General features: G+C 52.8%; 2 protein-coding genes across 2 annotated transcripts in view; both read left to right on the top strand.

Moving 5' to 3' along the window:
• The first annotated feature begins 17,782 nt into the window (after nucleotides 1-17,782).
• LOC142020277 (C-type lectin lectoxin-Thr1-like) lies at nucleotides 17,783-33,842 on the top strand. The gene is made up of 7 exons (XM_075008032.1): nucleotides 17,783-17,849; nucleotides 22,313-22,396; nucleotides 23,276-23,460; nucleotides 23,745-23,882; nucleotides 28,231-28,345; nucleotides 29,535-29,589; nucleotides 33,689-33,842. The coding sequence occupies exons 1-7, from the start codon at nucleotides 17,783-17,785 to the stop codon at nucleotides 33,840-33,842; spliced, it is 798 nt and encodes a 265-aa protein (XP_074864133.1).
• Nucleotides 33,843-54,784: 20,942 nt separating this feature from the next.
• Nucleotides 54,785-70,507, top strand: part of LOC142020209 (C-type lectin-like) — a 17,609-nt gene continuing 1,886 nt past the window's right edge. The window contains exons 1-6 of the mRNA XM_075007914.1: nucleotides 54,785-54,793; nucleotides 55,325-55,404; nucleotides 60,934-61,028; nucleotides 61,330-61,467; nucleotides 65,811-65,925; nucleotides 67,115-67,169. Of these exons, the coding sequence (XP_074864015.1) occupies nucleotides 55,338-55,404; nucleotides 60,934-61,028; nucleotides 61,330-61,467; nucleotides 65,811-65,925; nucleotides 67,115-67,169 (470 nt within the window). The 5' untranslated portion in view covers nucleotides 54,785-54,793; nucleotides 55,325-55,337. The remainder of the gene's footprint in view (nucleotides 54,794-55,324; nucleotides 55,405-60,933; nucleotides 61,029-61,329; nucleotides 61,468-65,810; nucleotides 65,926-67,114; nucleotides 67,170-70,507) is intronic.

Genomic DNA, 70,507 nt, shown 5'->3' with positions numbered 1-70,507 from the left:
TTATGACCTGTTCCTAAACTTGGGTCGGAACATACCTGGTGCTAAGCTGTGATCTATGGGGAGTGCAGGGTACTAAGCAGGATGTGTTTATGTGTATCACTAAGTGCCCGGCTCTGGGTGCTTTTAGGCCCTGCGACTTATCAGCTCTGTCTCTTGCTGCATTCCTGTGGGCAGAATCTACCTAGCTCACAGTTTTGCTTTAACCGACGGTTTTTCAGGCTCGAGACCTTTAGCTTTGCTGAATGTTGACAAAGCATTGAGTGTTATTCTAGGCCTTTAGTCTTCCACCAAGCCTCTCGTTACTATTACCTGCCACCACCACACTCACCAGCAGTAGTGAAGGAAACAGAAACTCTGCTCCCCAGGCCGCATTGCTCCACTTCCTACTGGTCACCTCAGGGGTGGTCCTGCACGTCCCCTCAGCAGCAACAGGGCTGGTGGTGCCCTGCCACTGATCTACTGGGTGATCTTGGTCAAGTCGCTTCTCTGCTTTGGGCCTCTGTTTCCCTTCCCACTTCCTATCTCTGCAGTCTCTGGGCTCCCAGGGCAGGAGCAATCCGATAATGTGTGTGGGCACAGCACCTAGCAGCCCTGTCATGCTCTTATCATTCATATGCCAATGCAATAGAAGAGGTTCTCCCAACAGGAGAAGGTCTGTGCAGTGGGGAAGGGAGATGGGACCGAGCGTCCCATAGAGAACAACAGGGGCTGTCCCTGTCTGAGCACATGGGGCTTCATCTCCAGCCTCCTCTTCCTCTCAGCCTCATGCACAGGAGTTGGCGGGGTGAGCAATAGGGGTGCGTCACTGCAAGGGCAGGAATGTCACCATTTGCCCTGCCCCCGCCCCAGTGATTTCTGTCTTGCCTTCTAGGTTTTAGGAACTGGAACAATAGAAACTGGAACAGTAAAAATGGCTACGTGTGCAAATATGAATGGTAGCGAGGCATATCGCTCACCGGTGCCTGACGGAGGAGCTCTGAGCTGGGATGGAAAAGAACTGGGCTCCCTGGGAATGATCAGACAATACCCCAAACTTTTGACTGCTTTGGTGCATTGGGCCTGGTCCTTTCCCTCCCTGAGAAACCGCCTCTCACTTCCCCAGCCACAAATGCCCTTCCCTCTCCTGCCTTTGGGCTAGCTACCGTCCTGCCCCTTCCCTCCCTTCCTCTCCACAGCAGAGCTTAGTCTGTGCAGGGTGGGGCCTGTTGTGGCACTGACCTCTTACAAAAGGCTGGGGAGAAAGTAATCTCAGGCATGTCTGTGAAACAGACAAGTGGCGTCCGAGGGCAGCATATCTCAAATGCAGCCATCGGGGCTTTTTGCAGCTACAGCTGCATCCAAAGTAGGGGCAGAGATTTGGGAGAACGGGAGTTGCTGCCCCTCAAATTGTATACACGGATAGTAGGGGGCCACAATTTAAAGGTTTGTGTGCCCCCCAAGTAGTTTGAGACATGGTTCGCTTGCCCTGAAAGACCCTCTCTCTGCCTGTCTCCCCTACAAGAAAGCAGCACCCACCTGCCCCTGCAGCACCCCTCTTGCTCTGGAATAGCTAGTAGCAAGGGCTGCATGAGCTGCTGCAGTATTTGTCCTGGTGCTGCCAGCAAGGGTCAATAACCTGTGCAGCCTCCTTGGGGGCTCCAGGGCAGCACGTCCAGAGACCTGTGGGGCCGCCTGATGTCAGTGTTGGCAGCTGTGCCATTGGGCTGGCAGAGCCCTCCTGTGGGCAGTTCCCCTGCTCCCTGCTAGCCAGGGCATGCCAAGCATGGGTCTCCCCAGGTGGCCATGAGTTCCCCGTCCACCTGCCCTGAGTGGGCTCTCGTGGAAGGGCCATGGGAGGCAGGGGCAGAGACCGTGTGGGAGCCTGGACACATCTGACTATTTATTTGTCGTTCCCAAAGTTAATGAACTATGTTAGGAAAAATTGTCAGAGCGGCCACCAGCCAGTGTTGCTCTGAAGCCACCAAACCATCGGTTGCGAGATCCCCGAGTACACACTGTACTCAGCCCCCCAGTTCCAACCCCCTGCCCTCCCTTAAGCACCCTCCCCACTCGCAGCCCCCTGCCCTGCCTTCTGTACCCACTCACTCCAGTACCCCACCCTGAGCCCCTCAAGAACCCTGGTGTCTTATTCTGGGCCCCTCATGTGCCCCAGCCCTTAATTCCGAACTCCTGACATCTCCAGCACCCTGCCCTAACTTCCACACCCCTACACACTCCCATCCCTTACCCTGAGCACCTCAATAACCCCATCTCTAACACCTACACCTCCACATCCCCAGCCCACTGCCCTGAGCCTCCTGCACCCCAGCTCGTAATTTTAAAGCCGAGCTCTGTGCGGATAAATGTGCGTTTTAGTGCGTGCATTAGTCTGAGTCGTTAGAAAGGATGGCAATACAGCGCTCCTTTTCTTCTCATTTGATTTCATATTAAATAAACATCCTCAGCATTGCTCCATGTTAATTAGCTCTTATTTTAATATATTCTCCCCCATGCACACACCTGTGGGCTGTTCACAATATATATGTATATTGAGGCTTTTTGTTCATACTGGCGGTGCACATCCATGTGCTACCTCACACATAAGAAATTTTAACCCAGCCAAAAGAAAATTCAACCTGTTGAAGGATGGCACATCTTAGGGAACGTGGCTCCCCTGTCCTGCACGCCATCAGAAGAGCCCTGATGCATGTGTGAGGCTGGGGACAGCCAGGACCTCAGCACACAGGACAGGTAGGAGGGAGTACAGAGGTGTGGCCACCATCAGCGGGGATGCTGGGGGAGTGGGGCAGGACACACCGGCTGGCACAGTGTTTGCGGGGGGTAGGGCCAGCTGGAGAGCGGGGGGTGGGCAGGAGAAGCATTGGGAATGCCGTGAGGAGGATGATCCACATTTAGTCCCCCACCAGAAATTCCTGCATAAAGGCCTGCCGAGGATGAGGTAAAGCAGGTTAGCAAAGGGGCTCTCGAAAGTTTAGGCACTTTTAAACTTAACCGGGACCTCGCAACTTGGAACGCAGAAAGAACCAAAATAGCCACTCAAGACAGAAATAACGAAAGGGCTGTGGCAACAAAGAAGCATATATGACAACAAGGTAAATTCATGGCTCTATTAACCTCAAAGACACTTCATCATTCGTCAGGGGAGGGAATATACGTAAGGAAAAGGAAAATGTCCCCTAGGGAATGTGCGTCAAACATCAGTGTACCATAGGATAGCAGCGGCATCGCACCCCCCAGGCGGTAGGAGCAATGTGGCCCTTGAGAGGCTCCACAGCGCCGGCCACTGGTGACCGTGGGAAGGTGATGAGGAAGCTGAAGGCTCAGGCTTCTGCGAGGGGGCAGTGAGGAGACGCCTGTGCAGTTTTGGAATCTTTATCTGAGTAAATTGGGGTGTTTGGGGGGGTGCTCTACCCAGCTGTGCTTTGGCGGCCGTGGCAGGGCCCTGTCCCTGGTGGGCTCCCCACAGGGCAGGGAGAGGCTGAGGGTCTTGTGCTTATCTCTGTCTGAAGGTGCTGAGGCAGGCCTGGGCATCAGGGCCAGGGAAATGGCTGCTCAGACCCCCCTGGGCACTGACCACCTCTGCCCACGGACGTACAGAGCTCACAGCCTGGCCCTTCTCTGGGGGCACTTCACACCAGCTCCTTCCAGCTGTGAGCCCGGCTCACCCCTCCTGCCGCAGACGGAAAGTGAGTGCAGAGCTCACCTTACAGCCCTGCACCTGCCCTGCTTGGGTGTCAGCTCCTTGTGGCATCCCTCCTCCCGCTCATTAATGTTTCTTTCCTTATTTGCAGTTACAGAGCAAACAATTACCTTGTACCACACTGTGATGGGAGGGACCACAGAAATCCCCTTGAATTGGTCACCTGTTGTGCTGGCAAAATACTGCACCTTCGTGGGGCACTGTGGGATGGCCCCATCGCGTCCTGCTCTGCCAGAAGTTCTGGTCTCTCCCAGCAAGGGCACAGAGTTGAGAGTAAGAGCCCACCGCAGAGCAATGCAGACAGCAAACCAGCTCAGCCTGCGGGGAGAGAGGGCACGTCTCAGGTACAGGCACTTTTCAGCACCCAGGTGCACTGCCCCAAATAAGAGCAAATCCCCAAATAAATCCATCTTTCTCTGTATAAACGCTGTGCCTTGCATGGTGGCAAGTATCGGAGGCATAGCCGTGTTAGGATCTTCAAAAGCAACAAGAAGTCCTGTGGCACCTTATAGACCAACAGATATTTTGGACCATAAGCTTTCATGGGCAAAGACCTGCTTTGTTAGGAGCATGAGGGGGCGGGGTTTCAGAGAAAGCTTATGCTCCAAAATTTCTGTTAGCCTATAAGGTGCCACAGGACTTCTCATTGTATAAACGCTTTACACTGAGCAAGCTCATAAACTTCACTCAGTTTATTGAAAAAAGAAAGGTGTCACCGCAACCTCGGTAACAATTATTTGCACTCGGTTCTATTATAAACCAAAGGGATTTTATGAAGTATAAAAAAGCAGGACAGAAGTGATTGCAAGTGATGACAGGCAAATCAAAGTAAGCAACTAAGCAGAAATAAAACAAAAACACACCAGCTAACACTGACACGCTGTGACGGGATTCGGGGGTCCCCAAGCTCTGCACCCTGTCCGCAGGCAGGAGTGACTTTCACTCAGCAGGAGAACAGCGGGTTTATTAGCTGACAAGACACAGCGTCATACAGAAGAGTCAGTACAGCAGGCAGGGACAGTCAGTCCAATCCATGTTGGGGAGAGGAGGCTCCTGGAGCCGGGGACGGACACAGAGCCCTGTGACGTGGGTCACCGTCTTACAGACTCTTCGGTAGGAAAACCTGTCCCTGGCCGTCCCTTGGCGGGACAACAGCTCTGAGGTGATGGAATGCTCAGGGGAAAGGGCGGGAAAAAGCAGCTAGTTCTGGTCCCAACTGTCAGTGACTGACAATGCTGGAAGCACGAGCCCGAAAGGAAACCGCAGGCAGGTGGGACAACTCCATTTTGAATATGACCACATAATGATTATAACTGCAGCATATGTGATAAATGTGTGTTAAAAACAACCTCTCACAACCCCTCTTCTTACACTGCTGTTGTTCCAGAATGTCTTGTGTCTCCTCTCAGGTGGCCAGGCAGTTTCAAGAGCCGGCTGAACACCCCCATTATTTGCTACCCATCCCTTAAATAGCATTTTTTCAGGCCAGAAATCCTTTCTTCCGTCCTTCCCGCACAAAGAAAAACAGAGAATGAAAGATGGATTCCAATACCAGGTGGCATTATGACATCTTTGGTAGGATCAGCCACGGTTTAGGCTTACAGCAAAAAATACATTTATAGATCATCGTCTTGAGCAATGGGCCATTAAGTTCCTCAACTCCCACTAATGACTTTAACTCAAAATTCTAGATTAATAAACAAGATTACACTTCCTATTTCTAACTTCAAATACAAGAATGATACACGCACACCCATAGAATATACACATTCAGCAGATTACAAGCTTCTCAGCCAGAGGTTACATGCTGCATTTTGCAGAAAGCAAATCCAAGTTACGCGTATTGTGACAGGGTCAGGCCAGAGGGCTGGCTTACATGGGGAGAGACGCAGCTCTGAAAAGCAGAAACAGTGCTGGCTAACTAGGAGTTATCACAGGGCAAAGTGGGAGCAGCTGGGAAAGAGCTGCTATAAATCATTTAGGGACAGCTGATCCCACTTGAGGCTGCCACAGGCCTTTTAAATTACTTCCCTCCAGCCCCAGGGAGGGAGGGGAGAGAGTAGAAGAGGAGGTTGGAAAGAGGTGAGGAGATAGAACAGCTGGGGAGAAAGTAGATAAGGAGAACGTCAGTGCTACCATGAAAACAAAAAAGCAGTTCCAGTAGCTCTTTAAAGACTAACAAAATAATTTATTAGGTGATGAGCTTTCGTGGGAGAGACCCACTACTTCAGATCATAGCCACACCAGAACAGACCCTATATTAAAGGCACGAATCGAGTCTGTTCTGGTGTGGCTATGATCTGAAGAAGTGGGTCTCTCCCACGAAAGCTCATCACCTAATAAATTATTTTGTTCGTCTTTAAAGTGCGACTGGAACTGCTTTCTTGTTTCCAGAGTATATAGACTAGCACAGCTTTCTCTCCGTTACTAATCAGTGTTACAAGAGGCAGCAGGGGAAGTGAGGCACTCCCATAAGAAGTGTTTGAGCTCCCTTTTCCTGGTGACCTCGGAGATCAGCCGGTGGCTGGGAAGGACTCTTTACTCAGCCCAGACAGAGCAGGGGGCTCCTACCCAATGCCCTTCTAAGAAGCCCAAATCCCTGCAAGGGCAAGCGGAACCCATGCTGCAGGCCCCAGATCTTCTGTGGGGCTGTGGACTGAAGTGAGGTCAGGGGCCCAGGAATGGAAGTGACCTTGCCACAACAGTCACATTCAAAAACCTGTTTCTATAAAATATGGGGGCACCATAGGGTTAAATAGGCAGCAATTTACTACCATTTCTCAGAGTCCAAACACTAAACATGTTCTTAATCCCAATCCCCATCGTCAAAACACCAGCACATGGGGTGCATCAGGCTGCCTCCAGCTCTGTTAAACGAAGACCTAGGGGCCCTGGCATGAGCTGGCATCTGGTCTGCCAGTCACATAAGGTTGCTGACGCAGTCCGATACTCAATTTTCCCAAAGAGACTAGAGAGGAGCAGTTCAGCTGTAAATCCTGGGAGGCAGGTTCGTAAGTGATTGAAAGACTGTACTACAAGGGTAGTTACCAAGGTTTTGCTGTCAAACTGGGAGGGCTTAGTGGAGCCCAGAGGGAACAATTCTGGTTCAAGGACTAGTCAATATTTTTCTTTACAGCTTGGGTGATGGAGGGGAGCAAATACTTGGGAAAATTTGCAGCTGACAGCAAGCTGGGAGGGCTTGTTAGCACACTGGAGGGCAGGATTAATATTAAAACGGGTCTTGACAAACTGTAGGATTATCTGAAGCCTGCAAAATGAAATTCAGCAAAGACGAGTGCCAAATACAGCCGATGGGAGTGGGAAAAAACCAATATGGGGAGTGACAGCCGGGTGGCGATGCTGCGGAACAGGACCTGAGGGGTCTAGCGAGCCACAAAAAGAATCAGGTAGGCAGCTGTGTTAGTCTGTGTCCTGTGACAGACCCTCTCAACTGTCCCTAAAGGGTCCTGCGCTTCCAGGCAGCTCCTTCCTGGCCTCAGACACTCAGGGAGGCCCCTTCATTGTCCTGGGGCTTCCCCAAGGCAAGGGTCTCCTTCTACTGAGCCATGTTCATCACAGGCCAGTCTGAATCTGGGGAGGAGATTCCCACCTAACTCTCACCCCATTAACTGTTGCTCTATGAGTGCAACAATCTCATCGTATGTACGTGGTGGGGTCGTGCTGACCCACCTATTAACGAAGGTCTGGTGGCAGCTTCTGCACGTATTGGTCTATGATGAGGACCACCCACGTCTTCTGAATTATGGATATTGGCGTGTATCTGTGTGGTGGTTGGTGAAACAGGTGTAGGAGCCTCTCACCTTAAGCTGGAGTTGTTGGTCTGGGCTGGTATATCAGCTGAGAAGTCTTTGGTTTGCTTGTCTGGCTACTGGCTGGCCAGTGAGGCTGGCAGAGGTGCTGTGGAAGCTGGTTGGATTCGCCGTAGCAAGAAGGAAATCCCAGCCTGTAGTACAGGCATGAAATAAATATAATTGCGACTGCTGCAAAGTGCCATGAAAGCCAGCATTTTCCCAGTGCTTGGGATATACATGTACCACACTTGGCGGCGCACTGACTGCTCACGCAGCTTAGGTATTCAGGCTCCTGCCTCGCTGTGATGGGGTTCAGGGGTCCCCAAGCTCTGCAGACCGTCTGCAGGCAGGAGTGACTCTCACTCAGGAGAACAGCAGGTTTATGAGCTGACAGAACACAGCATCGTACAGAGGAGTCAGTGCAGCCGGCAGAGACAGCCAGTCCCATCCATGCTGGGGAGAGGAGGCCCCGAGGGGCCCCGAGAGCCAGGGCCTTGCCCCCTCCTTGCTCTCTCTCTCTCCACCCAAACTAACTGCTTCCAATTCCCAGTTCCAGTTCAAACCCCTCAGGCCCCACCTCCTCCTTTGTCTCCAGTACAAAGGTGTTACCTGGTCGTCAAGGTTACCCTCAGCAGGAGCCCCACCCTCTGTGAGCCACTCACACCCACACAGGTATCCCCCACTCCATCACATCTCTCCCCCTTTCCAGAGTGAACTGAGCTGGGTCACTCAGCCAGTGAGCTGGGGAAGTTGGGGGCCCTCCCCTCATGACAGGGCATCAGCTGTACCCTCAGTGCTCCCCTTGATGTGCACCACCCCCATGTCATAATCCTGCTGGGGGAGGCTCCAAGTCAGGAGCTCGGTATTGGCCCTTTTCATGTGATGCAGCCGGACAAGACCCGTTGGTTCCCTCGGGTTGGTCGGTCTCCCTGCTTCGGTCTCTGGTCCATCAGCCACGTTCTCAAGTCGGGCAGGCAAAGCCCATACAGCTGCTGCAGCACCAACAGATCAAACAGCTCTTCTCTGGTCTGGGCCCTGCCCCGTCTGCCCACCAGTCCATACAGCTGCTCCGGCCAATGTTTGGAATTCAGTTACAGTCCAGTAAAGGAAGGAACAAATGCTTCCACCCTTGGCATTTAGCCAGACCACCACAATGGCTGTGTGCCTCAGTTTCCCCTTCCGTGCCACACAATAGGTTTGGAATGTTCCTCCTCATGTGAGAGGTTGCAAGACTAGTTACAGGGAACAATGGTGACATTTCAGAGTTACAAACTCCTTCAATGGACAATTCATGCTTCTGCATCAATGTCATCATGTCACATGGCGCTTTCCAAACATGCAGTACATGGTACAATTCTACAGCTTTGGGTAGCAGCACCCCTTGGTTACAGCAGTCAGTGGGAGTCACAGAACAAACCCATTGCAATTGTACACTTACGTTGCTCTTTGATAGACCCCAACCTTTGTGTAACCTTCTTGAGAATCTGGTATTTTGGGGCAAAATGGCAGAGGCCTTTCTTTGCACCATCAAGTTCTAATCTTCTCTCTTGCCCCCTGGGGTGGAAATTTGATCTCTCTGGGTGTGCCCTCCCTTCTAACAAGAGCTGGGCCATTGATGATCTCAGGGAGACGGCCCCCTCCCAGCCAGTCTGGAAATTTGCAAACCAAACTGGTTTCTAAAAGTTGTTTTGTGAGTCCCAGATGCAGAAGCCACATGAAGGAATCCCTGTTTATCCCTTACTGGCCCACCAGGCCCAAAGCTCCTTTGTCCTTCCACCTCCAACTTCTTCCTCCCCATGGAATCAGAAGTGGAGTCCAGTGTGAGAACATGTGTTTCCACCATCTGGAGACAGGGAATTGCTGGAGCTCTCCTGCATCCTACAGAGACTGACTGTGCAGCTGTTTCACTTGGTTCTCACAGGGCTGCTCACACTCCCTCATAGTTTTCACTTTACTTGCACCAACTTCCAATTCCTGAGAAACTTTTACCCTGCCTGCTTTGGACCCTTGCAGAGCACAGCCAGTGGTTTCACACTCAGGCGGGTCCTGGCCATCAGGAGCTGAAACAAACTTCTCCCCAGGCAAAGGGCTGCTCTGGCTCTTACAAACAAGCACCTTTCCGGTTCACTCTCCTTCACCTCATTCCCATTTTCTGTAGTCCCCACAGACTGCTCAGGAAAAGTTTCATTCCCTTCCTCAAGAGCTCCCCGAAACAACAACTCACCCTTGTCTGCCTCCACAGGGGCACTGCTCCCTTGAGCCACAACCGACTCCTGGGTTTCACCTATGCCCAGGATCACTTCTGGCCCATCAGGCAGATTCCCGCATAATCCCTCTCCAGGCAGACAGCTAGTACCACCAGACAGAAGGTCAGGATCCCTTTCCTCCCTTCTGCTTCCAGCTTCTTTATCTTCATCAGTCAACGTAACTCCATTGCCAGTCTGCTCTTCCTGTGTCCTGGCTAGAGGATGACTCTGGTAGGACAGGGTCCTCTCGCCCCTCCCAGTAACACCTCAGCATCAGGCACAGAACAAGTACTAGAATCATCTGGTCTCTGGGATTCCCTGATGATACTAACTGCATCAGACCGAGTTAAACTAGCATCCTCCCTGAGAGACACAGAGGTAGGCCCACTTGCCATCTGGGCTTCAGCTGCACTCAGATCCAGCTCTGGGATCTTGGCCCCATCTCGAGCCTCCACAGGCTCACACAAAGGATTCACTTCCCCCAAAAGCAGAAGCACCTTTCTTGCCCCAAGGACCAGCATCCTTATCAGGGATACCACTGCCCATCCCAGAGCCATTCCCTCTGTTCCAGACACCATGGCTGGATTCAGGGTCATGCCTGGAATGCTCTTTCCTGGTTCCATCTCCAGCCACCCCAGGCTGGGGAATCTTCCTCAGACAATGGACTAGTTTTCTCCTTGGCTCCTTTTCCAAATGCAGGCTCTGCTCTCTCCCCAGGCTGCTGCTGCTGCTGTTCAACACAGACAGACAATCAGAGACGCTCTCTCCTTTGTCCCAGCCCCCCTGGCTGGTCTCAACACACACCCAGAAGGCAAAGCAGCTTCTCTCGCAGACAACTTGCCGTTCCCAATGGACAAGCTGCTTTCCTGCACAGACACACAGGCACCTTCCTCAGCCCAGGCCTGGAAAACTCTTCACAGATCTGTCTTGGCCACTAGTAGACAATGGGCTGGAATCGCTCCTTCCCTCCTAGAGCTGTGGCAGGCCACTCGGTTCAGAGCTCCATGCAGTCCAGGGTTCCCTGCCCCGATGTGGACTCACCTCTGCAGGAGTTTCCTTAACCCTCAGCTCTGCCACTGCACATCCATGCTGCCTTGTCCAGCTCCTTTAATCTAGATTCAGTTTCCAGGTGCTGCCACTTCACAGCAGAGTTGCTGAGCGTGGTTGCAGGCTCTCAGGCTGATGCCCTCTGCATCCCACCATCCCTGGAAGAATCCCTTCACTGTGCTAGACTCCTTGCAGCTCACAAGCTCCCCGGGATTAGGCTGAAGGCCCCTCTGCCCTCTGGGACCGACTCCAACAGACTCCCAGAAGAACGCCTTCTTCAGTGTGACACCTGCTCTCAAGGGCCACACCCACACTGTCTTGGGAAGAACTCATTCAGCGTGTCAGCCTCCTCGTGGGTCACTTGTTCCTGGGGCTTGGGCCCTCGGCCCCTCCACTTTCTGGGACTGACTCCAACTGCCTCCCAGGAGTAACCCCTCCTCAGGTGTGACACCCCCTCTCAAGGACCACAACCGCAGTTACTCGGGTTTGGCCGCAGGTCCCTCCGCCTTGGGGAGCTGCACCTTACTGCCCGTCAGCACACCTGGGTCTCACTGGCCCCCCTTCTACCTCCTGCGCCCCAGTCACTTACTACTGGATGCTCCATCCACGTGGTGTAGCACATCCCACTCCTGACATCAGTGTGATGGGGTTCAGAGGTCCCCAAGCTCTGCACCCTGTCTTCAGGCTGGAGTGACTCTAACTCAGCAGGAGAACAGCAGGTTTATTAGCCGACAGGACACAGCGTCCTACAGAAGAGTCAGTACAGCAGGCAGAGACAGCCAATCCAATCCATGTTGGGGAGAGGAGGCCCTGAGCGGCCTCCAGAGTCGGGGTTTTGCCCCCTCCTTGGTCTCGCTCTCTCTTGGCCCAGACTCACTGCTTCCAACTCCCAGTTCCAATTCAAACCCCTCAGGCTCCACCTCCTCCTTTGTCTCCAGTACAAAGGTGTTACCTGGTCATCAAGGTTACCCTCAGCAGGAGACCCCCACCTTCTGTGAGCCACTCACACACACAAAGATATCCCCTACTCCATCACACTCGCACATCCGCAAAACAGAACCCTATATCTTGGGCAAATTATATATACACAGCCAATTATATACGGATTATGGTGGTAGTTTCACAATTATCAAAATGCCTTTCTGTTAAGAGGAAAAGTCAGCCTCTGCTCTTGCTGTGAAATCAACTTTTCTTATCAAGCCAAGGGCTGTGAAGTCAAGTCAAGCCATCATCAACTGTGTGCAAATATGTCATCAAAACTGCTCCTGCCTGCAAATTCAGTATGAGTGCACTGTGACTGAAAAAGGCAGAAATTACGAATGTATCAAGGAAAATCAAAAAAAAAAAAAATGAAATCCAAAGAGTCTAATTCATTGGTCAAAGATTTACTTTGCTAAACTAAAATTCTCTTAATCATGGCAAAATTTCTGAGGCACACGTACACCCCTCCGAAGCGCGGATCTAGATAATGTTCTAGAGAGTACCCTTATCAGGTTTGCAGGTGATACCAAGCACAGACAGGTTGCAAGAGCTTTGGTGCATAGGGTCAGAAACTGGACAAACTGGAGAAATGGTCTGAGGCAAATCACCTGAAGTGACATAAGGACGAATGCAAAGCACTCTACTTAGGGAAGAACGATTACTTTCACACACACACAATGGGAAGTGACTCCCTGAAATGGAGCACTACAGAAAGGGATTTAGGGCTTGTAGTGGACCACAAATATGAGTCGAAAGCGTGAAACTGTTGCAAAAAAAGCCACCATGATTCTGGGATGTATGAACGGGAGTGTTGAGCGTAAGACATGAGAAGTAATTCTTCATTCTACTCTGCATTGACTAAGCTTCAGCTGGAGAGCTGTGTCCAGTTCTCAGCCCCACATTTTAATAAAGCTGTGGAGAATTGGAGGGGGTCCAGGGAAGAGCAACTGGAATGATGAAAGATCTAGAAAATATGACCGATGAGAGAAGACATAAAGAACTGGGTTTCTTTAGTCTGGAAAAGTGAAGGCTGACACGATAGCAGTTTTCAAGAACCTAAAAGGATATTAAAAGGAGAAAGGGAAAAAATCATTCTCCTTGGCCTCTGATAGGACAAGAAGCAGTGGGCTTACACTGCAGCAAGGGAGGCTAGACATGAGGAACGATTTCCTGTTGGGGGGGTTAAATGCCGGAATACATGGCTGAGAGTGGCTGTAGAATCTCCATCGTTGGATAAGTATCTAACAGGGCTGATCTAGAGGGTGCTTGGCCCTGCTGGGAGGACAGGGGACTGGACTCGATGAAAACTCGAGGTCCCTTCCAGTCCTAGTGTTCTGTGATTCTAGAGAAGAGGGGCTGGTGGAGAGATGGGCTGCTCGGTGCTGAGTGAGCTGGCAGCAGGGACCGATGCCAGAGAGACAGCTGGGGAGCTGGGCTGGGCTGCAGGCAGAGAGGTGGGTGGGGAGGCACTGAACAGATTCCAGACCCCAATCAGCAGCAAATATTGACCTGCAGCTGGATCACAACATTTGCATACAGTGGCTTATCATTCCCCTGCTTACGCAAGTGGTTTATTACCCACCAGCTTTCCACAAAACCAACTCCTGTTGACTGAAGAGACGTGTTCCAGCCCTAACTGCACATTCAGCCCTGCTGTGGGGCCCCTGGTGCTCTGGGGGCAGCCTGAGGGGGGAACCAGTGAGGCCATGGGGGTGCACAGGGAAGCCCATCCCTGCTCTCAGTCACCTTGGCCTTGCTCCAGAGGGCTGGCATTGGAGCAACGCGGGGCTGGGTGGGTTGATTTCGCAGGGGCTGTGCCCTAAAAGTGCACCTGCCCAGAGCTTGGGTTAATCAGCGCCTGCATTGCTCTGCAGGGGGCGGTAACCCCAACACAAGGCCTTGGCTGGGGGAGACCAGAGGGTAAGAAGGCAGGTGTCAGGGGCGCCCAGGGAATATCCCAAAGGGTCTTCTGTGGCACAGCCATGTCAACCTTTCCAAAAACGGTTCCTTTCAATCCACCACAACCGTCACCCAGCAGTGACCGGAACTCAGGAATTGTCCCCGTCAGCCTGCATCTGAATTTTTCAGCACAAAAATAATTGGGATAAAAATTTCCACCCCACGCTATAGCTGGTGTCCTCGCGAGAGTTGCCTGGGCTAGTGCTACAGCCCCATCACCAGCTCTTCTGAGGAGGGGGCGACCGTGGTGTAACAATACCTGAGAGCGGCTGCCCCACACCCCACCCTCTCCTACAGCCCCATGTTCCCAGGCAGCCCCTGCATGGGAATTCAGGGAGAGCTGAAGGCTCAGCCACTCAGTCCCACTCTCAGTGTTGAAAGAAAACCAGAGCAACTGAAGGCAGGTGGAGCTCTCAGCCAGATCTTCGCTGTGAGAGGAATGAGAATCCCTGCACAGCCCTTTGCGAGGGGCTGCGGAGCATGAGGGGAGGCCGGGCCCCACAGCAAAGTCCAAAGTATTTAGATATTTGGTCTCTGCTCCAACTGTCGCCTTTCACTGAACTTCTGGGTGTTCGACGATCCCTCATGAGGGTTCAAGGGCTGGAAAGTGGGCCAGAGGATCAACTGGTCCACAGCTACTGGCTTAAGAGGGTTGGTGACCTTAACTCCAGAACACGCGATAGTGAGGGTAAGTAGCAAACCTGGCTGCTTTTTGTGCAGGGGCTGAAGAAAGCTTCCAGGAATAACCCTTAATAGCAAATCCACCTTTGCTGAGTTAAACGTTTCTGAGGCAAACCTTTGCGAAGCAGGATGTTAGTTGGATGTAACGTCTGCGACAGGAACTGAGAAAAAACAAAGAGGAGGGGTCATTAATACCGGTTGATCTGGATCTCTGGTGAAGAGGGGCGGAAGCGAACAGTTCGCGTGGCAGTACAGCTCAGCATAAAGGCTGACTTCTAGGAACAAAGGACGCAGGCCAGACGGACCGGGTGGGGGACTCGACCCAGGGAAGCAGAGACTCCGTACAAGGTGTGGGTGCGGGATAATTGACTGAACAGGAGCTCCCTGGGTGAGGGGGGAGTGAAAAGGGCTGATGCGACCCTGGGGTGCATAAGCAGGGGAAAGTCAAGGAACAGGATAGAGGTTATTTGTCTTGCGCGCTTGGCAGCGGTGCCAGTGCTGCTGGAATCCCGTGCCCAGTTCTGGTGCCTGCAGCTCACAAAGGACGTTGACGGATGTTGGTTAAACTGGAGAGGGGTCAGAGCAGAGCCACGAGAACCATTAAGGCGTTAAAAACCTGCCTTGTAGGACAGTCTCATGGAGCTCAGGCTGCAGGGGGACAAAGAGGAGGCAGAGAGTGAATTGATCACAGTCCGTAAGTACCTACACGGGGAACCAACAGCCAGTGACGGGCTGATCAGTCCAGCAGACAACAGTGCAGCAGGACCCAGTGGCTGGAAGATGAAGCCTGACACGTTCACAGGCTGCAGATGGGGGGCGGATTGCAAACAGTGAGGGTAACTGGAACTGCCTCCCCAGGGCCCTGGTAAATTCCCCATCCCTGGCTCTGGCCAAATCAGGACTGGAAGTTTTTCTAACAGCTCCACTCTAGGAACGCTTGTGGGGCAGGTCTCTGGCCCAGGTCTTCCAGGGGATCTGAGTAGATAGTCATAATGGTCCCTCCTGGCCTGGGACTCCACACACAAAATTCCTGCCAGGAGTCAGCTGGTGCATGTCAATGAGACGAGCGACATTACCGCGTGCCAGGAATTCACAGGGGCGCTGCTCTGCCCCGGCTGTCCACGGTCTCCAGAGCACAACCCCTTTGGCCTGCTGGACCCCAAAGATCCCGGCTGTTCCCCCCAGAGCAGGCCCAGGAACTCACTGTCTGCAAGTCTGGACCTCTGGTTCCAGCAGCCTGCGTCTGTCTGTCTGTGGCTCTCTGCAGCAAGTCCACCTGACATCAAAGAGACGTTTCATCCTGAGGAGTGCGAGGTGCTTCAGGGTGTGCAGCCTTCTCAGGACGTGGGAACCTTATTAGTCACCAGAAATGCAGCACCTAGCGGAGTGGGGAGGCCAGGCTGAGTGGTACACGTAGGAGAGAATTTTCCTTGGTGGAAGCCAGGGCTCCCTCTAACTCTTTCCACACACGTCCAGAGTCAGTTCCGTTCTGTGAACCGAGGCGTGTGCAGACACTCACCAGCAATGAGACACAGGCTGCCGGCTCTGCTCATCAGCTCGGCGGCATCTCACTCTCTCCTGGGAAGCTGCCCAAGCGCTGAGCTCACAGGGAGCTCTGGTGGAACCTGAGGCTTTGCTGTTCCTCGTTTCTCTGCCCTCCTTGTCTCGGCCTTTCTCTGAGCCCCAACAGGAAGCTTCTTGTGTCTGTGAGCCCCGTTCTTAGCACAGGCCCCAACACCTGCCGTCCGTTCTCCTCGTGCTGCCAGCCACCCTGGCTATCGCCGGCACCGCAAGTCAGCGTTCACATCGCTGCCCAGTCAGGACGGTGCATTTCCCGGGCTCTTTGCACAGGCGTAAATGCCAACACTCAGTGCAAGCCAGGCACAAGTCAGGCACAGGATGGTGTGATGGGCCAAGTGCTGGCCTGGGCTGGAGGGCCACGAATCACAAACTTTGCCCTTTTACCCTGCATGGAGGGGTCAGGGCCCAACTGGAGTGACCCCATTGACCCCCCCAGGTGAGCCTTGGCCTGGGACTTCTCATGGGACAAAGTGGATATGAGTTGAACCAGCCGGGCCAGGGCCCGGGGGACCCCTCCAGCCATCCTACGGCTGCCAGATTTTTGGGGAGGGTTTCCTGGACAGGCAGCCCCGGCAGCGGGATTCCTGGCCCAGGGGATGGGACCCCAGCAGTCACACAGCTGGGAAACTCCACGACTGGGAGACTGCCCTCAGCTGGGGGGAGAGGGACCCTGTGACCCAGCCAGCTCCCAGGTGCGGGACTGCCAGGATCTCCCCACCCGGGGTTCCTGTGAATGGGGCTGCTGACAGAGCTCCATGCCCCTTCCAACTCCCAGCTGTGGGGCTGCCGGGGTCCCCCCATTCCTCCAGCCTGGGCTCCCGCAGCTGGGAGCTGGCTGGGACGCAGAGCTGGGGCCTGCCAGTTTCCATGACAGGTTCCACGGCCTGTGGGACATTTTTGTGTGACCGCGGGAGGCGGGACTTGTCACAGAAATTCGGGACTGTCCCACATCTGGCAATGCGAAGCCACCCACATCTCAGCGCTGGCTGACAAAGGCAGTGACCAGCTTTTATTCACTTCCTCCTGGTCACAGCCCAGCTGGCAGGAGCGTCCTGGTTCCTGTTATCTGTTTGCCTGAGCAGTAAAGGATTGTGCACAGATTTGCATATTCAGTATTGACTACTGGCTCCCTGCCCTGCACTGCTCTATAAATGCCCCCGGCCCACCGGTGCCCCAGGCAGCTGCACTTGAGCAGACCCTGCACCAGAACAGCTATCCAGAGACACAGTCAGGTGAGACCCCGGCTTCCTCCTTCTTCTTCCTCCTCCCTCGCTGGGGGGCTGGTGGCAGCTCACCCGTTACAGGGCTGGGGGGCCAGGCTGGGCCTGTGTGAGTCCCCTGACCCATCTCCATCTCCCCCAGCACAGCACTGCACATGGCACCTGACGCCCTGCGGGGATGTACTGAGTGCCCTGCCCCTCCCACAGCTGGGCCCAGCATCCAGCCCTGTGTCCCGTCCCTGATGCAACATCCCTCTGCAGGGCGGCTCTCCCCTTGGACCCCTTCTCCCAGCCATGGTGCAAGGGGGTTCCCAGCCCACACTGCGGGGTGTGGAATTTATCGTCCTTCCCCCTCTCCCTACCCACCAAACAGTGTCAGGTTCCCAAACACTCAGTGTCCCTGAAGCTGGAGATATGAGCTAGATTCAAACCCCCACTAATGGGGAGGAGGCCCCAGGGTGGGATCAGTGGCTGGTTCATGGCTAGGGGGAAGGTCACTCCAGGCTCTCAGGGCCTCATCTCCCATGTGTGTTTCCCCCCAGGGGAAGTGAGAAGATGGGGCCAGTCACCTGCTTCAGCCTCGGCCTCCTCGGCTTCCTGATGTTTAGCCCCTCCATGGAAGGTGAGTCCCTGCCCGGCCCCTAAGACCAGGAGACCCCAGGTTCTGCTGCCATCGATGGGAACCAAATTCATTTCGGTCAGGGCTCCACAGCCCTTTCATGGGGGACCAGACACCACAGCGGGGTCCCCAGAGCCTCTGCCACAGCCAGCCCATCAATCCAGAACCCAGGCAGCAGCTCAGCACCTTCCTGAGGGGAGAGGCTGCTTCCTACTGCCTCAGCTCTGAGAACAGAGGGAATCCCTGGGCCCTGCTGGGGCTGGGAGCGAGAACCAGGCTGGGAGCTAAACCCTCCTCTGTCTCCTGCTGCTGCTCAGGAGTCACATCCCTGACGAGGGTGTGAAGGGTTACTCCCAGCCGGGGAACAGAAGGCGGGAATACGTCCCACATGAGTGACGTCCCATTCTCTTCACTGGGCTCAGAACAGGCCCTCTTCATCAGCTTGATCCCTCTTCCTTGGATAATTCAAACCCTTCCCTCCTCCTGTCCTCCAAAGGAAGCTCCTGGGACCCATGGACTATTCCCCTTCCCCTGCTCCCGTCTTTCCGTATCCTCACAGATCTCTGCACTTACTCCCCAGGTGCCTAATTCCTCCCCCCACCCGTCAGTCAGTAGCTCTCTGCCTTCCCTTCCCTCTCTGGGCCCTCAGCTATCAGAGGGGTGCAGAAATCTCAGGTTCAAAGGGACGTCCAGGGGTCCCTAGTCCAGCCCACTGCAGTGACGCAGGACCCCGTAATTCTGCATCAGCCCTGCATGGTGTTTCTCCAGCCGGTTCCTCAAACCTCCGGTGACGGGGAACCCACAAACTCCCTTGGATGCCGATTCCCCAGCTGAACTACTCTGAGGGGGAGCAAGTTTTTCCTAATATCTAACTTAACTCCCTTGCTGTGGATATAACACCCCTTAACCAGGGCAACTGTATCTCCCTGTCCCAAATACAGGACAGGGAGATGGGGGGACGGGCAGCTCCTCCCGGCTGCACCAAGCCCCGGGGAACCGGCGCTCCCTGTCGCCCAAGCCCCAGGAGATTGGAGACCCGCAGGAGGTCCTGGAACAGAGCTCTGGGGGACTGGTGACTTGTGGGCACTCTGGGCCTGGGGCCCCAGGGAAGCGGCAGCCACAGGCGCTCCCACCCCTACCCCCAGCTCCCAAGGGCCATAATATGGAACAATTTGTCCCTTTTAAAAAATAAGTCTGGATGCCTTTTGGGCGTCCCAAATACAGGACAGTCCCACCCAATACAGGTCACCCACCCTCAACTTATGTGAAAACTGTTCTCAGCAGGGATCTCAGTTTCCAAAGTCAAAAATTCTCAGAAGAAGAAAAATCTGTGGTTTTCTATGGTTGTAATTAAAAGCTGAACTCCTGTTTCCCTAGCCACAGAACATATAGGTACCCATTGAATACAGTCTTTTTTCGATATATATTTACAGACGTAAAACAATAGACTGATCCAGTCTCCATGCATTGTCTGGCTACCATCATTGGTAACCCAAATGTTTCGGCCTCTTGTTTTCATATCTTTTCATGCAAGTTTTGTTTAGTGCTTCACATGTTTTACAATTGTCTGCCTTTCAACATCATCTGCAGCCATTCCACATACTGTATGGAACAGGGCATTACCATGAATGTGTCACTCGTCCTCGCAAACCGCAGTGACACAGTTTTTAGAGGTGATTTTTAAAGTGTTCGGCATCTTTTCATAACATTGCTCCCCTCTGGACGCTGAAGGGAAATTTGAGATGCATTAAGACAGGAACCCCGATATTCCATTGAGTAAGAGGTACACACGGGAAGTGGTTTATTGGAGAATGTTTGTGCATGTAAATCTAAAGCACAGCCATGAGACGGGAGGTTGCGTGCACTGCGTGAGACTGGTACTGTTTGTGGAAGTTAGTCAGTAGTTAATGGAAGTTTTTATTTTTTCACAAAACACATGTAAAAAATGCAAATTCCACATATTTCGGTTGCCAGATTCCCCTCAGTCGTCATCTCACTGGAGAAGAGCTGGGCAAAATACAGCCAGTGGAGCCTGTTCTAGGTGGGGGTGGGATAGCTCAGTGGGTTGAACACTGACCTCCTATGCCAGGGTTGTGAGTTCCATCTGTGGGGGCATTTATGGATCTGGGGCAAATAGATTTGCAAGGGAAAAAAAAAAAAGGGTGGTGCTTGGTCCTGCCAAGAGGGTGAGGAGCTGGACTCCATAACCTCTTGAGGTCTCTTCCAACTCCATGAGATTTGGGTGTATTACAGACCAAACCCCTTGGCCCTGCACCTCCACCATAAACATCATGGAAGGGCGCAGCCCTGGACCACTTTATAGATTCTTGGACTGGCTCCCCACCCTATACTATTGTGCAGCCCTGCCTGAGACTAAACTTCCCCATTATTTAACCCTTTCTCATAGGGCAGGTTTTCGAAAACTTTAACCTTTTTTGCCATCCTCCTTGGGAATCACTCTACATTATTCAGTGGGTCTGTCCCACGAAAGCTCATCACCTTATAATTCTAATTCTAAGACTAATTCTGTTAGTCTTTAAAGTGCTACTGGACTGCTTGTTTGTTTTGACAGTATGTAGACTAGCACGGCTTTCTCTCTGTTACACATGATTCAGATCTTTTTTAAAGTGCAGCACCCCGCACTTCCACCTGAAACCTCAAGAGGGCTCAGCAGAGCAGGAAAAACACCTCCTGACTCTTCCATGCAATACTCTTGTTAACACACCCCAGAATGATATCGGTCTTTTTGTCGTCTGCATCATATTGTTGACTCATAATTAATTTGTGATCCACAGTCATCTCCAGAGCCTTTCCAGAAGTACGACTGCCAAGCTAGTTATTTTCTATTTGTAGTTAGGCATTTGATTTTTTCTTCCTAAGTACTTTGCGTCTGTCTTTATTGGGAATCATTTTGCTGATTTCTGCTTTAATCTCCAATTAGTTAAGGGCACTTGAATTCTAATCCTGTCCTCCAAAATGCCTGCAACCCCTCCAAGCTGGGTGTCATCCATCACATCTGCAGTCCTAATTATTAACAAAAAAGTTGAGTATTACCAGACCCAGGACAGACTGCTGAGGGACCTCGCTAGACATGTTACCCCATTTAAGAAAAAACACTCTTTGAGTAGGGCCTTTCAATCAGTTGATAGAATCATAGAACAATAGAGGTGGAAGAGACCTAAATAAGCCATCGAGTCCAGCCCCCTGCTCTAAGCAGGACCAAACCCATCAGGTCAGCCCAGCCAGGGCTTTGTCCAAGCAAGACTTAAACACCTCCAGGCATGGAAACTCCACTACTTCCCTGGGTAGACCATTCCAATGCTTCACCACCCTCCTAGTGAAAAAGTTTTTCCTAATGGGGGAAGTAGGGCAGAAGGCTTGACTGCTTTTTTTTTCCTAATGTTCAACTTGGACCTTTCCAACCACAACTTAAGACCATTGTTCTGTGTTCTGCCATCCGTGACCACTGTGAACAGCCTCTCTCCAGACTCTCTTCAGTAAGCTGAAGGCTGTTATCAAGTCCCCCCTCAGTCTTCTCTTCTGTAGACTAAACAGTCCCAATTCCCTCAACTTTCTTCATAAGTCATATGCTCCAGCCCCCTAATTATTTTAGTCGCCCTCCTCTGGACCCTCTCCAGTATATCCACATCCAGCGTCCAGTTGTGCATCAACCCTACAGGAATTTCATCTGGGTCACATCTCCATAGTTTGCTTATGAGAACGTCCTTTGGGACTGTAAAAAGATGTACTAAAATCAAGCTCTATCAAGTCTGTATCTCCCCCAGCCGCACAAGGCTCGTAGCCCTGCTAAAGAAGGAAATGAGGTTGGCTTGCCATGATATCACCAACACAGGTCCATGCTGCCTATTACTTATCATCCAATTACCCTCGAGATCCGCGCTGTCCAATACGTTTGCTTCTCAGGACACTGTGGGGTGCTGAATCCAGCCCTGGAGCCGCATTTGGCTCTTCGAGCCTTTAAATGCGGGAGACAGACGTGGCGGCTCTGGTGGCCCCAGTGGCTCCAACCCTGGCCCTGGCGGGAAGGGCTGGGGGAGTGCAGCTCTGGCGGAGGGAATTTACTTCAAGGAAGGGTGAGGGCATTTATTTAGAACTGGGGTGGGGGCTGTGGTGAATACAGAAGGACGATGATTCAATTCCTATTGGACATCGCTGCTCTAGAGGCTTAAAACTGACTGTTTCGTAACGTGGTGCTACAGTTACGCTACTGGTCTATAATTTACAAGATCTTCTTTGCTCTGCGGTTAACAGAGCAGGTGCTACGTTTGCTCTTCCACAGCCCTCTGGGAGCCCACCTGTCCTCCAGGAGTACTCCACATCCCCACCCCCGACACAGCTCCCCACCCTGCACGGCATCCCTTTCCCCAGTCCGGCCCCCGCACTCTGCCTCATCCTGCCCCCGTTCTGCACACCCTGAATTCGCTCTTCCAGCGCTCTCTGAGTAGCTCTGAACAAGGGATCCCCCACAGCTCGGAGGGACTGGTGGGAGGAGGAGGAGCTGGTTGGCGGGATCTGTTGGTGGGTGGGAGGTACGGCCGGGGGAGCTGATCAGGGAGGTAGAACACCCAGTCTCTTTTATAATGTGGGTGCGCCAGTCCTGGAGCATCCACAAGAACAGTGTCTATATCCCCACCGCTAAATATATTCAAGAAAGATGTGGAGAAATTGTAAAAGGTCCTGAAAAGAGCGACAAGAATGATCAAAGTTCTAGAGAACATGACCTGTGAAGCAAGGCTGAAAGAACTGGGTTTGTTTAGTTTTAAAAGAGAAGATTGAGCAGGGACATGATAGCGGGTTTCAAGTATCTAAAAGGGTGTCATAAGGAGGAGGGAGAAAACATGTTCTTCTTGGCCTCTGAGGATAGAACAAGAAGCAACGGGCTTAAACTGCAGCAAGGGAGGTTTGGGTTGGACATTCGGAAAAAGTTCCTAACTGTCAGGGTGGTCAAACACTGGAATAAATTGCCAAGGGAGGCTGTATCTCAATCTCTGGAGATATTTAAGAACAGGTTAGTTAAATGTCTATCAGGGATGGTCTGGACAGTACTTGGTCCTGCCATGAGGGCAGGGGGCTGGACTCGATGACCTTTCAGGGTCCCTTCCAGTCCTAGCATTCTATGATAAGTGTACTCTGATTCAACTGCCTTATGACCTCCCTGCCCCCAACCTCATCAGGTTCCCCAGGTCTCCTGCACAGAAGATAGGAAGTGTCCATCCTCCCTGCGGGCAGCCCAGCTCTCTAAGCGAGGCGAGAGTGGTAATAACCCACAGGCCAGTCTCTGTGCCACAGACAAGCGGGTCAGGCAGTGGCAGCTCTTTGATCCGAGTGACTTCGGTCACACTCTCCATAGGCGAAAGGGGCCAGTTGGCAGGGGGAGAGACCCTCATGGGGCTGAGGGGAGTCTGCAGGAGGCAGAGCAACCAGACCCCGCAGTTCTGTTCCATTCGCCTCTCACCGCAGTGTCCTCTCTCCCCGTCCCATCCCCTCTCTCGGCTCAGGAGCAGGGGCCGCGTCCTGTTTCCAAGACTGGCGGTACTACAGACAATACTACTATGCCTTCTTCCCCGAGAAGAAGACCTGGTCAGAGGCTGAGGTACAAGGATCCTCTCAGGCGGGCACAGGGCACGGTGGGTTAGTCAGGAGGGGCAGGGAGTGAAGGGGTTGGGTGACACCACCTCTGGTCCCAGAGCGTATCCCTGCAGGGGTGGGGTGGGGCTGCAGAGGTGACGTGGCTGGTGCCCGGCTTGGGGGCTCAGGAAGAGGCACCAGGAGGTGACTTTCTCTCCTCCCAGCCACCCCTGTGGGGTAGGACCCCACCCAGGGCTAGGCGGTGTCCTCCTGCAGGGGAGACGGGCCTCGCTGATGTCTCTGCTGCAGGTGCTGTGTCAGTATTACCACGTCGGGGCCCATCTCGCCTCCATTCTCAGTGAGGAAGAAGGGCAAATGGTGGCCAGGCGCATCTCGGAGGCAGGCTTCAAGGACAACGTCTGGATCGGACTCCACGACCCCCAGGAGGTGAGTGATCAGCTCCAGCAATCTGCCAAGCCCCCTCATTCCCTGCACCCCACAGTCCCACCCACTCCCCCTCGCCACGTTCCCGAGCAGTATTTCCCTGCCTGTGGCTTGCGGCTCTGCTCTTGCTTGAAGTCTGCACTGCCCCAACACTGCCGGACGCCCAGCTTGGGGTAATCCTGCCCTTGCCTGCTTCTACATAGGAGAGCCCCAGCGCCATAGGGCAGGGAGCAGGAGGGGGACTGGTCCCAGGCTGGGAAGAAATCTTGGGGAGGTGGAGTAGCCATTGTGCAAACAGGAAAGAAGCATCGGGGTTAAGGGGGGCAGTCCTGTCACACCGTCCTATTTGCAAATGTACCGAGCTCAGCCTGAGCTGTGCCTCTCAGGAGGCTCCCGAGCAGCTGCCACAGACTCAGGCCCTGGAACCCCTGCACCAGACTGGAGGCTGGGCTGGACTCGGAGCGGGAGGGGTAAGAGGCTCTGGGTGTTGTTCTCCAGTCTGTTCAGCCATCCAGCTCCCCCTGTTCCTCTGGCAAAGGCTGCCGGCTAGTCCCTCAAGGGAGCTGAGGCCAGGCCGGAGCCAGCAGCCCTAAAGTGAGAGGGACCCATATCCCCTGGGCTGATTCTACAGAGCTAGCCAGTGCTGTTAATCTGGGGTCAGACCGGTGCTGAGCCCACAAGCAGGGAAAAGGCCCCATGCCCCATCCCCTGAGCTGTCCAGCATCTCCATCACAGACACACGTCTACTGTGCTCACCCAGGGTGAAATCACCACATTAACACCACCAGTGCCCCTTGGTGGGCCGTGCCCCTCAGGTTAGGGACTAGAACACACTCCAGAGTGACTCTGCTTCACAGTGCACAGATTTCTCAAGCCCGTATGCTGGAATTTCTGTTGGGCGTATTTTTTAACAGATGTGGGCTACAGAGTTTTCATGATCAAGTTCTCCTGCTAAGTGTTACTATTAGATCAGCCTTTCCAGGGGCTGTTCCCCAAGCTGGCCCCTCCATACCCACAGCCCTGTCTCTCCCATGGCTTGAACAGGGCACTGCTGTATTGGGTTTCAGTATTTCTGTGGTACCTTATCACCAAGGGCACCATGTAAGGGGGATGAAGAGAGGCAGTAGACCTCCCCTAAACTTCAAACACCTGGATTGCACATTTGAGGTCTGCTCAAAGTGCTTACCCTAGCTTCAGACACAGCTTTTAACTGTGACGGGCTTTCCAGCTTTGCCTTTGAGGAGGGAGTTAGTTTGCAAACAGAGAGAGCCTGGGTGCTTGAGAATAGCAAAAGGCAAAGGGACTGACCGATTGTTAGATCATCAAGAAAACACTTAAAAAGATAACAAGAAGTCCTGTGGCACCTTTGTTAGCTGATGGTCTGGTGAGATGCCACTATGCCCTTGTATTAATATGAGATTTCAACTGCCAGGGCAGAGCTCACTAGTGACCAGGCTGAGAGCTGCTGAAAAGCAGGTAGGTTCTTTGTTTTGTGTTTGGGTTTGCACAGTAACAGGAGGAGTCAGGTTACCACTTAATCAATTACTTTGTTTATTTATCTAACTAGTTAATCTCTTAGGCCGTGTCTACACTAGCCCCAAACTTCGAAATGGCCATGCAAATGGCCATTTCAAAGTTTACTAATGAAGCGCTGAAATGCATATTCAGTGCTTCTTTAGCATGCGGGCAGCCGCGGCACTTCGAAATTTGAGCAGATGGGAATAAGGGGACTTCGAAGTAGGCGGGGTCCTTTCGAAAAGGAGCCCTGTTGGGACGAGCCGCGCGGCGGCGAGGCGCATCAAGTTCGAAGTGCCGTGGCCGCCCGCATGCTAATGAAGTGCTGAATATGCATTTCAGCGCTTCATTAGTAAACTTCGAAATGGCCATTTGCATGGCCATTTCAAAGTTTGGGGCTAGTGTAGACGTAGCCTTAGTGTTACAATGTTGCTTTGTTTGTTTACCAAGCAAGTTAAGCTCTTGTGGTTACAATTGTTGCAAGGTTTATACTTTGATTACAAATAGCTATCATACACTCTAATTCATAGATCTATACTTGTTAAATTCATAGGTCTATACTTGTTGAATTCATAGATCTATACTTGTTGAATGTGTGCAAAATAAATGAAAAGTAAAATACCTCGCAGGTCTTATTCTTACCCCGCATTATCAACGTGGCTTGGCCAGTTTTTCTCTCTCAATCCCTTGGGAAGAAGTCCCTTGTCCTTTTTTTTCCAGGAGTCAAGCGTCCCCAGGGACCTGGGGAGACCCCCACCCTCCTGTGCAGCAGGAAAGATGATTGGAGCTCAAATAGGGGGTCTGCCGGACCCCTCTTTTATGCCCATTGGGTCACGCAGGCTTCTTCCTTGGTTTTAAAAAAAATGCCAATTGAATTAGACTGTCTGATACTGCAACGAAGGGTCCTGTGGCACCTTATACACTAACAGAAGAGTTTTGAGCATGAGCTTTCGTGAGCACAGACTCACTTCATCAGAGCATCTCATGCTCAAAACTTTTCTGTTAGTCTATAAGTTGCCACAGGACCCTTCGTTGCTGTTACAGATCCAGACTAACACAGCTACTTCTCCGATACTTGTCTGATACTGGTTCTCACAAGGAGTTCAAGGGTGTAGTGTACACCTGTGAGGTAGAGACAATTGGGGTCATTTGTGTCTTAATGGGCTGGAGATTTTCCTCCTGTCTGGGACAAGTGTCCTGGTGAATCAACTGATGGTAATTAGCCAAGGGCAGTCCGAGGCCCGGCTGTTAATCCGCCCATTGTTCTTAGCTTTGCTCTGGGAGCTTCAAAGGCCTTGGCTAAAATAAGCCCATCTGTGCTCTCGGGCATTCCAGGCCTGGGCTATTCCTTCTACCCCTTTCGTACTCTGAAGCAGCTAGGGAAGGCAAGGTGGAGTAGAGCAAAAACAGGGGGTTCTGTCTGGCTACAACCTAATAGACTAACAGATATTTTGGGGCATAAGCTTTCGTGGGCAAAGACCCGCTTCATCAGATGCATTTGATGCATTTGACAAAGCCAGTCTTCACCCACGAAAGCTGATGCTCCAAAATATCTGTTATTCTACAAGGTGCCACAGGACTTCTTGTTTTTGAAGTTACAAACTAACTCGGCTGCCCCTTTGATCTTTGTCAACAGAATATTGGGAATGGAATAGGTAAGACCGAACGTATCACGTTGCGTTTATATAAAGCCATGGTTCACCCACAACTAGAATACTGCACCTGGATCTGATTGGCCCATCTAGAAAGTAGATACTGGAGTTGGAAAAGGTACTGAAAGGTCAATAGACATGATCTGGGGTAAGGAACAGCTTCCACGTGAGGAGAGATGAACAGGACGGGGACTTTTCACATTGGAAAAGAAATGAGTAACAAGTGATGGGGTCACAGGGTGTTAGAAGTTTAGCGAATCATGACTGGTGCAGAAAAATAGAGTAAGGAGATGTTATTTACTCCTTCACTCCCAGAGCACGAGACGGTCACACAAGGAAGTGTCTAGGCAGCGGACTGAAAAGAAACCAAACCAATTATTTCCTCACAGTCGTCCTGTGGGACTCTTGGCCAGGAGATGGTGGAAAGGCCCAGACTATAACCAGGTTCCACTGAGAACAAAAGAAGATTGCAGAGGACAGGGCCATGAGTGGCTGTTGGCCAGGCTGGGCACTAATGACATCCCTAGCCCCTGTTGCCGGAAGCTGGGAATGGGTGACAGAGGATGGGTGACAATGGTTGCCTCTTCTCTGAAGTGCCTGGCCTCGGCCACTGTCAGCAGACCAGGCACTAGGCTAGATGGACCATTGGTCTGACCCAGTCCGGCCATTCTGATGTTCTCACATAGAGCCCGAATGTATCTGCCCCTGCTGTAACCACTAGGCCTCACTCCCCTCCCCTCCCAGAGCTGAGGGACAGCCCAGGAGTCCTGACCGTCTCTCTGCGCAGAGTCAGTAACAAAATCAGAATCGATATTAAAACGTTAAGGTGAACAGCCAGTGTCCCCTCAGTGCCTGGCCACGAGAGGTCAGAATGCATTTGAGCTGAAAGCGTCTATTTAATTTTCTTTCTTCTATGCAGCAATTGGATAGACCCAGGGCTCCTCTCAGCTAATCGCTGAGTTACCTGCCAAAAACCTCCAGAGGTTTCCAGTGCCTGAGTAGCACCTGGAAAGAGGTGATGTGGGGGCAGATGGGGTCAGTGTGCCACCCGCTCTCACTCCCTCCCTTGCACCATTCACAGCATGCACAGCCCCCACCCGCTGCAAAATCTGAAATGGCTCCCTGCTCATCAGCAAGGTCTCTTCCCCACGGGACCCCATGACCTCTCTCCCCTGTCTCTGCAGAACAGATGCTGGACGTGGACAGATCGCTCCCTCTATAGCTACAAACCTTGGAACACTGGAGAACCAAACAATGAACATAACGCTGAGTACTGTACTGAGCTGGTGAAGGAGAAGGGTAAGGAGACAGCTCAAATGCACACGCCCCAACAAAGGATCCCAGACAGACCTCGGGCCACACACACCAGCCCTCTGCGGGGGTGGCATCCTGCCCTGTCAGCCTGCCGCTCACCCTCAGCCCGCACCGCTGCCCTCAGGAGATAACGCCCTTAACTCACCAGCAAACCTTCCCCTACACATCCCAGTTTCAGGCTCGGCTCCAGGCACCAGCAGACCTCACAGCACATTTGGCCCCAGATGAGCAGTGGAAAGGAAAGACCAAAGCATGGCTAGTACCTGCTAGGTGATATGTAGGTAGGGTGTGGCTTCTTTGGTGGGTGCCTTGGTGGCTTTTGCTACCCTCATTCAAGAGACAGCAGGGGGGTATTTTGTCCCCATGGCAATTTAGAGAAGCCTCAGGGCTGCTCTGACACTGGCACTAGCAACCCGGCTGGCCGGAGACTTCAGCCACACATCCAGTTGTTCTGTAGGCTGGAGAGGTCAGGTCTGAACTGGGCAGATGTCTCTTTTCTGGGTTCCCCCACTCAAGAGGAATCCCCAGCCGGCCAGTAAGGCAGCTTCCTGCTGTCTGTATTGCTGGAGTGATGCCAGGGAGGGCAGCGGGATGGAAAGTCCCATCACAATGGCTGACAAGAGCACGGAGACCTGGCTGAGCAGGGAAAGCTCACTTGTGAATGTGAGAGACTCATTCTTCATGGGCAGTGCCAACCACACAGAGTCACTCAGCCTCCGACTCCCACGTGCCAGAGTGTTCTGTTCTCAGCCCTGCCACTGATCTGCTGCATGACCCTGGGCAAGTCACTTCCTCACTATGGGCTTCAGTTTCCCCTCCCACCTCCTCTCTCCGTAGACTGTGTGCTCCCAGGGGGAGGGACATCTGGCAGCATGTGTGGGGCACAGCGCTGAGCAGCCCGGTCGTGCTTTCATCACATAAATCTCATTGCAATTGGAGAGGGTCTCCCGCAGTCCCTCTGACACCCAGCAGCCCTCAGGGGATGACGGAGCCTGTTCCTGTCTGAGCACATGGGGGGGTTCATCTCCAGCCTCCTCCTCCTCACAGCCTCATGCAAAGGAGCGTGGGGGGGGTCTTCTCTTCAGAGAGCTATTGGGGGATGGGGTCACTGCAAGGGCAGGAACGCCCCCACTTGCCTTTCCCCCGCCCCAGTGATTTCTGTTTTGCCTTCTAGGTTATAAGAACTGGAACGATCAAAACTGTAGCATGAAAAACGGCTTTGTGTGCACGTACCGACCCTAGCAACAGGAGCAGCTCACCGCGGGCTGACAGGGGAGCATCGCTTGTGGGGTGCAAAGAACCGGGCTCCCTGGGTGCAATCAGACAACACCCCAGACTTTCAGCTGCTTTACTGCATCAAGGGCTGGTCCTCTGCCTCACTGAGAGATCAGCTCTCACCTCCCCAGCTGCAAACGCCCTTCCCCCTCGTGCCCCTGGGCTAGTTACACTCGGGCCCCTTCTCTCCCTTCCCCTCCATGGCCGCAGCCCACTACAGGAATAAACTCTGCTGAGCATGCAGGTGTGTGTGCGTCTCCTCTGTCCCACGCCTGGCCCCCGTGTACACCTGCCCATCCAGCCCACTCCGACTGTGTCCTGGAGGAGAGGGAGAGATCCCCAGAGGAGGGCAGGATGGGCCTGGCCTTTGGTAGGGTCGAGCCTCGGTTTTCCCCACCTGTCTGCCACAACCAGAGCGCTCCCTCCCTTCTGGGCACCCATAAGAACATAAGAACATAAGAACATTTGACCTCTGATTTGACCTCTGCTCACCCTCTGTGCTCCTCTGAGCAGGGACTGTCTAGATGGTGTGTCAAGAGCTGGGAGCCTGCGGCTGCAGAGCTGGAGCTAAAGGACTCTGAGTCCGGCCGTAGCAGACTCCTGGGATCAGGCACTGAGAGGGACATGTATAAAGTGACCAGACACCCTGATCTTATTGGGATAGTCCCGATATTTGGGGAGTTTCCTTTATAGGCTCCTATTCCCCCTGCCCCCCACACACATGCCCATGCAGATGATGCAAAATTAGGGGGAGAGGTAGATACATTGGAGGGTAGAGAGTGAACCCAGAGGGACCTGCATAAATTGGAGGACTGGGCCAAAAGAAATCTGATGCGGTTCAACACGGAGACGTGTAGAGTCCTGCACCTGGGACAGAAGAGTCCCAAGCATTGTTACAGGCTGAGGACCCACTGGCTCAGCAGCAGTACGATGGAAAGGGACCTAGGGGTTACGGTGGATGAAAGGCTGGATATGAGTAAACAGTGTGCCCTTGTAGCCAAGAAGGCTAACGGCATACTAGGGTGCATTTGATGCTAGTGCGGCCACATCTGGAATACCGTGTCCGGTTTTGGGCCCCCCCAGGATAAAAAGGATGTGGATTTGCTGGAGCAGGTTCAGGGGAGGGCAACAAAAATGATTACGGGGCTGGAGCACAAGACCTATGGGGAGAGGCTGAGGGATTTGGGCTTATTTAGCTTACAGAAGAGAAACCTGAGAGAGGGGTGATTTAATAGCAGCCTTCAACTTCCTGAATGCGAGCTTGAAAGATGAGGGTGAGAAACTGTTCTCAGTGGTGTCAGACAGCAGAAAAAGGAGTAATGGTCTGAAGTTACAGAAGGAGAGGAGTAGGTTGGGTATTAGGAAAAGCTACTTCCCCAGGAGGGAGGTGAAGCACTGGAATGTGTTGATTAGAGAGGTGGTGGATTCCCCATCCCTGGAGGTTTTTAAGCCCCATCTTAAAAACACAGTAAGAGACCTAAAACAGAGCCACTGTGGCTTAACCACCATGTAAAAGAGACAGTGAGAGATAAAAAGGCATCCTTTAGAAAGCGGAAGTCAAATTCTAGTGAGGAAAATAGAAAGGAACATAAACACTGCCAAATTAAGTGTAAAAATGTAATAAGAAAAGCCAGAAAAGATTTTGAGGAACAGTTAGCCATAAATTCAAAAAACAATAGTAAAATGTTTTTTTAGTACATTAGAAGCAGGAGGCCCAATAAAAAAGCAGTGGGACCCCTGGACGATAGACATATAAAAGGAGCAATCAAGGAAGATAATGCCATTGCAGAGAAACTAAATGATTTCTTTGCTTCAGTCTTCACGGCTGAGGATATTACAGAGGTTCCCAAATCTGAGCCGTCCTTTGTAGGTGACAAATCTGAGGAACTGTCCCAGATTGAAGGGTCAGTAGAAGAGGTTTTGGAACTAATTGATAAGCTAAACAGTAACAAGTCTCCAGGACCAGATGGCATTCACCCAAGTGTTCTGAAAGAACTCAAATGTGAAATTGCAGAGCTATTAATGGTGGTTTGTAACCTATCCTTTAAATCAGCTTCGGTACCCAATGACTGGAAGACAGCTAATATAATGCCAATATTTAAAAAGGGCTCTAGAGGAGACCCTGGCAATTACAGACCAGTAAGTCCAATGTCAGTACCGGCCAAATTAGTAGAAACAATAGTAAAGAATAAAACTGTTAGACACGTAGAAGAACATGATTTGTTGGGCAAAAGTCAGCGTGGTTTCTATACAGGGAAGTCGTGTTTTACTAATCTGTTAGAGTTCTTTGAAGGGGTTAACAAACATGCAGACAGGGGGTATCCAGTGGACATAATATACGTAGATTTCCAGAAAGCCTTTGACAAGGTCCCTCACCAACGGCTCTTATGTAAATTAGGTGGTCATGGGATAGGAGGAAAGATCCTTTCATGGATTGGAAACTGGTTAAAAGACAGGAAACAAAGGGTTGGAATAAATGGTAAATTTTCACAATGGAGGGGGGTAACTAGTGGTGTTCCCCAGGGGTCAGTCCTGGGACCAATCCTGTTCAACTTGTCTATCAATGATCTTGAGAAAGAGGGAAGCAGTGAGGTGGCAAAGTTTGCAGAGGACACCAAACTGTACAGGATAGTCAAAACCAAAGTAGACTGTGAAGAACTTCAAAAAGATCTCAGCAAACTGAGTGATTGGGCAGAAAAATGGCAAATGAAATTTAATGTGGTTAAGTGTAAGGTAATGCACACTGGGAAAAATAACCCCAATTATACATACAATGTGATGGGGGCAAATTTAGATACAACAGATCAGGAAAGGGATATTGGAATTATAGTGGATAGTTCTCTGAAAACATCCACGCAGTGTGCAGCGGCAGTCAGTAAAGCAAATAGGGTGTTAGGAATTATTAAAAAAGGGATAGAAAATAAGACGAAGAATATCATACTTCCCCTATATAAAACTATGGTACGCCCACATCTTGAGTACTGCGTGCAGATGTGGTCTCCTCACCTCAAAAAAGATTTACTGGCATTAGAAAAGGTTCAGAAAAGGGCAACTAAAATGATCAAGGGTTTGGAAAGGGTCCCACATGAGGAGAGGCTAGAGAGACTGGGACTTTTCAGTCTAGAAAAGAGGAGATTGAGGGGCAATATGATAGAGGTATATAAAATCATGAATGGGTGTGGAGAAAGTGAATATTGAAACATTATTTACTTGTTCCCATAATATAAGAACTAGAGGACACCAAATGAAATTAATGGGTAGTAGGTTCAAAACTAATAAAAGAAAATTTTTCTTCACACAGTGCACAGTCAACCTGTGGAACTCTTTGCCGGAGGACGCTGTGAAGGCCAAGGCACTAACCGGGCTCAGAACAGAGCTGGATTCATAAATTCCATCGATGGCTGTTAGCCAGGCTGGGCAGAAGGGTGGCACTCGGTTCTGTTTGTAAGCAGCGGGGCATGGGTGGGGGGGGGATCACTCAATGATTCCCTAGTCTGTTTGTTCCCTCTGCACACCCGGCGCTGGCTGCTGGCAGAAGACAGAACCCTGGGTGAGGGACCTTGGCTCTGACCCAGCATAGCTGTTGCTCTGGAGACCGCCAGCTCCCCTGCCGCAGACGGCCCTTCTGGCACATGTACCACACGGGGACTGACACCCTTCTGCCAGGTGGAGTCAGCCACAACCAGGGCCAGATTCAGTGGGGCTTACCCCTGGCAAAGAGCGACGGCTCCAGCGCCCACCCAGCCGCTGGCATCGCTTCCCCCTCGCACGCCCCAAGTCTGTGGGTTACGACAGAGCGGCCACTGGAACGGACGGGGACCCAGCGCTGCTTTGGGAAACACCACGGCCAACGTCAGATGCATGTGATTGTAAACCGACCCCGTCCCACAGCACACTGGGCCCTGTCCTGGGCCTCAGCTTCCCCCCCGGCAGTGGATGAATGTCCCAGTCACACAGCACTCCCCTCTCCTCCGCCACACCCCGCGGGCCGGCTGCGGTCAGCAAAGCCCCGAGGTCGAAGGGCCCTTTGTGCGGGTTCGTCTCCACCCACAGGAAGTGCCTGGAGCCCACCTCCCCTGCTGCCCCCAGTCGCTCTGCCACCAGCAGTCGCTTCTCCTCGGCCACCTGCCTCTCTCTGCTGGGCCACGTCCTCAGCTTCCACCACTTACCCCAGCGCTGCCTGGGCATCCGGAAACCTCTCTGCTGAGGGGCTCTCTACCAGCGCCCCAGCCTAGGTGCCTGGCGCTGCAGGTCTAAGCAACACGCCTAGGTGAGGGTCACTGTCCCATGCAGGGGCATCAGAACCACTTACACAGAGAACGAATGGGTCTCCTCTCGAGTCTTAGCTGAGGTGGCCTTGGCCTTTCGCTCAAGCTACAGCAGCTCCTTCACTGAGCTCTAGAGAGCACAGGTTCAAGCCTACCCCAAGGCAGTTATACCTGCGAAGCTCCTTGTCAGTCATTCCAGCCTCAGGCTGTGCTCACACTGCAGAGCTGTCTGCAAATCTTACTCCAAGTTATGGCCACAACGTAGCTGTAGCCTCTGTGACCAATTAACAAACCCCCCTCAACTGAATTGGCTCTTCCTGAGCAACCTGCTCCTGTGGGCTGTGGTTTCCTGGTGCCCTTAACTCAAAATCAGAGAAGCGCTTTGCACACCCTGTCTTGAGTTAATCTCAAACTAGGCTGGTTTGGGATCTGGCACTGGCTACACAGCACCACATTTAGGAACACTGCACTATTTCGAGGCGTCCCTTCCTCCTCCTGCACCGATACAGCTGTTTCAAAATACCAGGAGCCTTTCACAGACATGGAGTTATTATTTCAGGTTATCTCAGTACCCTGAATTAGTTCCACAGTGTAACCACAGCTATGGTGTCTAGCACTCCCTACCCCTGCCCCACAAAAACCCTGGTGCCCCCCGAAGCACTGGCAGCCAGACCCACAGAGAGTCCTGCCCCATAAAACCCTGGTTCCCACTGGGCACTGGCAGCCAGGGAGTGACCATCAGTGCAGCGGGACCTCCTTAACCAGGGTGGGTGGGCAAAGCCCAGGTCTGCCATGTTAATGGTGAAATCGGCAAATACTAATGAGGCACTGACACGAATATTCAGTGCCTCATTAGCATGCCACCAGCCGCAGCGCTTCAAAAGTGCCGCTCGCGCACAGCTTGTCTACACAGGATCCTTTTCAAAAGGACCCTGAAATTGTCAAAATCCCCTTATTCCTATTACTCTTGAAGTGCCACGGCCGGCAGCATGCGAATGAGATGGCGATGGTCTGAAGAAGTGGGTCTGTCCCATGAAAGTTCACCACCTAATAAATTATTCTGTTAAAGTGCTACTGGACTGCTTTTTTGTTTGGTCACCAGAGGGCAGTGCAGCCTGGTAGTTCTCGTCAACACAGCAAGGTGTGCGTGGCTACGTCTGCAGTAGCCCAAAACTTCGAAAAGGCCATACAAGTAGCCACTTCAAAGTTTACTAATGAAGCGCTGAAATACATATTCGGCGCCTCATATTCAACTTCAAAATTGGCGCAGCTTCCTGCTGTGCGGTTCGTCCTGAGACCCCTTACAGTTCTAGGACATGTGTACCAGTGGACCCTGCACCAGAGCAGCTACCCAGAAAGACAGTCAGGTAAGATCCTGCTTCTTCCTCCTCCCACACCGGGGAGCTGGTGGCAGCTCAACCATTACAGGGCTCGTGGGCCAGGCTGGGCCTGTGTGAGCCCCCGACCCATCTCCATCTCCCGCTGCACGTAGCACCTAATGCCCTGTAGATATGTGCCAAATGCTCAGCTCCGTTTGGATAGGAGCTAAAGGGCTTTGGCGACATCAGCACTGGCCCGAGAGTATCTCCCTGCAGAGGTGATGTGGCTGGTGCCCAGCCTGGATGATCAGGAAGAGGCACCAGGAGGTGACTTTGTCCCCTCACAGCTGTTCCTGTCCCTTCTGCAGCCTGGTGGGGCAGGATCCCACCCCAGGGCCAGTCAGTGACCCCCTGGAGGAATTGACTGGCCTCACTGCTGGTCCCGCTGCAGGCGGCGTCTCAGACTCGATGCAGGGGGAGCCAGCTCACCTCCATCCTCAGCCAGGCAGAAGCAGACATGGTGGCCAGATACAGTTCGCTCTCCCATTTCAGTGGCCAGGCCTGGGTTGGACTCCATGATCCTTCCCGTGTGAGTGCCTGGAGCCAGCTTTGCCTCTGACAGTTGCTTCTCCCATTGGCCGCTTTCCTGGGTCTCTCCACGTCCCTTTGATTGAAGGGCCGTGTGCTCAGGCTGGCCGTGTGCTCAGGCTGCGAGCCGATTGGCGGAGCGGCAGTCAGAGGGAGGGGCTCTCTCAGGTAGGCCAGAGCTCTAAAGCCCTGCTGGCAAGCGACCAGGGAGCATGTGACTGGGTGCATGCGAACAGGGTGGTTGCTAACAGGAGGGAGTTTTGAGAGGGAGCTTACAGGGAGCTAGTTACTTCGTCAGGTGTAAGAGGCAGCATCGTCCCCAGCTGCTGCCTGGAGCTGAGGGACCCGCTGCAGCATGAGGAGCAGGGCGGGGGGCAAGATCGAGGGATGTCAGTGGTGGGCAAGTGGTTTGGGGGCATCTGGTACGGCTGTGAGGATGGCAGCACCCACGGAGGCTGCTTGCGGCGTCCTGGCCCAGATTGCATGGCTTCCGGGCCCAGTCCTGCGCTCCCTGCATGCACGCGCCGCACCAGATCTGTGGGGCTCCAGGGACGGCCGTAGCCAGATGAAGAGTTGGTAGCTTTGGCTGGGACCCAGGATGCGGCTGGGCTGCAAGATCGGCGCCTTCCTGGAGGACGTGGGGCTGCAGCAGCATGTGGCCAGGTGCAGAGAGGCCAGGGGAAGGGGGACCTGGGGGCAACAAGAACTGATATGGGGCAGTGTGGTGCAGTCAGGAGACATGGGAGTGGATGGGGGAAAAGGGGGCAGGGAGGGAGGATCTGGGGGTGATGGTAGCCGCCGAGAGGCAGAGGGGTGGGGAGGAGGGTCCTGGGGAGCTGAGGAGGTCGTCACAGGGAGCTTTGGGGACATGTGGCGCCAGGGAGGTGCAAGAGGTAGTGGGACCGTACCCACGTTCTCCATGCCCCACTGCCTTGTGGGTTATCCTGGAAAGGAGCAAGGCTAAGGGAGTAAACCCTGACAGAAAATCTGGAGGGGAGTCCTAAGGCGGCTCTGTGCCAACTTCTGGCATTGACCCAGCAACTCCTGCAGCTGAGCTGGTACCAGACGTAGAGGTTGTCCTCTCCTTTGGACTATATCAGTAAAGCCGAGAGGGGAACACTGGCATCTGAGCAGCCCAGGGTCCCAATAATCGCCCAAGCTCGTGCATGGAGAGGTACTCCTGCATCGCTAACAGTGTTGAACCAACACGGGAGGTAACAGATACCGGTTATAAGCTCTTGCTCGATTGGCGTAGAGAACGAGCGCCAGGGGTTGCCTCCGACGGTGGGAGAGATCGTCGCATCTCACTGGACAGTCACCGCTCGCCTCAAGCTGGGCAGCCCTCAGCCAATAGGGTACTGTCCCACCACAGTTCACCTGCCTCACTGGGTGCGTTAGGCTTAAGGTTCCCAAACCTGACAAGTGACCTGAAATCTGAGCACCAGGCAAACCAATAAGAAAATCAACAAGAAAAGGAAACCATCAAAGTTTTAAGCTTGCTTGCTGGAATGTGCGGACCATGTTGACAGGTCTGACTGAAGATCTTCAGGACATCAGCGACACCCCAAAGACCACTGTCATCGATGAGGAACTGAAGAGGCTCCAAGTTGACATTGCTGCTCTGCAAGAGACACGTCTCGCAGATTTGGGATCTCTAAAGGAAAAGGACTACACCTTTTTCTGGCAGGGTAAAGCCCGAGAAGAACCCAGGGAGCATGGTGTTGGCTTCGCCATCAGAAACACCCTTCTACAAATGGTGGAATTAGTCATGGGTGGATCAGAAAGACTCCTTCAGGTCATACTTCAAACTCGCGCCGGTCCTGTCCACCTGATCAGCGCTTACGCCAAAACCCTGTACGCCGCACCGGAAGTAAAAGACAAGTTTTATGACGTGCTTAGTGCTGCCATAGCGCAAATACCTGCTCGCAAACAACTGTACATTCTGGGTGACTTCAATGCGAGAGCTGGAGCCAATCGTGACTCGTGGCCTTCCTGCTCAGGCCACTTCGGTGTGGGAAAAATGAATGAAAATGATCAGCGTCTTCTCGAACTTTGCACGTACCACAATCTGTGCATTACAAACACATTTTTGCAAACCAAGCCACAGCACAGAGTGTCATGGAGACACCCATGCTCAAAACACTGGCATCAACTAGACGTGGTCATTGCAAGATGTGATAACCACAAAAACATCCTTCTGACACGCAGCTATCATAGTGCTGACTGCAGTACAGATCACTCGTTAGTTTGCTCCAAACTCAAGGTGATTCCCAAGAAGCTGCACCGCTCTCAACCAGCTGGAAGGCCCCGCATCAATGCCAGAAAGACGGCTAACTCAGAGACAGCTGAAAAGTTCAGAGCGACCCTCGAGGAGAATCTGCGCAGCAACCCTGGGGGTGCCGATGTGGCATCCAGATGGCAGCATCTGAGGGATACAATGTACAAGAACTCAAATGTGAAATTGCGGAGTTATTAACAGTGGTTTCTAGCCTATCCTTTAAATCCGCTTCGGTACCCAATGAATGGAAGACGGCCAACATAACGCCAATATTTCAAAAAGGCTCCAGAGGAGACCCTGGCAATTATAGACCGATAAGTCTAACATCAGTACCAGGCAAATTAGTAGAAACAATAGTAAAGAATAAAATTGCAAGGCACGTACAAGAGCACAAATTGTTGGGCAAAAGTCAGCATGGTTCCTGCAGAGGGATGTCGTGTCTAACTAATCTATTAGAATTCTTTGAAGGGGTTAATAAACATGCGGACAAGGGGCACCCAGTGGACATAATATACCTAGATTTCCAGAAAGCCTTTGACACGGTCCCACACCAAAGGCTCTTATGTAAATTAGGCGGCCATGGGATAGGAGGAAAGATCCTTTCATGGATCGAGAATTGGTTAAAAGACAGAAAACAAAAGGTTGGAATAAATGGTAAATTTTCACAATGGAGGGGGGTAACTAGTGGTGTTCCCCAGGGGTCAGTCCTGGGACCGATCCTGTTCAACTTGTTCGTCAATGATCTAGAAAATGAGGTAAGCAGTGAGATGGCAAAGTTTGCAGATGACACCAAGTTGTTTAGGACAGTCAAAACCAAAAGGGATTGTGAAGAACTACAAAAAGATCTCAGCAAACTGAGTGATTGGGCAGCAAAATGGCAAATGAAATTTAATGTGGGTAAGTGTAAGGTAATGCACATTGGAAAAAATAACCCAAATTACACGTACAACATGATGGGGTCAAATTTAGCTACGACAGATCAGGAAAGGGATCTTGGAGTTACAGTGGATAGTTCTCTGAAGACATCCACGCAGTGTGCAGCAGCAGTTAGTAAAGCAAATAGGATGTTAGGAATTATTAAAAAAGGGATAGATAATAAGACAAAAGATATCATACTTCCCCTATATAAAACTATGGTACGCCCACATCTTGAGTACTGCGTGCAGATGTGGTCTCCTCACCTCAAAAAAGATATATTGGCATTAGAAAAGGTTCAGAAAAGGGCGACTAAGATGATTAGGGGTTTGGAACAGGTCCCATATGGGGAGAGGCTAGAAAGACTGGGACTTTTCAGTCTGGAAAAGAGGCGATTGAGGGGTGATATGATAGAGGTATATAAAATCATGAATGGTGTGGAGAAAGTGAAGATAGAAAAATTATTTACCTTTTCCCATAATACAAGAACTAGGGGACACCAAATGAAATTGATGGGTAGTAGGTTCAAAACTAATAAAAGGAAATTTTTCTTCACACAGCGCAGTCAACCTGTGGAACTCTTTGCCGGAGGAGGCTGTGAAGGCCAGGACTCTATTAGGGTTTAAAAAAGAGCTCAATAAATTTTTGCAGGTTAGGTCCATAAATGGCTATTAGCCAGGGGTAAAGTATGGTGCCCTAGCCTTCAGTACAAGGGCAGGAGATGGATGGCAGGAGATAAATCACTTGATCATTGTCTTCTGCTCTCCTTCTCTGGGGCACCTGGCATTGGCCACTGTTGGCAGACGGGATACTGGGCTGGATGGACCTTTGGTCTGACCCGGTATGGCCATTCTTATGTTCTTATGTACAACACGGCCTTGTTGGTATTTGGAAGAAGAGCTAGAAACACAAATGACTGGTTCGACGCTACCTCCGATGAAATGATTCCAGCCATCGAAAAAAAGCACACTGCACTCCTGGAGTACAAACGTTCCCCGAGCCAGAGTACCCTGCAAGCGCGTGGAGCAGCCAGAAAAACAGTACAGCAGACGGCCAGGCGCTGTGCCAACAACTACAGGCTCGAGCTATGCAGCAGCATCCAGACCAGTGCTGACTTTGGTAATCTCAGAGGAATGTACGAGGGTATGAAGAAGGCATTAGGACCCACCCAGAACAAGATGGCACCTCTGAAATCCAAATCTGGTGAAGTCATCACTGACAAAGCCAAACAGATGGAGCGTTGGGTTGAGCACTACTCCGAGCTGTACTCACGCGAGAACATTGTGGTTGACGCAGCCCTCGATGCCGTCAAGCTCCTTCCAGTAATGGACGAACTGGATCAAGAACCAACTGTGGATGAACTGAAGAAAGCCATTGACAACATTGCAGCAGGAAAGGCCCCTGGCCAGGATGGCGTACCACCAGAGGTAATCAAGTGTGCCACAGACGCTCTCCTGGAACCCCTACATGAGCTACTGTGCCTGTGCTGGAGAGAGGGTGAGGTTCCACAGGACATGCGCAACGCTAACATCGTAACCTTGTATAAGAACAAAGGAGACAAAAGCGACTGCAACAATTACCGTGGAATCTCCCTCCTAAGCGTCACTGGTAAACTGTTCGCTCACGTCATCCTTGGCAGACTCCAGAAGATTGCTGAGAGGGTGTATCCTGAATCACAGTGCTCATTCCGCGCAGAGAGATCTACCGTCGACATGGTCTTCTCTCTGAGGCAGCTGCAGGAGAAATGCAGGGAGCAGAGGAAGCCACTCTATATTGCCTTCATTGACCTGACCAAGGCCTTCGACTTGGTCAGCAGGGATAGACTGTTCAAACTGCTCCAGAAGATAGGTTGTCCGCCACGGTTACTCAAGATGATCCAGTCTTTCCACGAAGACATGAGAGGAACCATCCAATATGATGGCACATTATTGGATGCTTTCAGCATCAAGAGCGGCGTCAAACAAGGATGCGTCCTTGCTCCGACACTGTTCGGGATCTTCTTCGTGCTCCTCCTTAAACACGCCGTTGGATCTTCAACAGAGGGCATCTTTTTGCACACAAGATCTAACGGGAAACTGTTTAATCTTGCAAGGCTGAAAGCTAAATCTAAGGTGTGGGAAGTCCTCATCAGAGACGTGCTGTTCGCAGATGCTGCTGCTGTCGTGTCACACACAGAAGACCAGCTTCAGAAGCCGCTGGATCAGTTCTCCAAAGCGTGCAAGGACTTTGGGCTCTCCCTCAGCCTAAAGAAGACACATGTACTTGCTCAGGACGTTGCTGATTCTCCATCAATCAGCACTGACAACTATACGTTAGAGGTCGTCCACGAGTTCGTTTACCTCGGGTCCACCACCACTGACAACCTGTCCTTGGAGAATGAGCTAAATAGGAGGATCAGTAAAGCAGCCATAACTCTGTCCAGACTCAGTGAGAGAGTGTGGAATAACAACAAGCTGTACACTCACACCAACATGCAAGTCTACAGAGCCTGCATCCTCAGCACCCTCCTTTACGGCAGCAAGACGTGGACCCTGTACGCCCGCCAGGAAAAGAGGCTGAACGTCTTCCACTTGCGCTGCCTCAGGCGCATCCTTGGAATATCATGGAAGGACAGAGTGACCAACACCGCTGTCCTTGAGCAAGCTGGAATCCCAACTACGCACACCCTCCTCAGGCAGCGGCGGCTCCGCTGGCTTCGCCACGTCCACAGGATGAATGATGGAAGGATCCCAAAAGACATCCTGTATGGCGAGCTAGCCTCTGGCGAAAGACCTCCTGGACGCCCGCAGCTGCGCTATAAAGATGTTTGCAACAGATACCTCAGGGAAGTAGACATCAAGCCAGACAGCTGGGAGGAGCTGGCAGACGATCGCAGCAGATGGAGGCAGGAACTATACAAGGGCCTTCAGAAGGGTGAGTTGAGGATCAGACAGCTAGCAAAGGAGAAGCGAGCCCACAGAAAGCACAGCAAGGACCTGCCAGACACCCATTACATATGCAACAGATGCAGCAAGGACTGTCACTCTCGTGTGGGTCTTCACAGTCACAGCCGACACTGCAAATGAGGAACCCAAATGGAACTACGAAGGGCGCGTTCCATAGTCTACATAGACTGAAGTATGCTACTCCATGTCCCACAAGCCATTCAGGGGTACAGCCAGGATCTCCGGTCCCCACTCCTCAACCCTTCTCCCATCATGGGCCCCAGGATCTCCCATCTGCCCTGCACCTTAACCCCTGCCTTCCTGCACCCTCCGTCTCCATCTCCTTTCAGCTCCCCTATGGCTTTTCCCCTCGAAAGACAGCCAGACCCTCGTGTCTCCCACCACCAAACTGACCTGTGACTCACCATTGCCTCTCCAACTGCTGCTCCTTCTCCCTTCCCCCTCCCAGCTCCTGCGGTGTGCCAGGCCTACCCCTGCATCCAACAGCCCCTCTCCACACCTCCCTCGCCGCCTTCTCTAGCAGTAGTGCCCTGCTGGAGACTCCAGCCTCTGCTCCCCCTTGACCTCCACGCTGCCACCAACGCTGCTAGTCTCTTCCTCAGCTTGGGGATCCCACCCTCACCTGGTTCTCCTTAGGAGAGTCCCAGCTCCATAGGGCAGGGAGGAGGAGAGGGACCAAGCACAGGCTGGGAACAAGGCCCAAGAAAGGGAAATAGCCATTATGATTATAGGACTAGAAAGAACGTCCAGTCTCACTGAGTCCAACCTATGCTATGCCAGCAACTCTGTCAAACCATCCCTGTCAGAAACTTACCCAGACAAAAAGCAGTCAAGTAGCACTTTGAAGACTAGCAAAATAATTTATGAGCCGTGTCTACACGTGCACGCTACTTCGAAGTAGCGGCACTAACTTCAAAATAGCGCCCGTCATGGCTACACGCGTCAGGCGCTATTTCGAAGTTAACTTCGACGTTAGGCGGCGAGACGTGGAAGCCGCTAACCCCATGAGGGGATGGGAATAGCGCCCTACTTCGACGTTCAACGTCGAAGTAGGGACCGTGTAGTTGTTGTGCGTCCTGCAACATCGAAATTGCGGGGTCCTCCATGGCAGCCATCAGCTGAGGGGTTGAGAGACGCTCTCTGCAGTCCCTCAGCTCAATGGTGGCCGTGTGGAGCGGCCCCTTAATGGTTCCCTCCCCCTCCCTTCCTGTGCAGGAAGCTGGGGGAACGTGCAGGCGGCAGCCTAGACACGCGGCCAGCCTGCACGTCCCTCAGCAGCCAAAGGACCATCAATGGCCGCCCGGCAGCCCCCCCAGCACCCCCAGAGGACCCCCCCCAAGGGGAGCCAGAGCAGCCAGGCCAGCCAGGCGGGCAGCCAGGCTGGGAAGCGGCAGCGGGGCCCCTCCTGGATGGAGGCCGAGCTGCGGGACCTGCTGGGGCTCTGGAGCGAGGAGGAGGTGCTCCAGGTAATGGGGAGCAAGAGGCGGAACACGGATGCGTTCGCTCGGCTGGCCGAGGGCCTGGCCGCCCAGGGTCACCCTGCCCGCACTCCTGACCATGTCAGGAGTGAGGTGAAGGAGCTGCGGCAGGGTTACGCCCGTGCCCGGGATGCGACCAGCCGATCTGGGGCTGCCCCCGCCACTTGCCCCTTTTACAGGGAGCTCAGGGCCATCCTGGGCCCCCGGCACACCTCCTCCCCTCCGGCCACCCTTGATACCTCGGCCGACGAGCCCCAGCAGGCCCTGCAGCCGGAGTCCGCCCCGGAGGTAAGCCCCGCACCCCGGGGGCCCCCCTGGAGCCCACCCCCGGGCCATTGCGGCAGGAGGAGGAGGAGGAGGAGGAGGGGGGCTCCTCCTCTGCAGAGTCCGGGCTGCATATCCTCCTCCTGCCCTCCCAGAGCAGCAGCCGGGTATCCGGCCCCCGGGGATCTCCGGACCATGGGAGCGGACCGACAGGTATGTGCCCGCCTCTGGTGTACACCCCCGGGGTTGATGGGCGGGGGTAATAGATATGTGCCCAGGGCCCCTCACATGCCCACATGGCCATGGCCCCAAGGACAGCAGGGCCATGTCCCTCACAGGAGTGCATCAGCCCCTGCCCCCGCCCCCAGCACGACAGTGCCATGCCCCATCCCCGGGGCAGGGGGGAGCGGAACCTTGAGGGTCCCCTGGGAGGAGGGGGTGGGACACCCCGCAGCAGCAGCAGCAGCAGCAGCAGCATGTGATGGGGTGGGGGGAGTGCAAAAGGGAGACTCAGGCTAGATATGAGCAACAAGCTGAATAGGTCCCAGGGGCAAAGGACGATCCTGGGGCTACAGCTGGCAGGTGACACCTCTGCCCTGAACAAAGAGGAGGGAGGAGCCGAGCTGGGTTTGAATCGGGGCGGGGGCCGCAGGTGGAGGCTAGGGGAAGGGAGAGCTGGAAGGCAGCCAGCCTGAGGAGGGAGAAAGCTACACCCCAGAGGGGCACCCCTTGGGGTCTTCTCCCCAGGACGGGTTGGAAGGACTGTCTCTGACTGCTGTGCTGTCACTCCTGGGAGAAACTGGGCATCTGTGGCCTAAGAAACCTCTCCTGTCAGACCCTGCTGAGTGAAGTGAGAGTCACTCCCGCCAGGGGACGGGGTGCAGTGCAGGGGGACCCCTGAACCCCATCCATCACAGCAGCATCTCCCGGGGATGGGGATGGGGAACCTGCAGCACAGGGGTGTGGGGACAAGGGTCACGGCTCGGGGCCCACACTAATGCCTGTCTCCATTCTTCTTCCCCCCTCCTGTGTTCCGCAGCTGCACCATCGGAAGGACCGGAAGAGAGAGCCGGCGAGGCATCAGTGGTCCCGGAGACCCCTCCGGGGCCATCGCTCCAGGCAAGCCCCTCGGCGGAGGACTGACCAGCCCCACGGCGGGCTAGACGGCGGACCCCGCAACAACACCCGACAGCGACGGACCCCCAGCCGCTGGCCATCCATCGTCAGCAGCTGGAGGTCGCGGAGCAGCACCTGCGGGTGGAGCAACGCCGCCAGGACCTGCAGGAGCGGGCGCTGGCCTGGCGCCAAGAGGCATGGGGGGCCTACATGGACACATTCAACCGCCTGGTGGACTACTTGGCCCCCATGCCGCGCCGGCCACCGCAGCGCCCGCCCTGCCTGCTCTGCACGTCGCCGTCCCGTCCGCCGTCGCCCCGCCACCCACCACCGAGGGCCGGACCGCCGAGGGACACCTGGGGCCAGCTGAGACTCGCCGGACATATCTTCCGGTCCGCCCGGCCCCCAGCCAGCCCCGGACAGGGCTGCGGCCGAGGCGGGGCTCCCGGCCGCCCACCCCCAGTGCCGGACTTTAGGGGCGTGGGGCCCGGGACGTGGCCCCCCCCTTGCATATAGTTATTTTCCAAAAAAGAATGAAGATGGACCGTTTCATTTATATTTGTGCCCCCTTTGCCCCGTCCCCCCCATGTAAATAGTTCTCCCCTTCCTTATCATCTCTGGTTTTCTTTTTATTGAACAACAGACCCATATTATTATATGCAAACTTTTTTATTATTATTGTTTTATTTGTACAGATTACTTTTGTTAAAGACGTCTTGTATATAGTTTGTTCTTGTTTTAATTATAGTTAAAAAAACAGTTCTAAAAGAAAAACCAGTTTAATTTGAGCCACAAGTGCGTGCTGTCATTTGTACAGGAGAAATCGGGGGGGGGGTGCTGTTGGGAGCTCTGTGGTGTGGGCGTAGGGGCAGGGAGTGTTGTGGAGGAAGTGGGGGGCACAGTGGGGGGCCTGGCAGAGTTCACCCCGCGGCCTCGAAGTGGGCCCGCAGGGCCTCCCAGACCCGGGTCCCTTCGGGGTCCACCTGGCGACTGGGGGCAGCGGGTGGCTGCACGTCGCCCCTGCCAGCTTCCACAGCCCAGCCCTGAAAAAAGGCCTCCCCCTTGCTCTCCACCAAATTGTGCAGGGCACAGCAGGCACCCACAATCTGGGGGATGTTGGTGGGGCCCGCATCCAGGCGGGTCAGGAGACATCTCCAGCGCCCTTTCAGGCGGTCAAATGAGCGCTCCACCACCTGGCGCGCGTGGTTCAGGCGCTGGTTGAAGCGCTCCTGGCTGGCAGAGAGAGATGGCCCGTGTACGGGTGCATGAGCCAGGGCCGGAGGGGGTAGGCCGCATCTGCGATGACGCAGAGGGGCATGGTGGTGTCCCCCACAGGGATCTCCCGCTGGGGGATGTAGGTCCCTGCCTCCAGCCAGTGGCACAGGCCCGAGTTCCGGAAAACCCAGGTGTCGTGGGTGCTGCCAGGCCAGCCCACATAAACGTCCTGGAAACAGCCCCAGCTGTCCACCAAGGCCTGGAGGACCACTGAGTGGTAGCCCTTGCGGTTGATGTACCGTCCTCCACTGTGATGTGGGGCGCGGATGGGGATGTGAGTCGCATCCAGAGCCCCGAAGCAACTGGGGAAGCCGAGGGTGGCAAAGCCCGCGACGGTGGCATCTGGGTCCCCCAGCCTCACGAGCCTGTGCAGGAGCAGGGCGTTGATGACACGCACAACCTGCAGGGAAAGCACATGGGAGAGCACCAATGAGGGGTGAGCAGGGTGTGCGTGGCCCTGCCCTGCCCTCCCCTCCCCTGCCCTGCCCTGCCCTCCCCTGCCAGGGCCCCCCTGCCCTCCCCCCCCCGATGGGTCCTCTTACCTCCATGAGGACAGCCCCAACGGAGGCCTTGCCGATGCCAAACTGCTGTCCCACAGATCGGTAGCTGTCTGGAGTGGCCAGCTTCCAGACAGAGATGCCGACCCGTTTCTGCACCGTGAGGGCACACCGCATGGCGGTGTCCTGGTGCCTGAGTGCGGGGGTGAGCCACTCGCACAGCTCCATAAATGTCTGCCGGCTCATCCTGAAGTTCCTGAGCCAGTGGTTGTTGTCCCACTCCTCAACCACCAGCCGCTCCCACCAGTCGGTGCTGGTGGGGTAGCTCCACAGGCGGCGGCGTGTGAGGCGGGGGGGTGGGTCGGGGTGCTGCAGGGATGGGGAATGAGCCCTGCTCCCATGGGGGCCGCTCCTCCTCCAGTGTGGCAAGGAGGTGCTCAGCTGCCTCCCGCATGGCATGGATCAGGGCGAGCCCTGCTCCTGCAGGGAGGGCTGGGTGGACCTCTGGCTGCTGCTGCTGCTGCTGCTGCTGCTGCTGGGGGTCCATGACTGTGGCGCCCGGGGTCTGTGTGCCTATGGCTCCTCAGACCGCGTGCTGTGCAGGCTGCGTGTGTCTGGGAGGGGCCCTTTAAGGGAGCGACTTGCTGTTGCCCCGGAAGCGCAAGTCCGCCCTGTGACCCTGTCTGCAGCTGTGCTTGGCATCCCTATTTCGATGTGTGCTACTTTGGCATGTACATGCTCCCCTGCAGCACCTATTTCGATGTGGTGCTGCGCAACGTCGAAGTTGAACATCGACGATGCCCGCCCTGGAGGACGTGTAGACGTTATTCATCGAAATAGGCTATTTCGATGTCGCTACATCGAAATAAGCTACTTCGAAGTAGGCTTCACGTGTAGACGTAGCCTAGGTGAGCTTTCGTGGGACGGACCCACTTCTTCAGACCATAGCCAGACCAGAACAGACTTAATATTTAAGGCACAGAGAACCAAGAACAGGAATCAAGGAGGACAAATCAGAAAAAAAATGATCAAGGTGAGCAAATCAGAGAGTGGGGTGGGGGAAGGTCAAGAATTAGATTGAGCCAAGTATGCAGACGAGCCCCTATAGTGACTCAGAATATTCCCATCCCGGTTCAAACCACGTGTTAATGTGCCAAATTTTAATATAAAAGCCAGCTCAGCTGTATCTCTTTGAATAGTGGTGCAAAAATTTTTTTCAGTAACATGCACACTCTTAAGTCTTTAACACACATACCTGGAGGTCATTGACAGAATGCCCCATTCCATTAAAATGTTGACTAACTGGTTTGTGGATCTGGAGTGTTTTGATGTCTGTTTTGTGCCCATTAACCCTTTGTCTAAGGGAGTTAGAAGTCTGTCCTATATACAGAGATCTGGGTATTGTTGGCACATGATGGCATATATGATGTTTGTAGAGGAGCATGAGAAATTGCCCTTGATTCTGTGAGTAACCTGGTGAGGTCCAGTGATGGTATTCCCAGAGAAGATATGTGGACAAAGCTGGCAGCGGGCTTTGTTGCAAGGAAAGGTTGCACGACTGGTATTTTCATTGGTAAATTCATGGCTCTATTAACCTCAAAGACACTTCATCATTCGTCAGGGGAGGGAATATACGTAAGGAAAAGGAAAATGTCCCCTAGGGAATGTGCGTCAAACATCAGTGTACCACAGGATAGCAGCGGCATCGCAGCCCCCAGGCGGTAGGAGCAATGTGGCCCTTGAGAGGCTCCACAGCGCCGGCCACTGGTGACCGTGGGAAGGTGATGAGGAAGCTGAAGGCTCAGGCTTCTGTGGGGGGGCGGTGAGGAGACGCCTGTGCAGTTTTGGAATCTTTATCTGAGTAAATTGGGGTGTTTGGGGGGGTGCTCTACCCAGCTGTGCTTTGGCGGCCGTGGCAGGGCCCTGTCCCTGGTGGGCTCCCCACAGGGCAGGGAGAGGCTGAGGGTCTTGTGCTTATCTCTGTCTGAAGGTGCTGAGGCAGGCCTGGGCATCAGGGCCAGGGAAATGGCTGCTCAGACCCCTCTGGGCACTGACCACCTCTGCCCACGGACGTACAGAGCTCACAGCCTGGCCCTTCTCTGGGGGCACTTCACACCAGCTCCTTCCAGCTGTGAGCCCGGCTCACCCCTCCTGCCGCAGACGGAAAGTGAGTGCAGAGCTCACCTTACAGCCCTGCACCTGCCCTGCTTGGGTGTCAGCTCCTTGTGGCATCCCTCCTCCCATTCATTAATGTTTCTTTCCTTATTTGCAGTTACAGAGCAAACAATTACCTTGTACCACACTGTGATGGGAGGGACCACAGAAATCCCCTTGAATTGGTCACCTGTTGTGCTGGTAAATACTGCACCTTCGTGGGGCACTGTGGGATGGCCCCATCGCGTCCTGCTCTGCCAGAAGTTCTGGTCTCTCCCAGCAAGGGCACAGAGTTGAGAGTAAGAGCCCACCGCAGAGCAATGCAGACAGCAAACCAGCTCAGCCTGCGGGGAGAGAGGGCACACCTCAGGTACAGGCACTTTTCAGCACCCAGGTGCACTGCCCCAAATAAGAGCAAATCCCCAAATAAATCCATCTTTCTCTGTACAAACGCTGTGCCTTGCATGGTGGCAAGTATCGGAGGCATAGCCGTGTTAGGATCTTCAAAAGCAACAAGAAGTCCTCTGCCACCTTATAGACCAACAGATATTTTGGACCATAAGCTTTCATGGGCAAAGACCTGCTTCGTTAGGAGCATGAGGGGGCGGGGTTTCAGAGAAAGCTTATGCTCCAAAATTTCTGTTAGCCAATAAGGTGCCACAGGACTTCTCATTGTTGGCTAATAAACTATTTCTTGGGCAAATTATGTATACACAGCCAATTATATACAGATTATGGTGGTTGTTTCACAATTATCAAAATGCCTTTCTGTTAAGAGGAAAAGTCAGCCTCTGCTCTTGCTGTGAAATCAACTTTTCTTACCAAGCCAAGGGCTGTGAAATCAAGTCAAGCCATCATCAACTGTGTGCAAATATGTCATCAAAACTACTCCTTGCTGCAAATTCAGTATGAGTGCACTGTGACTGAAAAAGGCAGAAATTATGAATGTATCAAGGAAAATCAAAAAAAATGAAACCCAAAGCATCTAATTAATTGGTCAAAGATTTACATTGCTAAACAAAAATTCTCTTAATCATGGCAAAATATCTGAGGCACACGTACACCCCTCCGAAGCGCAGATCTAGATAATGTTCTAGAGAGTACCCTTATCAGGTTTGCAGGTGATACCAAGCAGAGACAGGTTGCAAGAGTTTTGGTGCATAGGGTCAGAAACTGGACAAACTGGAGAAATGGTCTGAGGCAAATCACCTGAAGTGACATAAGGACGAATGCAAAGCACTCTACTTAGGGAAGAACAATTACTTTCACACACACACAATGGGAAGTGACTCCCTGAAATGGAGCACTACAGAAAGGGATTTAGGGCTTGTAGTGGACCACAGATATGAGTCGACAGCGTGAAACTGTTGCAAAAAAAGCCACCATGATTCTGGGATGTATGAACGGGAGTGTTGAGGGTAAGACATGAGAAGTAATTCTTCACTCTGCTCTGCATTGACGAAGCCTCAGCTGGAGAGCTGTGTCCGGTTCTCAGCCCCACATTTTAATAAAGCTGTGGAGAATTGGAGGGGGTCCAGGGAAGAGCAACTGGAATGATGAAAGATCTAGAAAATATGACCGATGAGAGAAGACATAAAGAACTGGGTTTCGTTAGTCTGGAAAAGTGAAGGCTGACACGATAGCAGTTTTCAAGAACCTAAAAGGATATTAAAAGGAGAAAGGGAAAAAATCATTCTCCTTGGCCTCTGATAGGACACGAAGCAGTGGGCTTACACTGCAGCAAGGGAGGTTTAGGCTAGACATGAGGAACGATTTCCTGTTGGGGGGGTTAAATGCCAGAATACATGGCTGAGGGTGGCTGTAGAATCTCCATCGTTGGATAAGTATCTAACAGGGCTGATCTAGAGGGTGCTTGGCCCTGCTGGGAGGACAGGGGACTGGACTCGATGAAAACTTGAGGTCCCTTCCAGTCCTAGTGTTCTGTGATTCTAGAGAAGAGGGGCTGGTGGAGAGATGGGCTGCTCGGTGCTGAGTGAGCTGGCAGCAGGGACCGATGCCAGAGAGACAGCTGGGGAGCTGGGCTGGGCTGCAGGCAGAGAGGTGTGTGGGGAGGCACTGGACAGATTCCAGACCCCAATCAGCAGCAAATATTCACCTTCAGCTGGATCACAACATATGCATACAGTGGCTTATCATTCCCCTGCTTACGCAAGTGGTTTATTACCCACCAGCTTTCCACAAAACCAACTCCTGTTGACTGAAGAGACGTGTTCCAGCCCTAACTGCACATTCAGCCCTGCTGTGGGGCCCCTGGTTCTCTGGGGGCAGCCTGAGGGGGGAACCAGTGAGGCCATGGGGGTGCACAGGGAAGCCCATCCCTGCTCTCAGTCACCTTGGCCTTGCTCCAGAGGGCTGGCATTGGAGCAACGCGGGGCTGGGTGGGTTGATTTCGCAGGGGCTGTGCCCTAAAAGTGCACCTGCGCAGAGCTTGGGTTAATCAGCGCCTGCATTGCTCTGCAGGGGGCGGTAACCCCAACACAAGGCCTTGGCTGGGGGAGACCAGAGGGTAAGAAGGCAGGTGTCAGGGGCGCCCAGGGAATATCCCAAAGGGTCTTCTGTGGCACAGCCATGTCAACCTTTCCAAAAACGGTTCCTTTCAATCCACCACAACCGTCACCCAGCAGTGACCGGAACTCAGGAATTGTCCCCGTCAGCCTGCATCTGAATTTTTCAGCACAAAAATAATTGGGATAAAAATTTCCACCCCATGCTATAGCTGGTGTCCTCGCGAGAGTTGCCTGGGCTAGTGCTACAGCCCCATCACCAGCTCTTCTGAGGAGGGGGCGACCGTGGTGTAACAATACCCGAGAGCGGCTGCCCCACACCCCACCCTCTCCGACAGCCCCATGTTCCCAGGCAGCCCCTGCATGGGAATTCAGGGAGAGCTGAAGGCTCAGCCACTCAGTCCCACTCTCAGCGTTGAAAGAAAACCAGAGCAACTGAAGGCAGGTGGAGCTCTCAGCCAGATCTTCGCTGGGAGAGGAATGAGAATCCCTGCACAGCCCTTTGCGAGGGGCTGCGGAGCATGGGGGGAGGCCGGGCCCCACAGCAAAGTCCAAAGTATTTAGATATTTGGTCTCTGCTCCAGCTGTCGGCTTTCACTGAACTTCTGGGTGTTCGACGATCCCTCATGAGGGTTCAAGGGCTGGAAAGTGGGCCAGAGGATCAACTGGTCCACAGCTACTGGCTTAAGAGGGTTGGTGACCTTAACTCCAGAACACGCGATAGTGAGGGTAAGTAGCAAACCTGGCTGCTTTTTGTGCAGGGGCTGAAGAAAGCTTCCAGGAATAACCCTTAATAGCAAATCCACCTTTGCTGAGTTAAACGTTTCTGAGGCAAACCTTTGCGAAGCAGGATGTTAGTTGGATGTAATGTCTGCGACAGGAACTGAGAAAAAACAAAGAGGAGGGGTCATTAATACCGTTTGATCTGGATCTCTGGTGAAGAGGGGCAGAAGCGAACAGTTCGCGTGGCAGTACAGCTCAGCATAAAGGCTGACTTCTAGGAACAAAGGACGCAGGCCAGACGGACCAGGTGGGGGACTCGACCCAGGGAAGCAGAGACTCCGTACAAGGTGTGGGTGCGGGATAATTGACTGAACAGGAGCTCCCTGGGTGAGGGGGGAGTGAAAAGGGCTGATGCGACCCTGGGGTGCATAAGCAGGGGAAAGTCAAGGAACAGGACAGAGGTTATTTGTCTTGCGCGCTTGGCAGCGGTGCCAGTGCTGCTGGAATCCCGTGCCCAGTTCTGGTGCCTGCAGCTCACAAAGGACGTTGACGGATGTTGGTTAAACTGGAGAGGGGTCAGAGCAGAGCCACGAGAACCATTAAGGCGTTAAAAACCTGCCTTGTAGGACAGTCTCATGGAGCTCAGGCTGCAGGGGGACAAAGAGGAGGCAGAGAGTGAATTGATCACAGTCCATAAGTACCTACACGGGGAACCAACAGCCAGTGACGGGCTGATCAGTCCAGCAGACAACAGTGCAGCAGGACCCAGTGGCTGGAAGATGAAGCCTGACACGTTCACAGGCTGCAGATGGGGGGCGGATTGCAAACAGTGAGGGTAACTGGAACTGCCTCCCCAGGGCCCTGGTAAATTCCCCATCCCTGGCTCTGGCCAAATCAGGACTGGAAGTTTTTCTAACAGCTCCACTCTAGGAACGCTTGTGGGGCAGGTCTCTGGCCCAGGTCTTCCAGGGGATCTGAGTAGATAGTCATAATGGTCCCTCCTGGCCTGGGACTCCACACACAAAATTCCTGCCAGGAGTCAGCTGGTGCATGTCAATGAGACGAGCGACATTACCGCGTGCCAGGAATTCACAGGGGCGCTGCTCTGCCCCGGCTGTCCACGGTCTCCAGAGCACAACCCCTTTGGCCTGCTGGACCCCAAAGATCCCGGCTGTTCCCCCCAGAGCAGGCCCAGGAACTCACTGTCTGCAAGTCTGGACCTCTGGTTCCAGCAGCCTGTGTCTGTCTGTCTGTGGCTCTCTGCAGCAAGTCCACCTGACATCAAAGAGACGTTTCATCCTGAGGAGTGCGAGGTGCTTCAGGGTGTGCAGCCTTCTCAGGACGTGGGAACCTTATTAGTCACCAGAAATGCAGCACCTGGCGGAGTGGGGAGGCCAGGCTGAGTGGTACACGTAGGAGAGAATTTTCCTTGGTGGAAGCCAGGGCTCCCTCTAACTCTTTCCACACACGTCCAGAGTCAGTTCCGTTCTGTGCACCGAGGCGTGTGCAGACACTCACCAGCAATGAGACACAGGCTGCCGGCTCTGCTCATCAGCTCGGCGGCATCTCACTCTCTCCTGGGAAGCTGCCCAAGCGCTGAGCTCACAGGGAGCTCTGGTGGAACCTGAGGCTTTGCTGTTCCTCGTTTCTCTGCCCTCCTTGTCTCGGCCTTTCTCTGAGCCCCAACAGGAAGCTTCTTGTGTCTGTGAGCCCCGTTCTTAGCACAGGCCCCAACACCTGCCGTCTGTTCTCCTCGTGCTGCCAGCCACCCTGGCTATCGCCTGGCACCGCAAGTCAGCGTTCACATCGCTGCCGAGTCAGGACGGTGCATCTCCCGGGCTCTTTGCACAGGCGTAAATGCCAACACTCAGTGCAAGCCACTGACAAGTCAGGCACAGGATGGTGTGATGGGCCAAGTGCTGGCCTGGGCTGGAGGGCCATGAATCAGAAACTTTGCCCTTTTACCCTGCACGGAGGGGTCAGGGCCCAACTGGAGGGACCCCATTGACCCCCCCAGGTGAGCCTTGGCCTGGGACTTCTCATGGGACAAAGTGGATATGAGTTGAACCAGCCGGGCCAGGGCCCGGGGGACCCCTCCAGCCATCCTACGGCTGCCAGATTTTTGGGGAGGGTTTCCTGGACAGGCAGCCCCGGCAGCGGGATTCCTGGCCCAGGGGATGGGACCCCAGCAGTCACACAGCTGGGAAACTCCACGACTGGGAGACTGCCCTCAGCTGGGGGGAGAGGGACCCTGTGACCCAGCCAGCTCCCAGGTGTGGGACTGCCAGGATCTCCCCACCCGGGGTTCCTGTGAATGGGGCTGCTGACAGAGCTCCATGCCCATTCCAACTCCCAGCTGTGGGGCTGCCGGGGTCCCCCCATTCCTCCAGCCAGGGCTCCCGCAGCTGGGAGCTGGCTGGGATGCAGAGCTGGGGCCTGCCAGTTTCCATGACAGGTTCCACGGCCTGTGGGACATTTTTGTGTGACCGCGGGAGGCGGGACTTGTCACAGAAATTCGGGACTGTCCCACATCTGGCAATGCGAAGCCACCCACATCTCAGCGCTGGCTGACAAAGGCAGTGACCAGCTTTTATTCACTTCCTCCTGGTCACAGCCCAGCTGGCAGGAGCATCCTGGTTCCTATTATCTGTTTGCCTGAGCAGTAAAGGATTGTGCACAGATTTGCATATTCAGTATTGACTACTGGCTCCCTGCCCTGCACTGCTCTATAAATGCCCCCGGCCCACCGGTGCCCCAGGCAGCTGCACTTGAGCAGACCCTGCACCAGAACAGCTACCCAGAGACACAGTCAGGTGAGACCCCGGCTTCCTCCTTCTTCTTCCTCCTCCCTCGCTGTGGGGCTGGTGGCAGCTCACCCGTTGCAGGGCTGGGGGGCCAGGCTGGGCCTGTGTGAGTCCCCTGACCCGTCTCCATCTCCCCCAGCACAGCACTGCACATGGCACCTGATGCCCTGCGGGGATGTACTGAGTGCCCTGCCCCTCCCACAGCTGGGCCCAGCACCCAGCCCTGTGCCCCGTCCCTGCTGCAACATCCCTCTGCAGGGCGGCTCTCCCCTTGGACCCCTTCTCCCAGCCATGGTGCAAGGGGGTTCCCAGCCCACACTGCGGGGTGTGGAATTTATCGTCCTTCCCCCTCTCCCTACCCACCAAACGGTGTCGGGTTCCCAAACACTCAGTGTCCCTGAAGCTGGAGATATGAGCTAGATTCAAACCCCCACTAATGGGGAGGAGGCCCCAGGGTGGGATCAGTGGCTGGTTCATGGCTAGGGGGAAGGTCACTCCAGGCTCTCAGGGCCCCATCTCCCATGTGTGTTTCCCCCCCAGGGGAAGTGAGAAGATGGGGCCAGTCACCTGCTTCAGCCTCGGCCTCCTCGGCTTCCTGATGTTTAGCCCCTCCGTGGAAGGTGAGTCCCGGCCCGACCCTAAGACCAGGAGACCCCAGGTTCTGTAGCCATCGATGGGAACCAAATTCATTCCACTCAGGGCTCCACAGCCCTTTCATGGGGGACCAGACACCACAGCGGGGTCCCCAGAGCCTCTGCCGCAGCCAGCCCATCAATCCAGAACCCAGGCAGCAGCTCAGCACCTTCCTGAGGGGAGAGGCTGCTTCCTACTGCCCCAGCTCTGACAGCAGAGGGAATCCCTGGGCCCTGCTGGGGCTGGGAGCGAGAACCAGGCTGGGAGCTAAACCCTCCTCTGTCTCCTGCTGCTGCTCAGGAGTCACATCCCTGACGAGGGTGTGAAGGGTTACTCCCAGCCGGGGAACAGAAGGCGGGAATACGTCCCACATGAGTGACGTCCCATTCTCTTCACTGGGCTCAGAACAGGCCCTCTTCATCAGCTTGATCCCTCTTCCTTGGATAATTCAAACCCTTCCCTCCTCCTGTCCTCCAAAGGAAGCTCCTGGGACCCATGGACTATTCCCCTTCCCCTGCTCCCGTCTTTCTGTATCCTCACAGATCTCTGCACTTACTCCCCAGGTGCCTAATTCCTCCCCCCACCCGTCAGTCAGTAGCTCTCTGCCTTCCCTTCCCTCTCTGGGCCCTCAGCTATCAGAGGGGTGCAGAAATCTCAGGCTCAAAGGGACGTCCAGGGGTCCCTAGTCCAGCCCACTGCAGTGACGCAGGACCCCGTAATTCTGCATCAGCCCTGCATGGTGTTTCTCCAGCCGGTTCCTCAAACCTCCGGTGACGGGGAACCCACAAACTCCCTTGGATGCCGATTCCCCAGCTGAACTACTCTGAGGGGGAGCAAGTTTTTCCTAATATCTAACTTAACTCCCTTGCTGTGGATATAACACCCCTTAACCAGGGCAACCGTATCTCCCTGTCCCAAATACAGGACAGGGAGATGGGGGGACGGGCAGCTCCTCCCGGCTGCACCAAGCCCCGGGGAACCAGAGCTCCCTGTCGCCCAAGCCCCAGGAGATTGGAGACCCGCAGGAGGTCCTGGAACAGAGCTCTGGGGGACTGGTGACTTGTGGGCACTCTGGGCCTGGGGCCCCAGGGAAGCGGCAGCCACAGGCGCTCCCACCCCTACCCCCAGCTCCCAAGGGCCATAATATGGAACAATTTGTCCCTTTTAAAAAATAAGTCTGGATGCCTTTTGGGCGTCCCAAATACAGGACAGTCCCACCCAATACAGGTCACCCACCCTCAACTTATGTGAAAACTGTTCTCAGCAGGGATCTCAGTTTCCAAAGTCAAAAATTCTCAAAAGAAGAAAAATCTGTGGTTTTCTATGGTTGTAATTAAAAGCTGAACTCTTGTTTCCCTAGCCACAGTACATATAGGTACCCATTGAATACAGTCTTTTTTCGATATATATTTACAGATGTAAAACAATAGACTGATCCAGTCTCCATGCATTCTCTGGCTACCATCATTGGTAACCCAAATGTTTCGGCCTCTTGTTTTCATATCTTTTCATGCAAGTTTTGTTTAGTGCTTCACATGTTTTACAATTGTCTGCCTTTCAACATCATCTGCAGCCATTCCACATACTGTATGGAACAGGGCATTACCATGAATGTGTCACTCGTCCTCGCAAACCGCAGTGACACAGTTTTTAGAGGTGATTTTTAAAGTGTTCGGCATCTTTTCATAACATTGCTCCCCTCTGGACGCTGAAGGGAAATTTGAGATGCATTAAGACAGGAACCCCGATATTCCATTGAGTAAGAGGTACACACTGGAAGTGGTTTATTGGAGAATGTTTGTGCATGTAAATCTAAAGCACAGCCATGAGACAGGAGGTTGCGTGCACTGCGTGAGACTGGTACTGTTTGTGGAAGTTAGTCAGTAGTTAATGGAAGTTTTTATTTTTTCACAAAACAGATGTAAAAAATGCAAATTCCACATATTTCGGTTGCCAGATTCCCCTCAGTCGTCATCTCACTGGAGAAGAGCTGGGCAAAATACAGCCAGTGGAGCCTGTTCTAGGTGGGGGTGGGATAGCTCAGTGGGTTGAACACTGACCTCTTATGCCAGGGTTGTGAGTTCCATCTGTGGGGGCATTTATGGATCTGGGGCACATAGATTTGCAAGGGAAAAAAAAAAAAAGGGTGGTGCTTGGTCCTGCCAAGAGGGTGAGGAGCTGGACTCCATAACCTCTTGAGGTCTCTTTCAACTCCATGAGATTTGGGTGTATTACAGACCAAACCCCTTGGCCCTGCACCTCCTCCATAAACATCATGGAAGGGCGTAGCCCTGGACCACTTTATAGATTCTTGAAGTGGCTCCCCACCCTATACTATTGTGCAGCCCTGCCTGAGACTAAACTTCCCCAGTATTTAACCCTTTCTCATAGGGCAGGTTTTCAAAAACTTTAACCTTTTTTGCCATCCTCCTTGGGAATCACTCTACATTATTCAGTGGGTCTGTCCCACGAAAGATCATCACTTTATAATTCTAATTCTAAGACTAATTCTGTTAGTCTTTAAAGTGCTACTGGACTGCTTGTTTGTTTTGACAGTATGTAGACTAGCACGGCTTTCTCTCTGTTACACATGATTCAGATCTTTTTTAAAGTGCAGCACCCCGCACTTCCACCTGAAACCTCAAGAGGGCTCAGCAGAGCAAGAAAAACACCTGCTGACTCTTCCATGCAATACTCTTGTTAACACACCCCAGAATGATATCGGTCTTTTTGTCGTCTGCATCATATTGTTGACTCATAATTAATTTGTGATCCACAGTCATCTCCAGAGCCTTTCCAGAAGTACGACTGCCAAGCTAGTTATTTTCTATTTGTAGTTAGGCATTTGATTTTTTCTTCCTAAGTACTTTGCGTCTGTCTTTATTGGGAATCATTTTGCTGATTTCTGCTTTAATCTCCAATTAGTTAAGGGCACTTGAATTCTAATCCTGTCCTCCAAAATGCCTGCAACCCCTCCAAGCTGGGTGTCATCCATCACATCTGCAGTCCTAATTATTAACAAAAAAGTTGAGTATTACCAGACCCAGGACAGACTGCTGAGGGACCTCGCTAGACATGTTACCCCATTTAAGAAAAAACACTCTTTGAGTAGGGCCTTTCAATCAGTTGATAGAATCATAGAACAATAGAGGTGGAAGAGACCTAAATAAGCCATCGAGTCCAGCCCCCTGCTCTAAGCAGGACCAAACCCATCAGGTCAGCCCAGCCAGGGCTTTGTCCAAGCAAGACTTAAACACCTCCAGGGATGGAAACTCCACTACTTCCCTGGGTAGACCATTCCAATGCTTCACCACCCTCCTAGTGAAAAAGTTTTTCCTAATGAGGGAAGTAGGGCAGAAGGCTTGACTGCTTATTTTTTCCTAATGTTCAACTTGGACCTTTCCAACCACAACTTAAGACCATTGTTCTGTGTTCTGCCATCCGTGACCACTGTGAACAGCCTCTCTCCAGACTCTCTTCAGTAAGTTGAAGGCTGTTATCAAGTCCCCCCTCAGTCTTCTCTTCTGTAGACTAAACAGTCCCAATTCCCTCAACTTTCTTCATAAGTCATATGCTCCAGCCCCCTAATTATTTTGGTCGCCCTCCGCTGGACCCTCTCCAGTGTATCCACATCCAGCGTCCAGTTGTGCATCAACCCTACAGGAATTTCGTCTGGGTCACATCTCCATAGTTTGCTTATGAGAACGTCCTTTGGGACTGTAAAAAGATGTACTAAAATCAAGCTCTATCAAGTCTGTATCTCCCCCAGCCGCACAAGGCTCGTAGCCCTGCTAAAGAAGGAAATGAGGTTGGCTTGCCATGATATCACCAACACAGGTCCATGCTGGCTATTACTTATCATCCAATTACCCTCGAGATCCGCGCTGTCCAATACGTTTGCTTCTCAGGACACTGTGGGGTGCTGAATCCAGCCCTGGAGCCGCATTTGGCTCTTCGAGCCTTTAAATGCGGGAGACAGACGTGGCGGCTCTGGTGGCCCCAGTGGTGGCTCCATTGGCTCCAACCCTGGCCCTGGCGGGAAGGGCTGGGGGAGTGCAGCTCTGGCGGAGGGAATTTACTTCAAGGAAGGGTGAGGGCATTTATTTAGAACTGGGGTGGGGGCTGTGGTGAATACAGAAGGACGATGATTCAATTCCTATTGGACATCGCTGCTCTAGAGGCTTAAAACTGACTGTTTCGTAACGTGGTGCTGCAGTTAGGCTACTGGTCTATAATTTACAAGATCTTCTTTGCTCTGCGGTTAACAGAGCAGGTGCTACGTTTGCTCTTCCACAGCCCTCTGGGAGCCCACCTGTCCTCCAGGAGTACTCCACATCCCCACCCCCGACACAGCTCTCCACCCTGCACGGCATCCCTTTCCCCAGTCCGGCCCCCGCACTCTGCCTCATCCTGCCCCCTGTTCTGCACACCCCGAATTCGCTCTTCCAGCGCTCTCTGAGTAGCTCTGAACAAGGGATCCCCCACAGCTCGGAGGGACTGGTGGGAGGAGGAGGAGCTGGTTGGCGGGATCTGTTGGTGGGTGGGAGGTACGGCCGGGGGAGCTGATCAGGGAGGTAGAACACCCAGTCTCTTTTATAATGTGGGTGCGCCAGTCCTGGAGCATCCACAAGAACAGTGTCTATATCCCCACCGCTAAATATATTCAAGAAAGATGTGGAGAAATTGTAAAAGGTCCTGAAAAGAGCGACAAGAATGATCAAAGGTCTAGAGAACATGACCTGTGAAGCAAGGCTGAAAGAATTGGGTTTGTTTAGTTTTAAAAGAGAAGATTGAGCAGGGACATGATAGCGGGTTTCAAGTATCTAAAAGGGTGTCATAAGGAGGAGGGAGAAAACATGTTCTTCTTGGCCTCTGAGGATAGAACAAGAAGCAACGGGCTTAAACTGCAGCAAGGGAGGTTTGGGTTGGACATTCGGAAAAAGTTCCTAACTGTCAGGGTGGTCAAACAGTGGAATAAATTGCCAAGGGAGGTTGTATCTCAATCTCTGGAGATATTTAAGAACAGGTTAGTTAAATGTCTATCAGGGATGGTCTGGACAGTACTTGGTCCTGCCATGAGGGCAGGGGGCTGGACTCGATGACCTTTCAGGGTCCCTTCCTGTCCTAGCATTCTATGATAAGTGTACTCTGATTCAACTGCCTTATGACCTCCCTGCCCCCAACCTCATCAGGTTCCCCAGGTCTCCTGCACAGAAGATAGGAAGTGTCCATCCTCCCTGCGGACAGCCCAGCTCTCTAAGCGAGGCGAGAGTGGTAATAACCCACAGGCCAGTCTCTGTGCCACAGACAAGCGGGTCAGGCAGTGGCAGCTCTTTGATCTGAGTGACTTCGGTCACACTCTCCATAGGCGAAAGGGGCCAGTTGGCAGGGGGAGAGACCCTCATGGGGCTGAGGGGAGTCTGCAGGAGGCAGAGCGACCAGACCCCGCAGTTCTGTTCCATTCGCCTCTCACCGCGGTGTCCTCTCTCCCCGTCCCATCCCTTCTCTCGGCTCAGGAGCAGGGGCCGCGTCCTGTTTCCAAGACTGGCGGTACTACAGACAATACTACTATGCCTTCTTCCCCGAGAAGAAGACCTGGTCAGAGGCTGAGGTACGAGGATCCTCTCAGGCGGGCACAGGGCACGGTGGGTTAGTCAGGAGGGGCAGGGAGTGAAGGGGTTGGGTGACACCACCTCTGGTCCCAGAGCGTATCCCTGCAGGGGTGGGGTGGGGCTGCAGAGGTGACGTGGCTGGTGCCCGGCTTGGGGGCTCAGGAAGAGGCACCAGGAGGTGACTTTCTCTCCTCCCAGCTGCCCCTGCCCCTGCTGCGGCCTGGTGGGGCAGGACCCCACCCAGGGCTAGGCGGTGTCCTCCTGCAGGGGTGACGGGCCTCGCTGATGTCTCTGCTGCAGGTGCTGTGTCAGTATTACCACGTCGGGGCCCATCTCGCCTCCATTCTCAGTGAGGAAGAAGGGCAAATGGTGGCCAGGCGCATCTCGGAGGCAGGCTTCAAGGACAACGTCTGGATTGGACTCCACGACCCCCAGGAGGTGAGTGATCAGCTCCAGCAATCTGCCAAGCCCCCTCATTCCCTGCACCCCACAGTCCCACCCACTCCCCCTCGCCACGTTCCCGAGCAGTATTTCCCTGCCCGTGGCTTGCGGCTCTGCTCTTGCTTGAAGTCTGCACTGCCCCAACACTGCCGGACGCCCAGCTTGGGGTAATCCTGCCCTTGCCTGCTTCTGCATAGGAGAGCCCCAGCGCCATAGGGCAGGGAGCAGGAGGGGGACTGGTCCCAGGCTGGGAAGAAATCTTGGGGAGGTGGAGTAGCCATTGTGCAAACAGGAAAGAAGCATCGGGGTTAAGGGGGGCAGTCCTGTCACACCGTCCTATTTGCAAATGTACCGAGCTCAGCCTGAGCTGTGCCTCTCAGGAGGCTCCCGAGCAGCTGCCACAGACTCAGGCCCTGGAACCCCTGCACCAGACTGGAGGCTGGGCTGGACTCGGAGCGGGAGGGGTAAGAGGCTCTGGGTGTTGTTCTCCAGTCTGTTCAGCCATCCAGCTCCCCCTGTTCCTCTGGCAAAGGCTGCCGGCTAGTCCCTCAAGGGAGCTGAGGCCAGGCCGGAGCCAGCAGCCCTAAAGTGAGAGGGACCCATATCCCCTGGGCTGATTCTACAGAGCTAGCCAGTGCTGTTAATCTGGGGTCAGACCGGTGCTGAGCCCACAAGCAGGGAAAAGGCCCCATGCCCCATCCCCTGAGCTGTCCAGCATCTCCATCACAGACACACGTCTACTGTGCTCACCCAGCGTGAAATCACCACATTAACACCACCAGTGCCCCTTGGTGGGCCGTGCCCCTCAGGTTAGGGACTAGAACACACTCCAGAGTGACTCTGCTTCACAGTGCACAGATTTCTCAAGCCCGTATGCTGGAATTTCTGTTGGGCGTATTTTTTAACAGATGTGGACTACAGAGTTTTCATGATCAAGTTCTCCTGCTAAGTGTTACTATTAGATCAGCCTTTCCAGGGGCTGTTCCCCAAGCTGGCCCCTCCATACCCACAGCCCTGTCTCTCCCATGGCTTGAACAGGGCACTGCTGTATTGGGTTTCAGTATTTCTGTGGTACCTTATCACCAAGGGCACCATGTAAGGGGGATGAAGAGAGGCAGTAGACCGCCCCTAAACTTCAAACACCTGGATTGCACATTTGAGGTCTGCTCAAAGTGCTTACCCTAGCTTCAGACACAGCTTTTAACTGTGACGGGCTTTCCAGCTTTGCCTTTGAGGAGGGAGTTAGTTTGCAAACAGAGAGAGCCTGGGTGCTTGAGAATAGCAAAAGGCAAAGGGACTGACGGATTGTTAGATCATCAAGAAAACACTTAAAAAGATAACAAGAAGTCCTGTGGCACCTTTGTTAGCTGATGGTCTGGTGAGATGCCACTATGCCCTTGTATTAATATGAGATTTCAACTGCCAGGGCAGAGCTCACTAGTGACCAGGCTGAGAGCTGCTGAAAAGCAGGTAGGTTCTTTGTTTTGTGTTCGGGTTTGCACAGTAACAGGAGGAGTCAGGTTACCACTTAATCAATTACTTTGTTTACTTATCTAACTAGTTAATCTCTTAGGCCGTGTCTACACTAGCCCCAAACTTCGAAATGGCCATGCAAATGGCCATTTCAAAGTTTACTAATGAAGCGCTGAAATGCATATTCAGTGCTTCATTAGCATGCGGGCAGCCGCGGCACTTCGAAATTTGAGCAGATGGGAATAAGGGGACTTCGAAGTAGGCGGGGTCCTTTCGAAAAGGAGCCCTGTTGGGACGAGCCGCGCGGCGGCGAGGCGCATCAAGTTCGAAGTGCCGTGGCCGCCCGCATGCTAATGAAGTGCTGAATATGCATTTCAGCGCTTCATTAGTAAACTTCGAAATGGCCATTTGCATGGCCATTTCAAAGTTTGGGGCTAGTGTAGACGTAGCCTTAGTGTTACAATGTTGCTTTGTTTGTATACCTAGCAAGTTAAGCTCTTGTGGTTACAATTGTTGCAAGGTTTATACTTTGATTACAAATAGCTATCATACACTCTAATTCATAGATCTATACTTGTTAAATTCATAGGTCTATACTTGTTGAATTCATAGACCTATACTTGTTGAATGTGCGCAAAATAAATGAAAAGTAAAATACCTCGCAGGTCTTATTCTTACCCCGCATTATCAACGTGGCTTGGCCAGTTTTTCTCTCTCAATCCCTTGGGAAGAAGTCCCTTGTCCTTTTTTTTCCAGGAGTCGAGCGTCCCCAGGGACCTGGGGAGACCCCCACCCTCCTGTGCAGCAGGAAAGATGATTGGAGCTCAAATAGGGGGTCTGCCGGACCCCTCTTTTATGCCCATTGGGTCACGCAGGCTTCTTCCTTGGTTTTAAAAAAAATGCCAATTGAATTAGACTGTCTGATACTGCAACGAAGGGTCCTGTCGCACCTTATACACTAACAGAAGAGTTTTGAGCATGAGCTTTCGTGAGCACAGACTCACTTCATCAGAGCATCTCATGCTCAAAACTTTTCTGTTAGTCTATAAGTTGCCACAGGACCCTTCGTTGCTGTTACAGATCCAGACTAACACAGCTACTTCTCCGATACTTGTCTGATACTGGTTCCCACAAGGAGTTCAAGGGTGTAGTGTACACCTGTGAGGTAGAGACAATTGGGGTCATTTGTGTCTTAATGGGCTGGAGATTTTCCTCCTGTCTGGGACAAGTGTCCTGGTGAATCAACTGATGGTAATTAGCCAAAGGCAGTCCGAGGCCCGGCTGTTAATCAGCCCATTGTTCTTAGCTTTGCTCTGGGAGCTTCAAAGGCCGTGGCTAAAATAAGCCCATCTGTGCTCTCGGGCGTTCCAGGCCTGGGCTATTCCTTCTACCCCTTTCGTACTCTGAAGCAGCTAGGGAAGGCAAGGTGGAGTAGAGCAAAAACAGGGGGTTCTGTCTGGCTACAACCTAATAGACTAACAGATATTTTGGGGCATAAGCTTTCGTGGGCAAAGACCCGCTTCATCAGATGCATTTGATGCATTTGACAAAGCCGGTCTTCACCCACGAAAGCTGATGCTCCAAAATATCTGTTATTCTACAAGGTGCAACAGGACTTCTTGTTTTTGAAGTTACAAACTAACTCGGCTGCCCCTTTCATCTTTGTCAACAGAATATTGGGAATGGAATAGGTAAGACCGAACGTATCACGTTGCGTTTATATAAAGCCATGGTTCACCCACAACTAGAATACTGCACCTGGATCTGATTGGCCCATCTAGAAAGTAGATACTGGAGTTGGAAAAGGTACTGAAAGGTCAATAGACATGATCTGGGGTAAGGAACAGCTTCCACGTGAGGAGAGATGAACAGGACGGGGACTTTTCACATTGGAAAAGAAATGAGTAACAAGTGATGGGGTCACGGGATGTTAGAAGTTTAGCAAATCATGACTGGCGCAGAAAAATAGAGTAAGGAGATGTTATTTACTCCTTCACTCCCAGAGCACGAGACGGTCACACAAGGAAGTGTCTAGGCAGCAGACTGAAAAAAAACCAAACCAATTATTTCCTCACAGTCGTCCTGTGGGACTCTTGGCCAGGAGATGGTGGAAAGGCCCAGACTATAACCAGGTTCCACTGAGAACAAAAGAAGATTGCAGAGGACAGGGCCATGAGTGGCTGTTGGCCAGGCTGGGCACTAATGACATCCCTAGCCCCTGTTGCTGGAAGCTGGGAATGGGCGACAGAGGATGGGTGACAATGATTGCCTCTTCTCTGAAGTGCCTGGCCTCGGCCACTGTCAGCAGACCAGGCACTAGGCTAGACGGACCATTGGTCTGACCCAGTCCAGCCATTCTGATGTTCTCACATAGAGCCCGAATGTATCTGCCCCTGCTGTAACCACTAGGCCCCACTCCCCTCCCAGAGCTGAGGGACAGCCCAGGAGTCCTGACCGTCTCTCTGCGCAGAGTCAGTTACAAAATCAGAATCGATATTAAAACGTTAAGGTGAACAGCCAGTGTCCCCTCAGTGCCTGGCCACGAGAGGTCAGAATGCATTTGAGCTGAAAGCGTCTATTTAATTTTCTTTCTTCTATGCAGCAATTGGATAGACCCAGGGCTCCTCTCAGCTAATCGCTGAGTTACCTGCCAAAAACCTCCAGAGGTTTCCAGTGCCTGAGTAGCCCCTGGAAAGAGGTGATGTGGGGGCAGATGGGGTCAGTGTGCCACCCGCTCTCACTCCCTCCCTTGCACCATTCACAGCATGCACAGCCCCCACCCGCTGCAAAATCTGAAATGGCTCCCTGCTCATCAGCAAGGCCTCTTCCCCACGGGACCCCACGACCTCTCTCCCCTGTCTCTGCAGCACAGATGCTGGACGTGGACAGATCGCTCCCTCTATAGCTACAAACCTTGGAACACTGGAGAACCAAACAATGAACATAACGCTGAGTACTGTACTGAGCTGGTGAAGGAGAAGGGTAAGGAGACAGCTCAAATGCACACGCCCCAACAAAGGATCCCAGACAGACCTCGGGCCACACACACCAGCCCTCTGCGGGGGTGGCATCCTGCCCTGTCAGCCTGCCGCTCACCTTCAGCCCGCACCGCTGCCCTCAGGAGATAACGCCCTTAACTCACCAGCAAACCTTCCCCTACACATCCCAGTTTCAGGCTCAGCTCCAGGCACCAGCAGACCTCACAGCACATTTGGCCCCAGATGAGCAGTGGAAAGGAAAGACCAAAGCATGGCTAGTACCTGCTAGGTGATATGTAGGTAGGGTGTGGCTTCTTTGGTGGGTGCCTTGGTGGCTTTTGCTACCCTCATTCAAGAGACAGCAGGGGGGTATTTTGTCCCCATGGCAATTTAGAGAAGCCTCAGGGCTGCTCTGACACTGGCACTAGCAACCCGGCTGGCCGGAGACTTCAGCCACACATCCAGTTGTTCTGTAGGCTGGAGAGGTCAGGTCTGAACTGGGCAGATGTCTCTTTTCTGGGTTCCCCCACTCAAGAGGAATCCCCAGCCGGCCAGTAAGGCAGCTTCCTGCTGTCTGTATTGCTGGAGTGATGCCAGGGAGGGCAGCGGGATGGAAAGTCCCATCACAATGGCTGACAAGAGCATGGAGACCTGGCTGAGCAGGGAAAGCTCACTTGTGAATGTGAGAGACTCATTCTTCATGGGCCGTGCCAATCACACAGAGTCACCCAGCCTCCGACTCCCACGTGCCAGAGTGTTCTGTTCTCAGCCCTGCCACTGATCTGCTGCATGACCCTGGGCAAGTCACTTCCTCACTATGGGCCTCAGTTTCCCCTCCCACCTCCTCTCTCCGTAGACTGTGTGCTCCCAGGGGGAGGGACATCTGGCAGCATGTGTGGGGCACAGCGCTGAGCAGCCCGGTCGTGCTTTCATCACATAAATCTCATTGCAATTGGAGAGGGTCTCCCCCAGTCCCTCTGACACCCAGCAGCCCTCAGGGGATGACGGAGCCTGTTCCTGTCTGAGCACATGGGGGGGTTCATCTCCAGCCTCCTCCTCCTCACAGCCTCATGCAAAGGAGCGTGGGGGGGGTCTTCTCTTCAGAGAGCTATTGGGGGATGGGGTCACTGCAAGGGCAGGAACGCCCCCACTTGCCTTTCCCCCGCCCCAGTGATTTCTGTTTTGCCTTCTAGGTTATAAGAACTGGAACGATCAAAACTGTAGCATGAAAAACGGCTTTGTGTGCACGTACCGACCCTAGCAACAGGAGCAGCTCACCGCGGGCTGACAGGGGAGCATCGCTTGTGGGGTGCAAAGAACCGGGCTCCCTGGGTGCAATCAGACAACACCCCAGACTTTCAGCTGCTTTACTGCATCAAGGGCTGGTCCTCTGCCTCACTGAGAGATCAGCTCTCACCTCCCCAGCTGCAAACGCCCTTCCCCCTCGTGCCCCTGGGCTAGTTACACTCGGGCCCCTTCTCTCCCTTCCCCTCCATGGCCGCAGCCCACTACAGGAATAAACTCTGCTGAGCATGCAGGTGTGTGTGCGTCTCCTCTGTCCCACGCCTGGCCCCCGTGTACACCTGCCCATCCAGCCCACTCCGACTGTGTCCTGGAGGAGAGGGAGAGATCCCCAGAGGAGGGCAGGATGGGCCTGGCCTTTGGTAGGGTCGAGCCTCGGTTTTCCCCACCTGTCTGCCACAACCAGAGCGCTCCCTCCCTTCTGGGCACCCATAAGAACATAAGAACATAAGAACATTTGACCTCTGATTTGACCTCTGCTCACCCTCTGTGCTCCTCTGAGCAGGGACTGTCTAGATGGTGTGTCAAGAGCTGGGAGCCTGCGGCTGCAGAGCTGGAGCTAAAGGACTCTGAGTCCGGCCGTAGCAGACTCCTGGGATCAGGCACTGAGAGGGACATGTATAAAGTGACCAGACACCCTGATCTTATTGGGATAGTCCCGATATTTGGGGAGTTTCCTTTATAGGCTCCTATTCCCCCTGCCCCCCACACACATGCCCATGCAGATGATGCAAAATTAGGGGGAGAGGTAGATACATTGGAGGGTAGAGAGTGAACCCAGAGGGACCTGCATAAATTGGAGGACTGGGCCAAAAGAAATCTGATGCGGTTCAACACGGAGAAGTGTAGAGTCCTGCACCTGGGACAGAAGAGTCCCAAGCATTGTTACAGGCTGAGGACCCACTGGCTCAGCAGCAGTACGATGGAAAGGGACCTAGGGGTTACGGTGGATGAAAGGCTGGATATGAGTAAACAGTGTGCCCTTGTAGCCAAGAAGGCTAACGGCATACTAGGGTGCATTTGATGCTAGTGCGGCCACATCTGGAATACCGTGTCCGGTTTTGGGCCCCCCCGGTATAAAAAGGATGTGGATTTGCTGGAGCAGGTTCAGGGGAGGGCAACAAAAATGATTAAGGGGCTGGAGCACAAGACCTATGGGGAGAGGCTGAGGGATTTGGGCTTATTTAGCTTACAGAAGAGAAACCTGAGCGAGGGGTAATTTAATAGCAGCCTTCAACTTCCTGAATGGGAGCTTGAAAGATGAGGGTGAGAAACTGTTCTCAGTGGTGTCAGACAGCAGAAAAAGGAGTAATGGTCTGAAGTTACAGAAGGAGAGGAGTAGGTTGGGTATTAGAAAAAGCTACTTCCCCAGGAGGGAGGTGAAGCACTGGAATGCGTTGATTAGAGAGGTGGTGGATTCTCCATCCCTGGAAGTTTTTAAGCCCCATCTTAAAAACACAGTAAGAGACCTAAAACAGAGCCACTGTGGCTTAACAACCATGTAAAAGAGACAGTGAGAGATAAAAAGGCATCCTTTAGAAAGCGGAAGTCAAATTCTAGTGAGGAAAATAGAAAGGAACATAAACACTGCCAAATTAAGTGTAAAAATGTAATAAGAAAAGCCAGAAAAGATTTTGAGGAACAGTTAGCCATAAATTCAAAAGACAATAGTAAAATGTTTTTTTAGTACATTAGAAGCAGGAGGCCCAATAAAAAAGCAGTGGGACCCCTGGACGATAGACATATAAAAGGAGCAATCAAGGAAGATAATGCCATTGCAGAGAAACTAAATGATTTCTTTGCTTCAGTCTTCACGGCTGAGGATATTACAGAGGTTCCCAAATCTGAGCCGTCCTTTGTACGTGACAAATCTGAGGAACTGTCCCAGATTGAAGGGTCAGTAGAAGAGGTTTTGGAACTAATTGATAAGCTAAACAGTAACAAGTCTCCAGGACCAGATGGCATTCACCCAAGTGTTCTGAAAGAACTCAAATGTGAAATTGCAGAGCTATTAATGGTGGTTTGTAACCTATCCTTTAAATCAGCTTCGGTACCCAATGACTGGAAGACAGCTAATATAATGCCAATATTTAAAAAGGGCTCTAGAGGAGACCCTGGCAATTACAGACCAGTAAGTCCAATGTCAGTACCGGCCAAATTAGTAGAAACAATAGTAAAGAATAAAACTGTTAGACACGTAGAAGAACATGATTTGTTGGGCAAAAGTCAGCGTGGTTTCTATAGAGGGAAGTCGTGTCTTACTAATCTGTTAGAGTTCTTTGAAGGGGTTAACAAACATGCAGACAGGGGGTATCCAGTGGACATAATATACGTAGATTTCCAGAAAGCCTTTGACAAGGTCCCTCACCAACGGCTCTTATGTAAATTAGGTGGTCATGGGATAGGAGGAAAGATCCTTTCATGGATTGGAAACTGGTTAAAAGACAGGAAACAAAGGGTTGGAATAAATGGTAAATTTTCACAATGGAGGGGGGTAACTAGTGGTGTTCCCCAGGGGTCAGTCCTGGGACCAATCCTGTTCAACTTGTCCATCAATGATCTTGAGAAAGAGGTAAGCAGTGAGGTGGCAAAGTTTGCAGAGGACACCAAACTGTACAGGATAGTCAAAACCAAAGTAGACTGTGAAGAACTTCAAAAAGATCTCAGCAAACTGAGTGACTGGGCAGAAAAATGGCAAATGAAATTTAATGTGGGTAAGTGTAAGGTAATGCACATTGGGAAAAATAACCCCAATTATACATACAATGTGATGGGGGCAAATTTAGATACAACAGATCAGGAAAGGGATATTGGAATTATAATGGATAGTTCTCTGAAAACATCCATGCAGTGTGCAGCGGCGGTCAGTAAAGCAAATAGGATGTTAGGAATTATTAAAAAAGGGATAGAAAATAAGACGAAGAATATCATACTTCCCCTATATAAAACTATGGTACACCCTCATCTTGAGTACTGCGTGCAGATGTGGTCTCCTCACCTCAAAAAAGATTTACTGGCATTAGAAAAGGTTCAGAAAAGGGCAACTAACATGATCAAGGGTTTGGAAAGGGTCCCACATGAGGAGAGGCTAGAGAGACTGGGACTTTTCAGTCTAGAAAAGAGGCGATTGAGGGGCAATATGATAGAGGTATATAAAATCATGAATGGGTGTGGAGAAAGTGAATATTGAAACATTATTTACTTGTTCCCATAATATAAGAACTAGAGGACACCAAATGAAATTAATGGGTAGTAGGTTCAAAACTAATCAAAGAAAATTTTTC

Source organism: Carettochelys insculpta, chromosome 1 (assembly GCF_033958435.1).
Source record: "Carettochelys insculpta isolate YL-2023 chromosome 1, ASM3395843v1, whole genome shotgun sequence".
Lineage (NCBI taxonomy): Eukaryota > Metazoa > Chordata > Testudines > Carettochelyidae > Carettochelys > Carettochelys insculpta.
The sequence above is the reverse complement of the archived record's forward strand: the minus strand, read 5'-3'. Positions and strand labels throughout refer to the sequence as shown.

Bases quoted from the DNA above. Each gene is read 5' to 3' on its own strand.
- LOC142020277 (XM_075008032.1), top strand. From the start codon at position 17,783: ATGGGGCCAGTCACCTGCTTCAGCCTCGGCCTCCTCGGCTTCCTGATG. The intron at 17,850-22,312 runs GTGAGTCCCTGC...CTCTCTGAGTAG, and splicing joins GTTTAGCCCCTCCATGGAAG to CTCTGAACAAGGGATCCCCC. The intron at 23,883-28,230 runs GTGAGTGATCAG...CTGTCTCTGCAG, and splicing joins GACTCCACGACCCCCAGGAG to AACAGATGCTGGACGTGGAC.